Source organism: Cervus elaphus, chromosome 33 (genome assembly GCF_910594005.1).
Source record: "Cervus elaphus chromosome 33, mCerEla1.1, whole genome shotgun sequence".
In the NCBI taxonomy this organism is placed as follows: Eukaryota; Metazoa; Chordata; class Mammalia; order Artiodactyla; family Cervidae; genus Cervus; species Cervus elaphus.
This window is the reverse complement of record NC_057847.1, coordinates 50,988,318-51,060,406: the sequence shown is the minus strand read 5'-3', so window position 1 is coordinate 51,060,406 and position 72,089 is coordinate 50,988,318.

Sequence of the window (72,089 nt, the reverse complement as noted above, 5' to 3'; positions counted from 1 at the left end):
GCCATAAACCTTCCATCTGGAAATGTGATTACTGATCAGCCAGTTCATTAACACACTTTATAAGAAGATTCAATTCTATATAAATGCATAAATAAATAAATGTATGAGTGTATAATATACAATATAAATAAGTATATAAAGATAATCTCTTTCAAGTTTCTTTCCAAACAAATAGTTAGCAGAGGCTTCTCTTATTCATGGAAGGGAAAAGGTATTTTCATAATTGAATCTGATTTAAATGCAAAAACCTATCAGTGATTTAAAAAAATCATGGGACATGTGAGAAGAAGTATTTAAATTCCATTCAAATTAAAGAGCTTTTGGTAGAAAACTTTAATGTGCAAAGTTGTCTCTGTTGTTAAATAAAAAATCCAAAATATGGCACATTTTTTTCCTTGTAAATGGGAGGAGACAACAGTGTCTTCCCCATCCCAAGCTCTATGCAGAAAAAAAAAAAAAGAGAGAGAGAGAGAAATGCGTTAATTACAATAGGTGAATGGGACCAGATTGTCAGGGTCCATGTCATAGGAGGCTTCCCTATTTCAGATGCTGTTTTAGCTGGCTCTACCTTGGTGTAAGGTAGTAGTTACACCCTGAGACGGTCTTGCCAGAAAGATATTTAGTGTGTTACATAGGAAATTTTCTGGAATTTTGTAATAAGAGAGCTGTTTTCACCTCAGATTCCAGCAAAGAAAAGATGTTCTGAAGTAAACAGAGGGTAAAATCTTCCTCTCACCACCTACATCACCATAGTCCATATAAAATGCTGTTCATGGCAGAGAATTCAGGAAGCAGACTATGACAACAATTATAGTTAGAGAATTTTAAATAAATAGCAAGCCTAATCTATGTTGTGAGAAAAAGGATACTCTAAAGAATTTGCTGTTGTTTTAGTTACTATCTCCAACTCTTTGTGACCCCATGGACAGTAGAGTGCCAGGCTCCTCTGTCCTCCACTGTCTCCCAGAGTTCACTAAAATTCACATCCACTGAGTTGGTAATGCTATCTAACCATCTCAACCTCTGTTGTACCCTTCTCCTTTTGCCTTCAATCTTTCCTAGCATCAGAGTATTTTCCAATGAGTTGACTCTTTGCATCAGGTGGCCAAAGAATTGGAGCTTCAGCTTCAGCATCAGTCCTTCAAATGAATATTCAGGGTTGAATTCCTTTAGGATTAACTGATTTGGTCTCCTTGCAGCCCAAGAAACTCTCAAGAGTCTCCTCTACTACCATAATTCAAATGAATCAGTTCTTCAGCACTCAGCCTTCTTTATGGTCCAATGCTCACATTTGTATATGACTACTGGAGAAACCACAGCTTTGACTATGCAGAACTTTGTCAGGAAAGTGATGTCTCTGTTTTTTAATATGCTGTCTAGTTTTGTCATAGCTTTCCTTCTAAGGACGAAACGTCTTTTGATTTTACCTCCTGAATAACTTTAAGAGATTTTAGACACATCATTTGTGGCCCCAACAGGGAAAAAAAAAAGGCACATTTTCTTTGAATAATTAATTTAATTAATTAATTACCACTGGTGGTTCAGTGGTAAAAGAATCTGCCTGCAATGCAAGAGACCAGGGTTCAATCCCCGGGTTGGGAAGATTCCCTGTAGAAGGAAATGGCAACTCACTACAGTATTCTTGCCTGAAGAATTCCATGGACAAAGGAGCCTAACAGGCTACAGTCCATGGAGTCGCAAAGAGTCAGACACAACTAAGCAGCTAACACACACTTTAACACACAATAAAGGAACAATTTATGACTGTGTAGGAATTGCCTAGGAAAAGCCACAGAGAAGTGAAACATTTTTGGGTTTGCATCCATGCTTACAAATCCCAGGCCAGAAGGGGCTGGGAAAGAACAAATGACTAGTGCTTTGAGGGAGACCCTTGTGGTATAAGCTACATGCCAGTGTATGGAGCCTTCAGTAGAGGGAAACAGCCAACACACAGCAATCTGACAGGGGAGGATGTTAGGGAATAAGCACATCAACCTCCCGTTGGAGCAGGTTTTGCTCAGTCATGTCCGACTCTTTGCGACCCCATGGAAGGTAGCCTGCCAGGCTCCGCTGTCCATGGGATTTTCCAGGCAAGAATACTGGAGTGGGCTGCCATTTCCTTCTCCAGGGAATCTTCCCAACCCAGGGATCAAACCCGGGTCTCCTGCATTACAGACAGACGCTTTACCATCTGAGCCACCAGGGAAGCCCCAACCTCCCGTTACTCCTCTCCAAATTCCTGGGGCTCCACTGGTCAAACCCCACCAAAAGCTAATAGGCACTTGCTTTTGCTGTGTCCATTCAAGTCAGCCCCTGGGACAAGGGCAGTGTGAAGAGGATGAAGGGAGCTGTGTCTGCCAAGGCAGACGAAAGACATCAGTACCCCCTGTATGTACAATGGACTTCCCTGGTGGCTCAGATGGTAAAGTCTCTGCCTACAATGCAGGAGACCTGGGTTCAATCCCTGGGTTGGGAAGATCTCCTGGAGAAGGAAATGGCAACCCACTCCAATATTCTTGCCTGGAAAATTCCATGGACAGAGAAGCCTGGTAGGCTACAATCCATGGGGCCGTGAAGAGTCGGACATGACTGAGTGACTTCATTTTCACTTTCTGTGTACAATGGAATGACTCCTCAGCTGCCAGATGGAGATTTATCTGGAAATTACATGACAGAAAACAGGTAAAATATTTGAGATCTTTGGATAAAGGTTGATAAACACATTTTGATATACAAAGACACACCATTAGGGTTATAACGCTCTCAGGCTTGTAAAATGGAGATATATAAAAATGAAGAAAAAGTTCTTTCCAAAACATTAGAGGTAGCATATTTTTAAGTGCAACTTCCCATGTCCTCCAACTCAAAGACAGATTGAAAGCACTGAACAAGAAGAGACAAACCACAAACAGAAATCTCAAGGACAAAATTTGAGAGCACAATAGAAAGGAGAAACTCTTACAAAGGGAAATGAAAAATTCAGAAAAATGTTAAAGTAGTGCCACAAAAGCTGCAGGGAAAAAAATGTCTCAGCTCTAAATTCAATGTCATTCTCTTAGAATATGTGGATGACAAGGGGTCCAAAATTTTGAAAGCAACAGAAAAAAAAGACAAGACAGAAGATTGAAGACTATTACCTTTGGAGAAATATAACCGGTGGAAATAGGGAGGCAATACAACACTCTCACTCTGCATTGTAATCAGTTCAGTTCAGTTCAGTTGCTCAGTCGTGTCCGACTCTTTGTGACCCCATGAATCGCAGCATGCCAGGCCTCCCTGTCCATCACCAACTTCCAGAGTTTACTCAAACTCATGTCCATCGAGTCGGTGATGCCATCCAGCCATCTCATCCTCTGTCGTCCCCTTCTCCTCCTGCCTCCAATCCCTCCCAGCATCAGGGTCTTTTCCAATGAGTCAACTCTTTGCATAAGGTGGCCAAAATATTGGAGTTTCAGCTTCAGCATCAGTCCTTCCAATGCATCATTATACTTAGCTACAATTTTGAGTATTTTTTAAAAGCATGTATTATTGCCATAATCAAAAACAGAAGACCAAACAACAATAGAAACAGTTATGAAGTTCTAAATTTCATGCCACTCTCTTAGTATCTGTGGAGAACAAGGTAGCACATGGCAAAGCTGGCACAAAGAAGGCCTTCATTGTTTGGGAATTCATTGCATGAACAAATGTGGCCACAAGTGAAGTAAACAACTCTACAGGAACTTCAGTTCAGTTCAGTTCAGTTGCTCAGTCATGTCCGACTCTTTGAGACCCCATGAATCACAGCACGCCAGGCCTCCCTGTCCATCACCAACTCCCAGAGCCTACTCAAACTCATGCCCATCGTGTTGGTGATGCCATCCAACCATCTAATGCTCTGTCATCCCCTTCTGCTCCTGCCTTTGATCTTGCCTAGCATCAGGGTCTTTTCAAATGAGTCAGTTCTTCACATCAGGTGGCCAAAGTATTGGAGTTTCAGCTTTAGCATCAGTCCTTCCAATGAAATTTCAGGGATGATTTCCTTTAGGATTGACTGGTTGGATCCTCTTGCAGTCCAAGGAACTCTCAAGAGTCTTCACCAACACCACAATTCAAAGGCATCAATTCTGTGGTGCTCAGCTTTCTTTATCATCCAACTCTCACATCCATACATGACTACTGGAAAAACCATAGCTTTGACTAGATGGACCTATGTTGGCAGAGTAAAATCTCTGCTTTTTAATATGCTGTCTAGGTTGTCTAGCTTTTCTTACAAGGAGCAACTGTCTTTTAATTTCATGGCTGCATTCACCATCTGCAGTGATTTTGCAGCCCCCCAAAATAAAGTCTTTTACTATTTCCATTGTTTCCCTATCTATTTGCCTGAAGTGATGGAACTGGATGCCATGATCTTAGTCTTTTGAATGTTGAGTTTTAAGCCATTTTTTTCACTCTGCTCTTTCACTTTCATCAAGAGGCTCTTTAGTTCTTCTTTGCTTTCTTCCATAAGGGTGGTATCACCTGTCTATCAGAGGTTATTGATATTTTTCCTGGCAATCGTGATTCCAGCTTGTGCTTCATCCAGCCTGGCATTTCACATGATGTACTCTTCATAGAAGTTAAAGAAGCCAGGTGACAATATACATTCCCTGATTTGGAATCAGTCTGTTGTTCCATGTCCAGTCCTAACTGTTGCTTCTTGACCTGCATACACAGTTCTCAGGAGGTAGGTAAGGTGGTCTGGTATTCCCATCTCTTGAAGAACTTTCCACAGTTTATTGTCATCCACACAGTGAAAGCCTTTGGCATAGTCAATAAAGCAGAAGTAGTTGTTTTTCTGGAATGCTCTTGCTTTTTTGATGATCCCGTGGATGTTGGCAATTTGATCTCTGGTTCCCATGACTTTTCTTAATCCAGCTTGAACATCTGGAAGTTCACTGTTCATGTACTCTTGAAGCCCGGCTTGGAGAATTTTGAGCATTACTTTACTAGCGTGTGAGATGAGTGCAATTGTGGAGTAGTTTGAACATTCTTTGGCATTGCCTTTCTTTGGGATTGGAATGAAAACCATACTTTTCCAGTCCTGTGGCCACTGCTGAGTTTTCCAAATTTGCTGGCAGATAGAGTGCAACACTTTCACAGCATCATCTTTTAGGATTTGAAATAGCTCACCTGGAATTCCATCACCTCCACTAGCTTTGTTCCTAAGGCCCACTTGACTTCACATTCCAGAATGTCTGGCTCTAGGTTGGTGATCCCACCATCGTGATTATCTGGGTCATGAAGATCTTTTTTGTGCAGTTCTGTGTATTCTTGCCACCTCTTCATAATATCTTCTGCTTCTGTTAGGTCCATACCATTTCTGTCCTTTATTGAGCCCATCTTTGCATGAAATATTCCACTGGTATCTCTAATTTTCTTGACACGATCTTTAGTCTTTCCTATTCTATTGTTTTCCTTTATCGGCGATGAAGGCTTTCTTATCTCTCCTTGCTATTCTTTAAAACTCTGCACTCAAATGGCAGAATGCTGCCAAGGTGGTGGAGGAATAGGTAGGGAGACCACTTTCTCACCCACAGAGTCATCAAAAGATCATTTGAATGCTGAACAACTTCCACAAAACAACATCTGAACACTGGCAGAGGACACCACACACCCAGAAAGGCAGCCCATTCTCTTTGAAAGGAGGTAGGCTAAAACATAAAAGAGAGACAAAAGAGTGAGGGACAGAGACCTGTCCTTAGGAGGGAGTCATGAAGGAGGAGAAGTTTCCACACAGTAGGAAACCCTCTCACAGGTAGGTCTGTGGGGAGTTTTGGAATCTCAGAAGGAAACATAACCAGAAGGAAACAAACCCACAGAATACACACCTAACTGCAACTGCAGAAAAGGGAGCTTTCCCATGAAAAGCCCTAGCCTAACAACTTAACATATAGTCTTGCCTGGTCACAGAACAAAGGATTCAGGAAGCTTCCATAAACCTCTTATCCTTATCCATCAGAAGACAGACAGAATGAAAACCACAATCACAGGAAGTTAAGAAGTAAAGTAGAAGAGAACAGTAGGCTCTACTTCAGGCTTAAATTACCACAAAGAAGGATAAAATTGTTTTTAAGATACAAATTGTACTCATGATAGCCTACTTGTTTTAGCATCATCTTGCCAGCAGTCAGTAACTGTTGGCTTCCTCAGTAGGGCATGCTACAATACCAGTGAAAAGAAGGAGGGAAGAAAGTCAGGCTCAAGAGAGACTGTCTGTAGGACTAGCCCCTTTGAAAAATAATTTAGTGGTAGAAGTAACAGAGCTAACATGACTCAAATGTACTGCAGACCTAAGTCAGAATCCAAGGGGGTTGGATTTAAGGGCTGGTTGAGGCACTAGAGGTTCATAGGAAGTCACAGTGTTTAGTTAGGTAGCAGAGCCATGGTTCTGGGAGGTCTTTCCCAGTGAAAATATAGCATCAGTTGGCAGCTGATTGTCATAGCAACATTCCACATGAAATGGTTTGCAGGATTGAGCAAAGTCTGGGCTTGTCCCTAGGCAAAGGCTACAAACTAAATGATGGAAAAAAGAGCAATGTGCTAGGTCAGATGGATGAGGGCCAGGTCTACTTATTCATTAGGTACAATGCCTGGAGCCCATGGCACTTATAGGAGGGGCCTATGACTTCTTTTTCTAATTTTAATTTCTCTTAAAATCAGAAGAAAAAGGAAGATAATAGTAATAGACATATAATAAAGAATCCAGCATGTATCTCTACCCACTTGAATTGATTTATAAAAGCCAAAAGGAAACAGTAAAATCTGGAACATGATTGATTCTACATCTCTGGTTTTCAAAAGTGAGAACAGTTAATCCTTCAAGAACACTGGAACAGAAAGTGAGGAGCTGACGGGGAAGTAACCATCAAGACAGATTAAAGGAGAGGACAGTTTTCTCGCTGAAAGATTTACATGATTTTTTAACCTGCTCCCTGAACCTTTTCCCACCCATGAAAATACTAGAGTAAGTGAGGCAGTACTAGCCTTATCAATCATAAAACCTATCAACAAGAAGCCTCCTGTGTTCCCCATCTGTGGGGAAGAAAGGATTCTGACCTCTCTGAAAACATGCTAAGGAGAAACATAATCCTCCTCCCTGGAATCACTTTTCAGCTTAGCATACACTCAAAATGCATGAGGCTCCAAGTGGGAAATGAGGATGTGACAGGCAAGGCAAAGAAACATCACTTTACAACAGATACCTGCACTGAAGGCTAGAATGGAGACTTCACCACCATTTCTAGCTACTAGGTAGCCTTTTGAACAAGAACCTATATATGTAAATTTATACAGCAGAGTTGTCATCAATAGAACCAAAGGATCCAGTTTCCTTAATAAGATCCATATTTCAAGGTGTCATAATTACACTGCCAAATACATCAAAGCTCTGTTTGTGTATGCTTTCATTAGGTGACTAAGATAAAAAAGTAAAGCTTTGTTTTTTATTCTTCCAAAAATTTATGATCTAGCAAAATATCAAAGCTCTTTATTTTTCTTCCAGATTTATTGCAATATAATTGATATAAAGCAATGTAAAAGTTTAAGGTGTACAGCATAATGATTCGTCTTACATACATCATGAACAAATAACCATTGTAATTTTAGTGAAAATCTCTCATCTTATACAGACACAAAATAAAAGAAAGAGAAAAAAACACATTTTCTTTGTGATGAGAATTCTTAGGATTTATTATTCTTGGTGGGATCTAACCAAGACACCAAGATATCTCTATCTATATTTCTGAATTCTCAATTGTCTTTCCAACTGACAGCGTCAGACTGCAGAAAAATCTAGTTGAAATTCCCTTTGAATGGTCAGTGTTTTAAAAGTAAATACTATGTGATCTCCAGACAGCAGAATAACAATCCAAGTCATCAGGGTAGCAGCTGATCTGTCAATGAAGCTTTTACTCAATGAAGTCCCTGGTGTAATTAAACTTTTTCTAGGGCAAAGAAAAGCCATGAGTCATCCTAGTAGAAACAATTTCAAAGAGGGTGGCAGAGAATGCCATTTATTAGGATCTTGTCACTCACAGTAAGCCTATATTTAGATAAGTTAAAGCTGAAATCTTAGCTGTGTTTGATGACAGATCTATGGGACAAATGGGCTACAGTTTGCTTGAAATGCAAAATGGATAGCATCCTATTTACTCTGAACAAAAAACAATTTAACACCTACAACTTAACCTTCATAGCTGCTTGTTAAAACTAGCCTAGTAACTTCAAACTAAATAACTTAGAACTTAGGGAGTCCTAAGATATTAATAAAACTGATCTGGGATGGCCTGTCTTTTGACATGACAAAATCCTGGGGCCAGAGATAGAGGATGGGAAAAGAATCTTACCAAGTCTTTAAAAATTGTATGAGGATCATTAATTACTACTTAATGATAATTGCATATAAAATATTTTTCAATTGTATTTAAAGGAAGTTAACTGTTAACAACAATGTGTAATAGGATATTCTTTGAAGAAAGAAACTAGAGATAAAAATTAAAGTTGTACATCTGAACATACTTATTATACTTAAGCACAGAACACTTAATTGATATCAGCAATATCTACAGTATGAGAAAGACGACACTAAAAATTTTATAATTTGAAATGCTATCTAAGATTAAAAGCAATCAAAAATAAAATTAATACACTTGACTACCCTGGGTAGACAAGATCTCCTGGAGTAGGAAATGGCAACCCACTCCTGTATTCTTGCCTGGAAAATCCTATGGACAGAGTAGCCTGGCAGACTGCAGTCTATGGGATAGCAAAGAGTTGAACATGACTGAGTAAACACTCATGTCATGTCACAAAAGTATATATAAAAATTTCATAAAACAATATAAAACAATTTTTTAAAATATTTCAAATTAGAACATTTTTAACAAAGATGGCAAAATCTTGTGCCAGTTTGTTTTTAACTAATATAAACTGAATATGAATAAAGATAAACCATTTAAGCATAAAAGGATGAATCACATAAATGTCTATTCACAAAAGAAAAATACAAATGGTTGATGAATTTTTTATAAACAAATGAAAATTAAAATGAGAGTACAAATGGAATCTTTTAAAATGTTAAATTATTAAATTTCTAAAAACATCATAATATCCAATAATAGTTATAATAACACTGGTGGGAGTTTAAATTTGAGGAACATTTCTAGAAATAATTTGATTATAATTACCAGGAGCCTAAAAAAAGTATTTAAATCAAACAAATGGATCTAGGGAAATTGTTTGGAAGTTCCAATAATGAACACAACTATCCATATATACCTGATGGAAGAATGGTCATTCTTTCAACTTCCAGGGAAATGTCATTAGGATTGATGAAGGAATAAAGAAATACCCAGTTCCTCAGACCAGTAGAATACTGGAAATCATTTAGGAGATAGTAGTAACAACTAGATCATTTATATAATCCCTTTCTTAGATGTTCATTTTCCTTCTGTGAAAGCAACTCCTAGCTAATAATCAGAACATAACGCTAGTATATTTACTTGCGAAGACATTGGTTGCACTATAATTTACAATAGAAAAGAGAAAAATAAAGTTTTCCAGTAAAAGGGACAAAATTTCATCCATATTAACACATATTGTCTATTAAAGTATATTTTAAAGCTAAGTTGTTAAACAAAAATAAAATCTGTTAAGGGAAAAGTGGGGAGGGATAAATTGGGAGATTGAAATTGACATATACACATACTATGTATAAAGTAGATACCTGAAGGAACCCACTGGACAGCACAGAAACTCTATTCAGGGCACTGTGGTGACCTATATAGGAGGGGAATCTAGAAAAGAATGAGTATACACGTATGTGTAACTGATTCACTTTGCTCTGTAACAGAGTCTAGCATAGCATTATGGACCAATTATACTCCAAAAAAAATTAATTTACAAAATAATAAAAAGTAAACTCTTGAGAATGATTTACAATGAATATTTGTCTTTATAAAATCAGAAGAGTCTGTTATATTACTTTTTGGAGGTTGTAAATACAGCACTGAAATCTGCTTGACAAAAATAACTGATTTAATGCCAATTTATTATAATAACCAAAGTACAGTCTTCCTTTAAATGACATTGCGGAAACCTTAAATTTTCACAAAATCTTCTCTATATTCTTTTGAGAATAAATCTCAGTTGCCTGACTATTCTGTGCTTCATTCAGTTTCCTGCTCTGTAACGTGAAAAATTTGTAAATAGAATTGTACCTTTCATGAATTCAATATCATATCAGCTCCTGACATTATAAACCACCTGTGTACAAAGAGAGGGTGGACGAAAAAACTAGTAAATGCTGTTTTCATCATTGACTTCTTATGGATTTGTATTATCTAATGTTCTGAAAAAGAGTCTTGGACCACCTCTAAATAACAGCTGTGAGGGGGAACTGCGGTATTTCAATCTTTGTTTTTGGCAGTAAGTATTTGTTTTTAATGTGAAAGCAAACAACCAAAGAAAACCTTTTCCATCTGCTTTTATCAGCGAGAAAGTCAAACGGAAGTCATAGTATCCTCAGCAAATAGCACTTGAATTCATTGCACAAAGACATCCCTCATTTACAGACACAGCCTCCTAAGGTGTTAGGTCGATAAATAGTCAGAGACTAGGTTGCTTAGGGAGATTTTAGCAATGTTGAGTAGGACTCTCCTACATTCTCAGTTTAGGGTTGCTTCTCTATAGAACTGAATCTCTAGGTAGAGATTCTGAAAAAGCAATCCCATTTCTCGCAAACACACATATGTTGAGGTAATTTTCTCTTTCCTCAAAACTGCCTGTACCTTAGAGATCAGTCCATAATCAACCTTTGTGAACTTGTCAAATATCTACTTTATACATATCAAGAGTCCAGGTGACTTCCAGATCAATAGGGCCACATAAAGGGGATAATGAAAGTCACCAAGATACATCAGTATGTGAAGCAGCAACACAGCTGCTAATTAAAAGTGACTTGGGAAATTGGATCAAGATGGCAAGCAGAGCAAATGTGTTTGTCTCTTAAGTCCCAACCCAAATCTCCAACCCAAATGACAGAAAACACACCCATTTTCTTTCATTGTAAGTTCATTACAGCACTAGAAAAGCATAAGGGAGATAAATTTGGACCAGAAATGTTAGGAAATACCTGCCACATGGAGAGAGCGTTTGAAATAAATACACACAGAAGAAAACTACCACAAAAGGTAGACGGTGCTTCAGAGTTGCTCTGTGCCCAGAGAGCTGAGGCAATGATCAGAGTGATTTATTGTACAGACATGTTTGGGGAAGTTTAGCAGATGAAGCAGTTGCCCCCTGCCCCCAACCACACACACCACAAACATGTACACACATCCCAGCAGCAGCAGCAGAGATCTTTGAAAGGCTGCAGCATTGAGTATCAGAGCAGGGACCACAGCAGGGCACAATCCTCAGTCAGGAGGAGAAGGAAGTCTCAATGATGATATAATGAGCTGCTATTACACACCACCAACACATGCCTTACCATTCCCCTGCAACTAGGATGGCTACAATAAACAGAACCACACCAACATACAGGTAAATAGGGACTCTGATGTCAAAGATGACATCCAACCACAATCACAAAATATTTCAAGGAAACCAACTGCATGAAATAAATGCACCACACTAAGAAAAATTAACACCTGAGGGGACAAACTTAACAGAAAAAAAAGAGACCCTGAAAACATTTTCAAAATTGGGGTATAACTTACATAAATAAATACCTAGATCCTAGGAGTTCAGTGTGACGAATTTTGATAATTGTATATACTATATAACTAACACTCCCAAATAAGATTTGAAATATATCACCTCAAAAAGTTGTCTCTTGTCCCTTACCCCTCAATTTCCCCATCTTAGACAACATTCCAATTTAAATTATGACAGAATAGTTTCATATGTTTCTGATTTCATATAAATAGAATCAAAAAGCATATATTCTTTTAAAAAAATAATGCTTTTGACATTCATCTATGTTGTACACATTTTTAGTCGGCAAACAATATTCTGTTGTATAATTATGTATCATTGATTTATTCTTCTGTTGAAGGACATTTGGCTTGTTTCCAGTTTGGGGCTTATTATGAATAGATCAGCTATGAACATTCCTATACAAGTATTTTTGGGCAAGAATGGAATTTCGGGCCATAGGGTAGATAGACTCTATTTGAGTCTAGTTTAACTCTATTTGAAAAAAAGCCAAACAGTTCTCAAAAGTTTGTACAATTTTACCCTCCAACCTGCAACGGATTATATTTCTGTTTGTCCCACATCCCAGCCAGCATTTGGTATTGTCAATCATTTTTATTGTAGCAATTCTAGTGGGTATGCAATATATGTTACTTGGTACCTTGTTCAATAATCAATCAATTGTGTGTACACGGGTCCATTTCTGGGCTTTCTATTTAAATACAAATAGCAATACCACATTGTCTGTATGATTGCAGCTTTATAGTAAGTCTGAAAATATATAATGTTAGGTTTTGTCACTTTACTCTTCTTTTTCAAGACTATTTGGTGTAGTTTAGATTCTTAACATTTCCATATAAATTTAGAAATAAATTGTTAGTTTCTAGGAAGGAAAAACTTGGAATTTTAAGTGAGCTTGCTTTAAAACTAAAGATCAATTTGAAAAAAATGGATATCTTAACAATATCAAGTCTTTGTATGCAGTGAAAGCATATATTCTTATTTCAATCCCAATCTTGGGCGGAGAAATTTACTATTCCAGTAGTAAGCATAAAGTTATCTGAAAGACTTTTAAAATGGATGTTCTTTATCAGATTTAGGATGTTCTTTATCAGATTTAGTTGTCCTCATTTGCTGAGACTATATATTATGAAAGAGTGTGGAATTGGTCAAACCTCTCCTGCCTCCCCTCTGTTGAGATAATCATAATTTTTCTGTTTGTTCCTATAATGTGATGAGTTATGTTGACTGAAAATTAAACTAAAATAAAATATAATTAAACATTTAAAAAGCATTAAACTTTGCATTTCTGAAGTAACATTTACTCTGGCATAATATATTATCTATTTATATAATGTTGGATTTAGTTTGCTAATATTTTGATAATAATTTTTTATGTCTATAATTACAGGGAGATTAGGCCTAAATTTTCTTTTCTTGTACTAGCTTTATCAGGTTCTGGTATTAGGGTAATGCTGGCTTCATAAGATAAGGTAGCAAGTGCTCCCATCGACCACTCTATTTTTTGTCAGAGTTTGTGTAAATTTGGGATTATATATTCCAAAATTTATATACGTATTAATTCAAATATTTGATAGAATTAGCCAGTGAAGCTGTTTTGTCCTGGGATTTTCTTTGAGGAAAGTTTTAAAATTATTAATTCAACTTCTTTATAGCATATTTAACTACTCATATTTTATATTTCTTCTTGATTCAACTGTACTAAATTGTAGGAACTGTAGTGATGTCTCCTTTTTTTATTCCTCCTATGTGTATTTTGTATTTCCCCTTTTTATAATCAATCTTACCACAAGTTTACCAATTATACTAGTGACAATAAAGAACCATATTTACTTGTCTGTTTCTGTTTCGTTAATTTCTGCTCTTAATTTTTATATTTTTCTTTCATTTATTTTGGATTTCATTTGTTTCTTTTTTCTAGTATCTTTAAGTTTAACTTTCTTGGTAATTTTAGGCCTTTCTTCTTTTACACTTAAATCTATAAATATTCCCCTAAGTAATGGTTTCACAATAGCAACATCTCATAAATTTTGATGTGTTGAGTTTTCATTTTAATTCCATTTGAAATATTTTTGAATATTTTCTATTTTTCTTTAAATTTCTTCTTTAATCCATAGATTACTGAATGTATATTTTCTAAACTGAAAATATTTGGCATTTGCAGGTAACTCACCATTATTGCTTTCTAACTTAATTCCATACTAGTCAAAGAATAACTATATATAATTTCAGTCCTTTGATATGTATTAAAATGTATTTTGGTATTCAGCATATGCTCTTTCTTAGTGAATGTTGCATTTACAATTGTAAAGAATGGGTATTCTGTAGTTGTTGGCTGCAGTGTCCAATAAATACCAATTAAGTCAAGTTGCTGGAAATAGTTTATAGTGTGTAAGCTTACTCCTTTTTCTTAACTATTCATTCTAGCAGTTACTGCTAGAGAGGTGTTCAAATCTCTAATTACATTGTGGCTGTAGTTTAGTCTCTAAGTTGTGTCTGACTTTTACATCTCCATGGAGTATAGCCTCCCAGGCTCCTCTGTCCATGGGATTTTATAAGAAAAATACTTGAGTAGGTTGCCATTTCATACTCCAGGGGATCTTCCTGATCCAGAGAAGTCATGTCCTGCATTGCAGGTAGTTCTTTTTCCAACTGAGCCACCAGGGTGGATGTGTTCTATTTGTCCTTTTAGTTTCATCAAGTTTTGCTACCTGAATTTTGTTGGAGGGAAAGCATTCCTCCTGTGTTTCTCCTCTGCTCTAATACTCTTCCTATTACTCACAGAATACTGCAATTCTGATACCTCTGATCACCAAAGATGATGAGGATTTCCCACATCAAGTATTTCTCAGACACTGACTGTGTGTCCAATGATTTAACTCTGTTTTGACATTATTTACTTAGAGACAGTGTCAGATCCCACAGGTTAAGAAGTCAATTCCAAGACTGCTCCTTCCCCTACTTCAGACTTTAATTCACAAATCCAGATTGTTACACGTGTATCTAAACAACATACCATAAACCAGAGGTTTCCATAAACCTCTGGACGTTCATTCCCACAACATTTCCTTATAACAAGAAAAACTTTATTTTTTCTTTTAGAGAAAATATGTTGAAAAATTTCTTTCAGCTTTTGTCTGCCTGAAAAATATATTTATCCTATCTTTATTTTTGAAGGATTTTTTGCTGAATACACCATTTTGTGCTGACAGTTTAATTTTTAACACTTTAAAGATGTTATTTCATTTTATTCTGGTCTCCATTGTTTGAGATAGGGACCCAGCTGTCATTGATATCATTTTTCTCCTGCATGTAGCTTGCTTTTCCTTCTCTAATTGCTCTTCACATTTTCCTTTTATTCTTGGTTTATAGCAGTTTGACTATAGTGAGGTTGCATATTGTTTTCTTTGTATTTATTATGCTTGGGATTTGTTGAACTTTTTGGATATATGAGTTAAGCTTTATTAATTATGGAAATTCTCAGCCATTATACCTTAAAATATTTCCTCTGCTCCATTATTAATCTTTTCTCTTTCTGTGACTCTGAATACATATTTTTCTACTCCGTATACAGATATTAGATGCTCTGTTCCTCTTTTAATAATTTTAATGTTTATTTAGAAATTTTCTAGTGACCTATATTCAAAGTCACTGATTCTTTCCTCTCATCTGCCCAATCTGTTGATGGCATCAATGTATGGCTCATTTCTGATGAATGTGTATGTATATTTCACTTTTTATATTTTTATTTTCTAGTGATATTACCAACTCTTCTCATATGTTGTCTATTTTGTTTTCTAGACCCTAATATCTATATTCAGCTTTTTAAATGTTTCTGTCTGATAATTACAACAGCTGGCCTATCTCTGGATATGCTGCTATGTATTGACTATTTCCTCTCTTTCATGGGTCATATTTTCCTGCTTCTTTGTGTATCTTATAACTTTTGATTAAATACAAGCTATTTGTGATAAAAATAAAGCACAATAGAAATTAAAGAAATAAAATTACTTCCAGTATACAGCATGTCCTTTTCTCTGTCAGGCCTGTGTTGAGTGCTGAGTGCCTTTAGTCTGTAGTTGAAGTGAAGCTGAGTTTTGCTGCAGTTTATTTAGACGCAGTTTACCTCTGGTTTCCGATGTTTTGAGGAAAAGATTGGGTGTATCCATTTATTGAGATTTGGGATCTGAACCTTTGGTGATCTCTCTGTGCTCTATTGCTTATTTGTAAGCTTTCCAAACCATGAGAAGTCTCTTTCTACATCTTGTGAAATTGTTCTTTGCTCTACTGCCCTCCTCCCAGTTTTCAGCACTTGATGAAGGTACAAATTACCCTGGAGGGATTTCTCCCAGCTCTCATGTTTTACATTCACCCTTTAAGGGGACATTGCCTTGCACTTGGTAAAACTCTACATGCCCAAATGCCTCAAACGTGCTCTGCCCCTAATCTTTAGCATATAATCCATGCACCTGTTGAAGACTCAGAAAAGAGCTGGTAGCTGGGTACAGACTCGCCTCTGGCTGTGGATGGTTATTATCCACCATTCATGTGACTACACATGACTAATAACAGTTTGTTAAAAGTTTAGCTGATTACTCCTTATACTCATCTATCATGAACTTCTCTCCCACAGCTCCCCTAGGGATGAAAAAAGTCATGCCTTTTTGCCAAGAACTTCTCTGCCAAGAACTATTCATTGTTCTGTGGGATTTCATTTATTTATTTTTCTTTGCATTCTTACTCTCTTATGGCTAAACTAATCAAAAACCACCTTGATCCTATATATTATCTGACATGCTCTATTTAGGATGGGAGTAAATATCTCTTCCTAATTGTAAATGTCCAAAGAATACTAATTATAGGATATTAATAATACTTTTTAAAAATAACCAGTTTTATACTCTGGAAATGAAATGTATTTGCTAAAATTGTTAAAATTATAATAAAAATAAATTCCTCCATAGATGTAGACATAGCAACAGAATGACAGAAAAGGCATGACTGAAGAATAAATAAATAAGTGGGATGATTTAATTGTGCCATACTTCCAGAATATAGCACAAATATAGAATGATGCCAAAATTATGAGAGAAAAGTTCAGAGAAATAGAGTATCAATCCAGAAATTTACCTTCCTATTATACTGAGTTATATTAAAAGGCTAGAGAAAACAGAGAGAATGGAAGAAATAAAATAGCCAATTAAAGACAGAGGAAAATTCCCTGAGCTAAAAACTATATATATATATTTTTTAAAATTTCCAGTCAATATGATAAGGTCTATAAAGTGTAGAGTAGGCCCTTGGTTAAAGAAAAACAGCCTAAAATGTTCTAGATATGATAGTAAACTCTTATACTTGAGGCAATAAAAATCAAAGTAAATCAGACTTCTCATTACCAATCCTATTTGTAAAGAGAAAGAAGTAATATCACTAACATTCTAAGAGAAAATAATTTTGAATTTAAAACTGCATATTCAAACTCTGAAGATATATATTTGTTTGCTTATTTATTTACATATTCATTTTGGTTTCCTAAAATCTATTCTATTCTTCTGATACTAATTTTCCAAAGTTCCTCTTGAATACCACTCCTTCCCCATAGTTTAAAATTTTGGGGGGATGAAACTGATTCTATTCACTAGTCCAGATATGAGTATATTATTTGTTCTTGGGCAACTAAATCCATAGTGAGCTTCTCTGGTGACTCAGCTGGTAAAGAATTTGCCTGCAAAGCAAGAGACCTGGGTTCAATCCCTGGGTTGGGAAGATGTTCTTGGAGAAGGGAATGGCAACCCACTCCAGTATTCTTGCCTGGGGAATTGCATGGACAGAGGCGCCTGGCAGGCTACAGTCCATGGGGTTTCAAAGAGTCAAACACAGCTAAGTGACTAACACTTTCACTTTCACTAACTAAATCCATGTTAAGCTCTTATCCATAATAAATGCTTCAAAAGTAGGCACATGGCTGAACTGAAACCAACTACAGTAAGGACAAGGATTTTTGTTTTAACTTTGGGAAAAGCAAACATCTCGTCTCTGCTGATGGTATATTAAGGAAAAATTAGACCAGAAGCTAAGGGTAATCATCTTGTCACTGTGTGAAGCCTGGAAATTTAGTTAACATGGAGGAAAGCAGAAGTAAAAGATGCAGAAAAATTGATAGATAACACCATCTGAGCCATTGTGTCAAGCAGGCCCTTAAGTGGGATATCCCTGGGTTTTTCATGTAAATGAGCCAATAAATTCTCCCTTTGGTTTAAGCTGCTCTTTGCCAATGTAGGATTCTAACTGATCCACAACCAAATAAGCATTAAAGAGGAAAAAGCAATATATAAAGGAGTATGATAGCATAGTGTATTACTTTGTATTGTCTCTCTCTTCCAGACTCTTTTCCTTCTCTCATTTCTTTTAGAAGTTAAACCCACTAGACTGCAATAAATTCTCCACTTTCTCCTCACTATGTGTGGCCAGCTAGAGCACAATACTGAAACTAGGATAATTACTTTTATCTTGTCCCACACATTAGCAAATTTCATTAAGATGCCCCAAAGGTGACTGAAAGCACATGCAACCATTCAATTATTTATTGAGCCCTTTCTGACATGCTCAACAAATGTAAAGCAGCAGCACAAGTTATGCATTTCACATTCTCAGACCAGAATGTAATGTCTATAGAAACATATAACCCAACATATAAGTTAAAAAATATTCTTGGGAACTTTTAATATACTGTCACAAGCACACATAAAAAGTCAACCAGGAAAGAACCTATATGGGGACAAAAACAACAACTTGAACTAGTTAAAATGAAATATGCTTCTGATATAAAGCACATAGTACTCTATTGAACGCCTTGACTACATATAATAGGATATGATGTGTCCTGGTCTCACAGAAATTAAGAAAATATTTCACAGAGAGCATCTTCAAATAATGTTACTCTAGAAAGGAAAGTTAACTTCCATGAAATAGATGGTGATATGAAAATTAATTGCTGAATTTTATGACATATGTGTTATGATATGTGTGCTCACAAACCTCAACATCACCACAATCACCTGGAGGGCTTGCTAAAATGCTGACTACTGGGCCCCACCCCAGAGTTTCTGATTCAGTGGGTCTGGGGTAGAGTCACAGAATTATCTTTCAAACATGTTTCAGGTAATGCTGATGCAGCTGGTCTGTAAACTAGAGTTTGTAAACCTCTGTGTTTGAGGAGAAGGTTAAGGACAATATGAGTGAAAAAGATGATTGTGATTTTAAAAACTGAGCATTAAAACAAGAAAAATAAAATATCTGTTCTTATGGGACCTGTTTTCTAGTAGTAGTAGATAAGTAATACACACAAAAACTAATCAAATGTAATATATGAAATAATTAGTGCTTGCAAATATGAAAAGATGCTATGTACAGAGTGATTAAGATGGGATACAGGCAGCAGATAGTGTGCACAAGGATTATCTTTCTGGGGTGATATGGTAGTTGACATGTGAAGAGTGAGAGTGGCCTTTTGAAGATCCCAGGGCAGGATGGTCCAAGCAGAGAAAACATCAAGTTGAAGGCTTTGAGATGGGAAGAAACCTAATGCATATGTATTCAAAGAAGGAAAATGTTAGTTGTAAGCAAGAGGAAATGTGTGTATGTGTGTGTTCATTTTTAATAAGTCTTAGACAGTAAAGGAGAAGCATACTATGTAGGCCTTGTAGAGCATGAACATTTTTTTTTTTCATTTTATTATATAGGTAATCCAGATGCTGTGGAGGATTTGAACTATCAGAATAACCTGTTCTATTATAAATTTTAAGATGATCACTTCAGCTGTTATTTGGAGAATGGAATGTGGATATGAGGATGGGAGGAATGACAGAAAAGCGATAGGGATAAAAGTTCAAAGAATATTGCAGGTCTCCAGGTAAGATGTGTTCATAGATACATTTAAAAAGACAGAGAGGATATGAAGAGGAGTAGAGATATCAAAGCCAGTTATTTTTAAAGTTGGCTATATCAGAATCAGCTTCCTAGGCTTTGTCTTGGACCTAATGGTTATATGCCCTAAATTGTGTCCTCAAGTGATTCTGATGGGCAGTCAGACTTAAGGTAAATTTTACTATACAGATTACTGTGGTAGATAGACTGAATGAAACCACCATACCTTTCTGGGTAGGGAATGTCCTGATGAAAGCAGAATTTAAAGATGATTAATTTCTGTTGTAGAGGAGAGGCTGAAGACAAATGTCCTGCCAGTAAGTAGAGGAGTCAATAGGTTATCACAATAATTAAGGCATATGAGTTTGGACAGCACTGAAATATGGTAACCACTAGCTGCATGTGGCTATTTAGATTTAAATTAATTAAAATTAAATTAAAAATTCAGTTTTCCAATCACACAAGCTACAGTGTGGGTGCTTAATAGCCACACATGGCTCTTGTCTACTGCACTGGGCAGTGTAGTTATAAAACATTTTCATTATCACAGAAAGGGTTTTGGACATCAGTAGTCTCAAACATGATGTTAGAAGTGGGAACAGAATCTAAAGGTCAAATCTGAGTGGGAACAAGGGGTGAAAAGGGGGATTAACAGGGAACAGTGATAAGTAAAGCAGAGCTACTGTATATAATCATGGGTATTTTATTTGAGAAATTCAAAAAAATCTGTATAAAAATACTCTTAAGTCAAGGGCACTGTAAAAATCAGTACTTGCTGTGTTACACAATTCACCACAATATTTTTTTCAATATAGGAAAATACCATAACTGATAAGATAAATATTATGATAGCAAGTTTTTTTCTCCCTCCTCTCCTTTTCTGTGGGTAATTACCAATGTCTGTAATTGACAACAGTTGATCAAATCAAAATAGGAAAACTAATAATGAGCCAGATTCTCCCACCACATTCTACCCACTGAAGTCAGTGAAAGCTCTGTGCACATAGGGAGACACATGGCGAGCTAATCTGGCCCAGTATTTACACAGCACTTTCAATTTGAGGATCTTAAAATGTTGAACAAATACTTTTATAGGCCATCCCAGGAGACAGAATCATCATCTAAATTGGGCTTTATAAGTTTGAGCTAAAGACTTTATACTACCTAAAATAGTGGTATTTAAAAAGTGTGTTTCCTTCTTTCCTTATATGCATGTGTCAGAATTCACAAGATCTGAACCTTCTGTTTTAAATTAAGGTTGAGTAAACTTCATGACTCCACTCAGCATAGCCTTTCAAACACCATCATCTTCCCAGCTACTCATCCGACTTCAGATAAGAAAGTTAATCACTTTTCCTCATATTAACACAAAGTAAACAATTTCACTCACTCAGAAACACAGTCATATAGCAAGCATTCAGCTTGCATAATGTCTTTATTATTTTAAACTTCTTGGAATTTTTCAGTTGAACAGTGTACAAATGTGTTAATTGAACCTTGTTCTCAATTAACCACAAGTGGATTATCCAATTGGTAGGTCATTCAGACACCCTAGACCTCTTGTCTACCCCTTAACAGCAATTTTCAGACAGCTGTTCCCATCACTCTTCAGCTGGCCCCTGTACCATTAATAGCAAGGCAACCTGGGGAGGGAGGAGGGGACAGGCCGTTTGGTTTTAGGACACTTCATTAGAGAGATGCTGCTGCCAGTTTAACCACTAGTTAAACAAATATGTATTCCAGTTCTGCAGCACTCAAGGGGAACATCAAAATATAGTTGTAGGCACAGTTTCTGCCCCTAGAGAAATAGAAATAAAAAGGAAAAAAAAAGAAAATTTATCTCATTCTCACAGATGGTACACAAATCTGATTCTGCACACAGATACTGGAAAGGCACTATCAACTCTTCTCTTCACAACTGTTGTTCAGGAGCTTTCACACCCCAAGTTCCCTGTAATGGCCAAATGTGAGGCAACTTCTATAGACATGGCCTATAGCATCCTGGAGCTTTGATTAAATCAGGAGGACATGTGGGACTGTCCAGGCTTTAAGCTTTGCAGATCACTAAAGGACAGGTTAACTCCTGAAAAGAACCTAAGACAACAGAGCACTGAAAATGAATAGTATGCTTTTGTTGATCCTCAAATTCAGCTTTAATTGCAGGAAGATTTTCAAAGTGTTTCTGAAAGAGGCAGAACTGTTAGTGTCAAGATCCTTGGACTGGTTAAGAAGACCCAAGTTCTAGTCTTGGATTTGCTTCTAATCATGTAAGCTATCTGACTTCAGTTTCCTCATCTGTAAGATGAAGATAATGAGAGAGTCTACATGACAGAGCTGATGTGGAAATTAGATGCTCTAAACCATGCCAAGCCTTAGAAGAGTGACTGGCTCAGGTTAATCACTAAACATTGGTAGCTCTGAGTACTTATTATTAGGAAATCATTTTCTCAAATTAGATTTCAAGTTCTTCCACTTCATGAGGGGAGTGAAATGCATTTTGCTAAATTCTAGATCTTCTCAATGGTCCACAGAGGCCACTTTAGAAAAGGAAAGATGGACAGTGAAGGGGTAGAACAATGACTAAGGTACAACAACTCTTTCTTCCTTAACCTGAGATATGGTAGCTATGCTTTTATGTGTTTTATCTATTTGTAGCCAATTTTATTTAATTGATACATAAATTGGGGGAGAATATCGATTTTGACTTTTAAAATTTATCTTTTTAAAAACTTTTTACTTTCTATTGGTTATGTAGCTGATTAACAAGGTTGTAATAATTTCAGGTGAGCAGGAAGGCACTCAGTCATTCATATACTTGTATCCATTCTCCCCCATACTCTTCTCCCATCCAGGCTACCACGTAACATTGAGCAGAGGTCCATGTGCTATACAGTAGGTCCTAGCTAGTTATCCATTTTAAATATAGCAGTGTGTACATGTCTGGGCTTCCCAGGTGGCTCAGTAGTAAAGAATCTACCTGTCATTGCAGGAGATGCAGGTGATGTGGACTTGATCCCTGGCCTGGGAAGATCCCCTGGGAGGAAATGGCAGCCCACTCCAGTATTCTTACCTAGAAAATCCCAAGGTCAGAGGAGTCTGGTGGACTATAGTCCATGGGGTTGCAAAGAGTAAGACACGACTGACTACACATGCTAAATTTTATGTAACCAAAGGGCAAAATCATGTCTCTCTTTCCAAAACAGATACAAGAAGAGACTTTAGTCATCTAATTAAATCTCTTTTATAGTTATTCCAAAGTTTTGGGGGTCTATTTCTTCCCTTTCTCTTTTTCTTTTTCCTAAAGGGCTGGATAGTGAGATATATTTGGTTTAGCAAAGGTGTAATTTCTTCTCAAACTGACAGAATATAAAAAAATAGGCAAAGTGGAGATGAAGGCAGGATTAAGGAAAGTAACATGAAATGTTTCACATGAAAATATGAAATAATAATTCCATTGTGAAAGTAAAGCCTTGTAAATTATGGAGGATGTCATGAAAGTATTTTGTCCTTCTTATAAATTTAAATTGTACTTTCTTAGAAAAGTACGGTATGCCTTGGGAAGTTGTGCCTATGTATCTGTTTCAATATTTACCTGCTGGACAATCAGGAGGATAAAAAGGCAAGTGTACAACTCATAACCAGACTTGGATGAATAACTCAAACTTTGCTAAAAGTATTACTGAGGAAAGGAGAAGGAACTCCTAGCTATTCTGCAGTTTAGGATTTTCAGAAGTTAAAATGGTAAATGTGTGGATGGAGAAAGCTTCCATATTTTTCACCACTTGTCCATCTAGAAATGAGATCTGTATTTCTTTCTCTTGGCTCTGGTCCTGTGACCTGTATCACAAATAGAATAGGGCATAAGTCAGGATGTACCAGTTTCTGAGTTTAGGTCTTGAGAAACAGTAGCTTCTACTTCCTTTCCTCTAGAACACTAGGTCTGAGGGAAGAAGCTGACTACCTTGAGACTGTCATGCTGCGAAGAAAACTGAAGATGCCGAAGGTTCTGAAAAGTGAGCTGTACATGGAGAGAGAGAGAGAGAGATAATGGGTACAGAGGAGCCAGACATGTGAGGTAAGAAGCCATCTTAGAAGTGAATCATGTACAATCACAGATGAGCATCCCAACTGAATCCTTTCTAAAGCCCTCACCCACAAAATTGTGAATAAAATAAGTCACTTTAAGCCACAAGGTTTTGGAGGACTTTGTTATGCAATAATAGATAACCTAAAGAGCAGAGATGAGAAGGAGGGAATTTGAGAGTGCTATGAACTCAAATAAAGAGGAATAAGATTTGAGAATTGGTTTTCCCAATTTTTAGTACTCTGAAAAATTAAACCCATGCAACCTGGATTAAGGCATCATGAAAGGTAAAAGGACAGGTGAATAGAGAGAGAAGGTATCAGCCCCACATCTGCTCCTTTGCTGAGGCTAATTCATGGGTTTCCCAGGTGGCTCTAGTGGTAAAGAATCTGCCTGCCAATACAGAAGATTTAAGAGATGTGGGTTCAATCTCTGAATCAGGAAAATCCCTTGGAGGAGGGCGTGGCAACTCATTCCAGCATTCTTGCCTGGAAACACCCATGGACAGAGGAGCCTGGTGGGCTACAGTCCATAGAGTTGCAAAAAGTCAGACAGGACTGAAGCGACTTAGCACTCATGCACAAGGTGAATTCTTAGGGCTCAGCCTTCCACAGAAAGAACTATGCCCAGATTTTTGGGGTGACAACCACCCTGCTGCCACACTGCAGAGCTGGAGCACCATGTGGAAGCACACGAGGCTGAGCGAGAGCTCCTTCAGAAACAAGTTAGCTGTGCATACACAGCAGGCTTCTGTGTTTCCCAATATGCTAAAAGATGATGGTGTTAAAATGCTGCACTCAATATGGCAGCAAATTTGGAAAACTCAGCAGTGGTCACAGGAGTGGAAAATGTGTTTTCATTCCAATCCCAAAGAAGGGCAATGCCAAAGAATGTTCAAACTACCACATAATTGCACCCATTTCACATGCAAGCAAAGTAATGCTCAAAATTCCCCAAGCTAGGTTTCAATAGTACATGAACCAAGAACTTCCAGATGTTCAAGCTGAATTTAGAAAAGGCAGAGGAACCAGACTTCAAATTGCCAACATCTGTTGAATCATAGAAAAAGCAAGCGAATTCCAGAAAACATCGATTTCTGTTTCACTGACTATGCTAAAGCCTTTGTGTGGATCACAACAAACTGTGGAAAATTTCTTTCTTAAAGAAATGGGAATATCAGACCACCTTACCTGCCTGATGCAGGTCAAGAAGCAACAGTTAGAACCAGACATTAAAACAGACTGGTTCAAAACTGGGAAAGGAGTATGTCAAGGCTATATATTTTTCACCCTGTTTATTTACGTCTGTGCAGAGTACATCATGCAAAATGCTCGGCTGGATGAAGCATAAGCTGGAAACAAGATTGCCGGGAAAAATACCAATAACCTCAGATAGGCAGACAACACCACCCTTATAGAAGAAAGCCAAGAGGAACTAAAGAGCCTCTTGATGAGGGTGAAAGAGGAGAGTGAATAAGCTGGCTTAACACTCAGCATTCAAAAAAAAATGATCATGGCATCCAGTCCCATCACTCCATGGAAAATAGATGAGGAAACAATGGAAACAGTGACAGACTTCATTTTCTTGGGCTCCAAAATCACTGCAGATGGTGACTGCAGTTATGAAATTAAAAGACGCTTGCTCCTTGGAAGAAAAGCTATGACCAACCTAGACAGCATATTAAAAAGCAGAAACATTACTTTCCCGACAAAGGCCTGTCTAGTCAAAGCTGTGGTTTTTCCAGTAGTCATGTACGGATGTGAGAGCTGGGCCATAAAGAAGGCTGAGCACCGAAGTATTGATGCTTTTGAACTGTGGTAATGGAGAAGACGCATGAGAGTCCCGTGGACTGCAAGGAGATCCAACCAGTCAATTGTAAAGGAAATCAAACCTGAATATTCATTGAAAGGACTGATGCTAAAGGTGACGCTCTAATACTTTTGCCACCTGATGCAAGGAGCCAACTCATAAGAAAAGACCCTGGTGGGAAAGACTGAAGGCAGGAGAGATGGGGACAACAAAGGAGGAGATGGTTGGTTGATATAACCAACTCAGTGGACATGAGTTTGAGCAAGCTCCAGGAGATGATTAAGGACAGGGAAACCTGTCGTGCTCAAGTCCATGGGGTCACAAAGAGTCGGACACGACTGAGTGACTGAACAACAATAATGCCAAAGAGAACTAGGCCCCAAGGAGAGGGGAGCTAACAGGTTACTCAGGAGTTTATTTTGCTTTTATGCACAGGGGAGCTGACTGGTTACTCAGACGTTTATTTTGCTGTTATGCATATACTTTAGTCTTTAGGAAGCCCACAGATTTTTATCTTAGTGTATTTAATGCAATAAATCTTTGGACCAGAAATCACAAAATGCTCCTTGTGCCTTCCAGAATGCTGCACGTGCTCCTCTGAGCAAAATGAGTTTCACAGTCTGCATATGGCTTCCACACTTTACCTTTAATGACTATGTCTTCTTCCAACCGTCTCAGCTAACTGCTGTGATGGTCATCTAGTCTTTTAAAGTCTCTCAGGCAAGGAATCTGACTTTCCTACTCAATTTTTCATTTAGCCACTCAATAAATATTTGAGTTTTATTAAGTCCTAGGATGTTAAGGCTGCAAAGATAAATGAGGCCCACACCTTGTTCTGAACTGAGTCTCAAGAAAAACTCATGAAGAACCCAAATAAAATGCATCAAATGATTAGTACCTAAAGAAAGAATCTTTAAAAAGCACAGGTTCCTTCAATAAAGGGTAAAAGCTAACATTGCTGAGCAACCCCCCTAGAGCCTATATTTTAAATATATTATCCATACTCCTCCACAACTTCATAAGGGAGGTGTTAGGTTTTTCTTTATTTTACATAAATAAAGGTAACACAAAAAAATGTTAAGTCATTTAAGTCCACAAGTAAATAAAAAACGTGTAACTTGCATTGTCTGACATAAAATTCCAGGTTTTTTTCCTATTAGCTGTCAAGTTGCCATAATGCTATGATTTCCAAACTGAAAACATTTTCTCTGAAATCATATCATTTGACTTTCATCACAACACCATGCAAAAGGAAGGCCTTCCCATTCCCCTCTACATAGAGAAAAGCAAAGACTGAAGAGATAAAGTGTAAGCAGTGCTGAGATACAAATCAAACTCTGACCTGAGTACTCCAAGATGGCTTTACTTTCCCACTCCATGGTGCTGTCTTTTCTAGACTGGGGAATTGGAAAAGTTCCATGGCAAAGAATGTTTTTGAAGAATGAAAAAGATTTGGACTGGTATTTACTGTAGGGTGTCCCTGGTGTCTCAGATTGTAAAGAATCTGCCTGTGATGTGGGAGATCTGGGTTTGATCCCTGGGTTGGGAAGATCCCCTGGAGAAGGGACTGGCTATCCACTCTGGTATTCTTGCCTGGAGAATTCCATGGACAGAGGAGCCTGGTGGGCTCTAGTCCATAGGGTCGCCAAGAGTCAGATGTGACTGAGCAACGAACACAACACTTACTGGAGAGCAAGAGGTGTTACAAGTGGAAGATTTGCAGGTGGATGAAATATTTCTGGAGAAATAACTCCAGAAAGAATGAAGGGATGGAGCCAAAGCAAAAACAATACCCAGTTGTGGATGTGACTGGTGATAGAAGCAAGGTCTGATGCAGTAAAGAGCAATATTTCATAGGAAGCTGGAATGTTAGGTCCATGAATCAAGGCAAATTGGAAGTGGTCAAACAGGAGATGGCAAGAGTGAATGTTGACATTCTAGGAATCAACAAACTAAAATGGACTGGAATAGGTGAGTTTAAGTCATATGACCATTATATCTACTACTGTGGGCAGGAATCCCTTAGAAGAAATGGAGTAGCCATCATGGTCAACAAAAGAGTCCAAAATGCGGTACTTGGATGCAATCTCAAAAATGACAGAATGCTCTCTGTTCGTTTCCAAGGCAAACCATTCAATATCACAGTAATCCAAGCCTATGCCCCAACTAGTAATGAAGAAGAAGCTGAGGTTGATCAGTTCTATGAAGACCTACAAGACTTTTTAGAACTAACACCAAAAAAAGATGCCCTTTTCATTATAGGGGAGTGGAATGCAAAAGTAGGAAGTCAAGAAACACCTAGAGTAACAGGCAAATTTGGCCTTGTATGGAATGAAGCAGGGCAAAGGCTAATAGAGTTTTGCCAAGCGAACGCACTGGTCATAAAAACACCCTCTTCCAACAACACAAGTGAAGACTCTACACATGGACATCACCAGATGGTCAACACCAAAATCAGACTGATTATATTCTTTACAGCCAAAGATGGTGAAGCTCTATACAGTCAGCAAAAACAAGACCAGGAGCTGACTGTGGCTCAGATCATGAACTCCTTATTGCCAAATTCAGACTTAAACTGAAGAAAGTAGGGAAAACCACTAGACCATTCAGGTATGACCTAAATCAAATCCCTTGTGGCTATACAGTAGAAGTGAGAAATAGATTTAAGGGACTAGATCTGATAGACAGAGAGCCTGATGAACTATGGATGGAGGTTCGTGACATTGTATAGGAAACAGGGATCAAGATCATGCCCATGGAAAAGAAATGCAAAAAGGCAAAATGGATGTCTGAGGAGGCCTGACAAATAGCTGTGAAAGAAGAGAAGCAAAAAGCAAAGGAGAAAAGGAAAGATATTCCCATCTGAATGCAGAGTTCCAAAGAATAGCCAGGAGAGATAAGAAAGCTTTCCTCAGCGATTGATGCAAAGAAATAGAGGAAAACAACAGAATGGGAAAGACTAGAGATCTTGTCAAGAAAATCAGAAATACCAAGGCAACATTTCACACAAAGATGGGTTCGATAAAGGACAGAAATGGTATGGACCTAACAGAAACAGAAGATATTAAGAAGTGGTGGCAAGAATACACAGAAGAACTGTACAAAGAAGATCTTCATGACCCAGATAATCACAATGGTGTGATCACTCACCTAGAGCCAGACACCCTGGAATGTGAAGTCAAGTGGGCCTTAGAAAGCATCACTACGAACAAAGCTAGTGGAGGTGATGGAATTCCAGTTGAGCTATTTCAAATCCTGAAAGATGATGTTGTGAAAGTGCTGCACTCAATATGCCAACAAATTTGGAAAACTCAGCAGGGGCCACAGGACTGGAAAAGGTCCATTTTCATTCCAATCCCTAAGAAAGGCAATCCCAAAGAATGCTCAAACTACCGCACAATTGCACTCATTTTACACGCTTAGTAAAGTAATGCTCAAAATTTTCCAAGCCAGGCTTCAGCAATTCATGATCCATGAACTTCCAGATGTTCAAGATGGTTTTAGAAAAGGCAGAGGAACCAGAGATCAAATTGCCAACATCCACTGGATCATCGAAAAAGTAAGAGAGTTTCAGAAAAACATCTATTTTTGCTTTATTGACTATGCCAAAGCCTTTGATTGTGTGGATCACAATAAACTGTTTAAAATTCTGAAAAAGATGAGAATACCAGACCACCTGACTGCCTCTTGTTCTGTCCAGTTAGAACTGGACATGGAACAGACTGGTTCCAAATAGGAAAAGGAGTACGTCAAGGCTGTATATTGTCACCCTGCTTATTTAACTTATATGCAGAGTACATCATGAGATACACTGGGCTGGAGGAAGCACAAGCTGGAATCAAGATTGCCGGGAGAAATATCAATAACCTCAGATATGCAGATGTCACCATCCTCATGGCAGAAAGCGAAGAGGAACTAAAAAGGCTCTTAATGAAACTGAAAGAGGAGAGTGAAAAAGTTGGCTTAAAGCTAACATTCAGAAAACTAAGATCATGGCATCTGGTCCCATCACTTCATGGGAAACAGATGTGGAGACACTGGAAACAGTGTCAGCTTTATTTTGGGGGGCTCCAAAATCACTGCAGATGGTGATTGCAGCCATGAAATTAAAAGATGCTTACTCCTTGGAAGGAAAGTTATGACCAACCTAGATAGCATATTAAAAAGCAGAGACATTACTTTGCCAACAAAGGTCTGTCTGGTCAAGGCTATGGTTTTTCTAGTGGTCATGTATGGATGTGAGTGTTGGACTGTGAAGAAAGCTGAGCCCCGAAAAATTGATGCTTTTGAACTGTGGTGTTGGAGAAGACTCTTGAGAGTCCCTTGGACTGCAAGGAGATCCAACCAGTCCATCCTAAAGGAGATCAGTCCTGGGTGTTCATTGGAAGGACTGATGTTGAAGCTGAAACTCCAATATTTTGGCCACTTAATGCGAAGAGTTGACTCATTGGAAAAGACCCTGATTCTGGGAGGGATTGGGGGCAGGAGGAGAAGGGGACGACAGAGGATGAGATGGCTGGATGGCATCACCGACTCAATGGGCATAAGTTTGAGTAAACTCCGGGAGTTTGTGATGGACAGGGAGGCCTGGCGTGCTGCGATTCATGGGGTCGCAAAGAGTCGGACATGACTGAGCAACTGAACTGAACTGAACTGAAATGAAATATTTAACTGGTATCAAGAACAAGGAATCTTAGCACCTTGATAATTTGCTACACAGAATCTGTTACAACCAGAGTTTAAAAAAGAAAACACACACACACACACACACACACACAATATAGCGTGTGCAGTGTAATATGCCCAGATATTGATGTGGCTGCAAATATGAAATGTTTCCCTTGTAGTGATATCTATTATACATATTACTCTAATACTCCTAGAAAACAGAGTCTGGTAAATCATGTGAAGTTATATTTTCTGTGACACCCAAATTTTATTGATTCCTCTCTCTACAAGTTGAGCACCCTCCTTAAAATCTCCTCATCAAATATTCCTGGGAATACACAGTTGTTCAATACCTGCTTATAAGCAATAATTTTTATGTTATTAGGGCTCAGAGCTTCTGACCTGGTCAGTTGGGACCAGAGCCTCCCTTCATACTCACTGGGTATTGTCATTAATTCAATAGAACCTACCTGGGATATAAAGAGTAGAGATTGAAGCATCTCTTACTTACAAGATGCTCACTGCTAGAAGGTCCCAAAACAGTGCCACTTGCTTCCTGTCTCCCACCACCATCCTAACACCGGACAGGGTTTGAAGGATTCTTACTGAAAATTCTTCTAGCTTTTGTTTTTTGCCCCTGCCTTCAGGCATTAGTCCCAGTGTGGCAAGTGGCAAATATTAGACACTTCTGTGTATCCATAATTCCTTAATGCCCATCGTGCACAGCTAAGCCTTTCTCAGTACGTCAAGTCCAGTTCAGGGATCTTTCAGATGAGGTCTCTGAAGAAAACACTCAGTGCTCGTTTAAATGGACGTCCTGCCACATTGCTCAGTAAATACGTATCAATGGTCAAAAACCTATCAGGCAGCTGTTCAACAAGCTCGGTCATAAACATTTAATTCTCTTAATTCAAATATGATACCCTCTTACCTACTTCACGTTGTGTTTTTCTTCTTTGTGAAACTTTGTGGGATAACAGGAATTCCCTATTCTTGAAATATTTTCTACTGCATTTCCCGAGTCACAAGAACATATCTGAGCCACTAATAGAAACCATCTTAAAAGCTGGACCAGCAGCATAGTGTGGGGAAGATCTAAGTGGATGGAGTTCAGGTTTCAAGCCTTGAAGACAGGGCTGTATTTGAATCAAGGCATCATGTTTTAGAAACTGTGTAGCTTTAAGTGTCTTTTTTTTGTTAACTGATTTAAATCTTAGCATCTACATTGTCAAATGTGAATAATTATAATACTGTCCATAGTGCTTAGCTAACAGCATTAGTGTATTAAACATGCTATTGATTTGCTTATACCTTTAGTGCCAGGCACTGGTGGTTGGCCCTTGACAACCATTCTTGATCATCCTAATTTGTACCCTGCAAAGGAGATATTATTAACTGCTGAGACTTATTCTTTGCTCAAGAGCATACAGTTAGGACATGGCAGTTTTTAAAACAGATTCATTGCTACTTCTATATAAATATCATTTTGCTTGTTATTGGTGTTTTTCTGCTGGACTAAGCTCTTGAAAGCAGTATCTAGGTCTTCCTTGTCAGTAGCTACAGTGCTTAGAAGCACAAGACCTGGCCAAAAAATAAGCAAAAAGTTTAATAAAAATCTGCTGGCTTTATGAACAAGTTAATAAACAAACAATGAAGTATTTCTGCTCTATGGGGAACTCTAGGTTACATACATGACACCATCAATAACTTGAAATGTGAAAAAAATACCCTCAACCTAAAGAAAAAGTATTACAGTAATCACAGATACCTTTTAAGACATAGCAATTCCAACACTCTTTTGCCAACTAGAGCTGATTCCATTAATTAGAAAGGGGAAAAAAGCTTTCACATCCTACTGCCTGAGAAACAAATTGATTTAATACTTCTTGAAATTTTTAAGCTATCTCAAAATCTCAGGTAAAAAAAAGTCATGCATTGATATTTTAAACTAAAGTAAGAAATAACATATATGTTCATGCAGTGTTAAGGCTGTGATTTTCCAATAGTTCTGCATTCCTCTAAGTAAAATGCTATCTACATCTAACAACTGGTGGGTGTAAAGATTGTGAAACAAAGTTGGGCATAATCCATCAAACTCACAACCCATGCCAACTTTACTCACTGGAAAACAGGAACAAGGTAAAATTTATGGGAAAATGTTTAAATCAAAACTGACTGCTACTGATGCATATCTCCTAGAACAGGTAGCTTTCCCCTGTGCAGCCTAAGGCATTTGTATTCCTCTCCCTCTCCAGCAGGCCAAAGCAAAGGTTAGGGTCTTTTGAGTAGCTACAATACATAGGCATGAAATGAAGTACTTCATCCAATCATCACAAGAACCATAACAGACCTATTCTCATTTTAAAGATGACTAACACTGAAACTGGGAGAAGCTAAGTAACCTGATCAAGGTCGTACATTTAGTAAATTAAGAAACTGGGATTGGAACTCAGTCTGACTGATTCCAAGCCTCAGCTACTACTCCAGAAGGAAAAAGGATGGCTTAGGAATACTAGAGCTTTTTAAAACATTAAACTAAAAGTAAAACAGAAGGTGGAGTAAGAGAAAACAGTTGTTTGAATACTGGTTAGGATATTTTAGAGATTTTGGAGAGATAATAAGAAACAGCATGGGTGGAGGTGGAAGCGACAATTTTTCTTGAGATCATTTCAAATAGGTCCACTGATTTGGTTCTATGTGTGAACTTTTGAAGGGGAGAGGGGATAAAGGTGCTTTTAAAATGCTTTTTACCGAGGACACCAGGTTTAAATGCATCCCTGGCTCTATACACTCTGCAGTATTATAGTCTTTAATCTTCTAAAGTTCAAGCGACTGCCAGCGGCATTCAACCTGTCTGTAACTGTTGCCTGTACAAAATTCAGGAGAAACACTGGGAAAGAGAAAACACACTCACAGCTTAAGGCTAAACTCAGTCCTGAGACTCTCTCTTAGACATTCTTCACACCTGACACTCTTGGCTACCTAGCTTGCTCCTCTTCCATTTTTTCCCCAGCTTAATGTTTAGACTTGATATTTTTATACCTTTCCTAGCTACAGGCTTGGTTTCTCTTGATAGTATCTACAGACTTTTATTACCCCAGTTATTTGGCTTCAAGATACCTCCCCACTTCCTTGTCTCAGTTGTAAGAATCTTCCACCCTAGAATCACCTGTTTGGGCAACTACCCATCTTTGTTCACATCAGGCACATGAGCAAGAAGCATATGTGTATTAATGACTTAGATCAAGAGTTTCCAAACTTGACTATACAATCATGTGGGGGAACTTACAGAAAACGCTGATGCATGGGACCTACCTCAAACTGATAAAACCACAAACTCTAAGGGTGGTGTCTAGGCAGAAAGAAATTCAGATCTTTCAATGACAGGGCAGTGATTATACTATGATGACTCTCTTGAAAACCTCGTTGAGGCTAGTATCCTAGAGAAACCTCTGTCAACAAGTGAACCCAAGTTTTCATCTGAATTGAACTTCTGCCTTAGGTTATTTCTCTGGTATGCCAACACCATGAATGGCAAGTTTAGTTGATAACATGGAAACTTTATGGCAGTTCCTGTGTACCATTCTAAACAGCTAGTCAGGTGACTGGCATTTTCTTGGGTGAAGGGAGTGATTGATGCCCACGGACAGAGAGGCATGATTACTTAGCTTCTTGGTCAGTCTACATGTTGGAAGGGCTAACAGTATTTGAAGGTCACCTGTCATCTGCAGAAATAAGTGATGCTAGTGCCAAATTTTCCCCCTTTCCACTATAATTCCTAAGGGCATGTGTTGCAAACTCAGATACCCACAGGAGCCAGGCAGTGACTAAAGGAGTCTAAGTGATGACCCTGGCTGGCTAGAGAGCTCCAGTTCCTGCTGATTGTTTTCATGTAGGAACCAGGCTCTATGCTGCCTCTGGATTTGCTTCACTGTTTTATGCAGAGTGACACATACAGATTCTTGCAATAGCAACTTATGGTGACCACATCATCCATTTAAAAAGTTTTAAATCTAGAATTCAAAGTTCTTCATCAAATGACTCATACATCTACAACCTCACTTGTACTCTCCAATTTGGGTTTCTGACTTTTCTCAAATAAAGCTTTCTGACTCTGCACATGACCTGCTGATTTCCATCACATCCTTTACTCATGTCAGTCTCCCCAGCTGAAATGAGTTCCCCAAACCTTCTATTTTACTGATCCAATCCTCACATCTTCGCTTACTTTCCAGTTGTGTCACTAGTTCTTCAACCACCCACACTCTATCACTGTCCCCAAAGACTTTTCAAATGTTCTGCTCCTTTCCCTCAAGTGTAAAGTTCCATCCCCTTGAAAAACACAAAGCCATTACCAAAACTACCAAATGATCATCTCTGCCCTTTAAATTCATAAGGAACATCATTAACATTGTTTTGTAGGAAAACTATTGGAATAAGCACAGCACAGCTCTATTATAACAGCTCTTTATTCAGTAACGACACAAATTTAGTCATATCCTTCATATACCTGTGATATATACCACATATTTTGTGATGTGAATGTCATGTATAATGCATTTATATCCTGATCCTCAAACAACAGTGACCAAGGAAAAGTTTGACTTTCTGCATTAACATACAGCTCATAGACTTTTTTTAAAGCTATAATCCTAACTATATAACAGAGATATCAAAACATTGTTTTCCTGATTTTTACAATTTACATTTTTGGGAATATCTTTCCTCAGCAAGACCTGTAGCAAAGACTTTAAGCGAAAACATTTTCAGAATACTACCTAGACAAAATTAAAATTAAGGATTGATATCTGGATTGCCCTATTCTTCAAATCATAAGTCATCATTAAAATTGCAACAGTTTGTCTAGCTATTCATCGAAGAAATATGGCCACTTAGGCTAGATGCTAAATCAAATAAATTTTAACATCTTTTGAAATCACCATAATTTCAGAGAAACATAAATGGAAAACCATAAGTTACATTGATTAATTTGAGCATGAGCACATTTTTTTTCTCTTTCTTTTTTAAATTATGAAAGTATAATAACACATTTACAGGAGACTTAGAAACAACAGAACAAAGTTACATATAGTTCCACCATATACTACCATTATTTTAGTAGATAAATTAAGATTTTAGTTTGAAGTTCAATATCAAACTCTCAAAAACTAATAGAATATATATACATAAAAGTAGAAGGATATAGTAGAACTGAAAAGCACCATAAACTAATTCAACACAATTAAGATTTATACAATTTTCACACAACAGTAGAATACAAATTTTATTCACTAGGAGACTGGTTTTATAATTTTATAAACTCAGGGACACTGGAAAATATCCAGGACATAACACAAGGTGCAAAAATGTCATGGTCTAAAAGAATTGAAATCATACAGAGTCTGTTTTCTTATCACTATGGAATTATGTTAGAAATCAATATCAAAAGATATATGAAAAATAACCCACATATTTCCAAGACATGCGCACATTTTTATGGGAAGGTTTTACTTATAAAGCACTCAAAAATTTTCATCTTAGAGTCATGAGTCAGTATGTATAGCCTTAAGCTGAATCTAAAAAAATTGAACTGTTTTAAATATAGATCAATATCAGGTAGAACACAAATAAACATAGAAACTTAATTTTTGTCTTAAGGACACTATTCTTTAAGCTACAAAACATCTTATTTGTTTATTTTCTATCTGTATATTTAAGACACAAATTTTCAGGTTAAATTTCACTTAGAAGCAAGAGCACTGAACTTTTCTCAAAATTTTTCCTGTTAAGAAATAAGATATATTCAATGAAATAATATATTTTTAAAAAGACCCAAATGAGCTTGACCATATATTAGGGGCTCTCCAAGTTATTTATCAGGATATTTTACCCTTACTTTTTCAGACCAGTAGATCAAGCTATACAAGTAATTATTTAACTTTATTTTTGAAGATCTCAAATAACTTTTGTAGACTTTATATAGTGCAGTAGGACGTTGGCTCTTTACAGACAGGAAAAAGCATGATTAACCCAGAGTACTGAAATAAGTCACTGTGTCAACTGAGTTTATCTGTTTTACCACAGGAGATAAAGTATTTTATACAAATACTTTAAATATCAACATATTTTAGATCACTGGGACCTTCCAAGATAGTGAACAGGTTTCAGTGACCTCAAAATAGAGCAACTAGGGGCTCTATGGCAAAGAAAAGGCTTGTAGAATAGAAGAGATTTAAAAAGGGCTTGAAAATGAAAGTGTTAGTCACTCAGTCATGTCCAACTCTTTGGGATCCCATGGACTGTAGCCTCTGTCCATGGGACTCTCCAGGCAAGAATACTGGAGTGGGTTACCATTCCCTTCTCCAGGGGATCTTCCCAACCCAGGGATCGAACCCAGGTCTCCCACATTGCAGGTAGATCCTTTACCATCCAAGCCATCAGGGAAGCCTTAGGAATGGTGTTAAGGAAAGTTAGCGCAACACCACAGAATAGACTGGGGCTGAGGCTTCTGGATCTCACTACAAGCAGTTCGGGAGTTTAAAAAAGAAAAAAAAAAAAAAAAAGGCACCCTACTCCAACACATGCATGTACACAACTTGGATACAATTAAGAGACAACAGAGGCTGGAGGCTGGCCTCTAGCCCGCTGAAACATAATCATCTGTGACACTTGTACCAAGCCTATGAAATTGGAATTTTTTTGCATGGAACCCAGGTATAAACATTTCTAAAAGCTCCCTTGGGGATTTCTAAGAAAACAAAACTTTGAAAAGCACTACAAGATAACCATGAGGATGAAATTCCATAAAAATGGCCAACAGGTACATGAAAAACATGCTCAACATCACTAGTCATCAGGGAAATGCAAATCAAAGTCACAATAAGATACCACCGCACACCTTGTCAGAAACGCTATCATAAAAAAACATAGGTTGTAAGTGTTGGTGAGGATGTGGAGAAAAGGGAACCTTTATGTACTGTTGATGGGAATGTAAATTGGTACTGCCACTATGGAAAACATTATGGAGGTTCCTCAAAAAATTAAAAATAGAATGATCAATCTAACAATCCCATTTCTGGGTATATATAGAGAGCAAATGAAAACTGAATATCAAAGAGATATCTGCACTCCCACATTCACTGCAGCATTATTAAGAATAATCAAGATATGGAGGCAACCAAATTGCCTGTCAATTGATGAATGGATAAAAAAAGTATGGTCTATATACACAATGGAGTATTATTCTAACATAAGTAAGAAGGAAATCCTGTGATGTGCCACAACGTGAATGAAACTTAAGGGTATCATGCAAAGTGTAATAAGTCAGACAAAAGAAGACAAATACTACACAATATAACCAATATTTGGAATCCAAAAAAATAATTGATAACCAGCAAGGATCTACTATATAGCAGAGGGAACTCTGGTTAATATTCTATAATAACATAAATGGGAAAAGAATCTGAAAAACAATGTGCTCAGGGTTTTCCCAGGTGGCACTAGTGGTAAAGAATCCCCCTGCCAATGCAGGAGATGTAAGAGACTCAGGTTCAATCCCTGGGTCAGGAAGATGCCCTGGAGGAGGAAATGGCACCCCATTCCAGTATTCTTTTTATTTTTTGACATGTTTAATACCATTACTGAATTTTATTTCAAAATAAACAGTAATACACAAACAATAAAGATGACTTGGAAAATAAAATTAATACCTATTATGGCATTACACAGTGAGTCACTTATTTTGCTATAGAATTCTGTTACTTAAAAAAACTGTAGAATGTATTGATTCACACTTGAAAGGTTTTATAATTCTATACCTTTTCACTTAGCAACACATCCTTATAGTAACATTCTCTTATACGATTATTTCTTTAGCTTTTAAAAAAGTAATAAAACACATGGTTCAAAGATATACAACTGGTACAAAGATACACAGTTAAAGCTCATCATTTCTTTCTGTTTTATGTATAGGGTTATCGTTACCATCTTTCTAAATTCCATATATATGTGTTAGTATACTGTATTGCTCTTTATCTTTCTGGCCAACTAATAAAATGAAATGGAAAAAAAAAAAAAGCTCATCATCTGCAGTAGTTTATGTACTATAAATCTACCATAAATATTGAATTAACAAATACTGAACCATTCTGTTCCTCAAGGACCCAGGGACTGAACCTAAGTCTCCTGCATGGCAGGCAGATTCCTTACCCACTAAGCACAACGGGGAAGCCCCATCTAATGGGCTTCCCTAGGCAAAAACATGCACACATATTGCTGCATTTTAAATAGTTCTTCTATGAACAATGGGATACATGTGACTTTTTCAATTTTGGTTTCCTCAGGGTATATGCCTAGGAGTGGGGTTTGTGGGTCATATGGTGCTTTTATTTCTAGCTTTTTAAGGAATCCCCGCACTGTCTTCCATAGTGGCTGTATCAATTTACATTCCCACCAAGAGTGCAAGAGAATTCCCTTTTCTCCATACCCTTTCCAGCATTTATTGATTGTAAACTTTTCGATGATGACCATTCTGACCAGTGTGAAGTGATATCTCACATTTCTCTAATAATGAGCGATGTTGAGCATTTTTCATGTGCTTGTTAGCTTTATGTATGTCTTCTTTGGAGAAATGTCTGTTAGGTCTTTTTCTCACTTTTTTACTGGGATGTTTGTTTTTCTGGTATTGAGTTGTATGAGCTGCTTGTATGTTTTGGAAATGAATCCTTTGTCAGTTGTTTCACTTGTCATTATTTTCTCCCGTTCTGAGGGTTGTCTTTCACCTTGCTTATAGTTTCCTTTGCTGTGCAAATGTTTGAAGTTTAATCAGGTCCCACTTGTTTACTTTTGTTTTTATTTCCATTTCTCTAGGAGGTGGGGCATAGAGGATCTTGCTTTGATTTATGTCATCGACTGTTCTGCCTATGTTTTCCTCTAAGAGCTTTATAGTTTTCTGGTCTTACATTTAAGTCTTTAATCCATTTTGAGTTTATCTTTGTGTATGCTGTTAGGAAGTGTTCTTTTTTTTTTTTTTTCAACGTAAACTGTAGTTTATTCATTCAACACTAGACATCAGTTATAATGAACAGATCACAACTGAATGTAACAACATGAATGACTTTAACAGATACAATAATGAACAAACAACCCAGATGGAAAAGTAAGCATGCTCTTTGCATCAAAATCAAGTTCAAAAGCAACAATACTAGGATGTTAGAAGTTAGGACAATGGTTTCTTCAGGATATGTTGATACTAATTAGAAGGAGTTACAAGGAGAGCTTTTAATGGTCTAGTAACATCTGTTTCTTGCTCCTAGTCAGCTGGTCATAGGCAATTGGTAAATATTCATCAAACTGTACAGTTAAGAAATGTACTTTTCTTTTTTTTTTTTTTTTTTTTTTTTTTTTATTTTTTATTTTTTTTAATTTTTTTATTAGTTGGAGGCTAATTACTTCACAACATTTCAGTGGGTTTTGTCATACATTGATATGAATCAGCCATAGATTTACGCTTATTCCCCATCCCGATCCCCCCTCCCACCTCCCTCTTCACCCGACTCCTCTGGGTCTTCCCAGTGCACCAGGCCCGAGCACTTGTCTCATGCATCCCACCTGGGCTGGTGATCTGTTTCACCATAGATAGTATACATGCTGTTCTTTTGAAACATCCCACCCTCACATTCTCCCACAGAGTTCAAAAGTCTGTTCTGTATTTCTGTGTCTCTTTTTCTGTTTTGCATATAGGGTTATCATTACCATCTTTCTAAATTCCATATATATGTGTTAGTATGCTGTAATGTACAGGAAGTGTTCTAATCTCATTCTTTTACATATAGCTGTCCAGTTTTTCTGGCATCACTTAATGAAGAGGCTGTTTTTGCCCCATTGTGTATTCTTGCCTCCTTTGTCAAAAATAAGGTACCCATAGGTGCATGGGTTTATTTCTGGCTTTCTATCTTGTTCCATTGGTCTATATTTCTGTTTTTGTGCCAGTACCATACTATCTTGATGACTGTAGCTTTGTAGTATAACCTGAATTCAGGAAGGTTGATTCCTCCAGCTCCATTCTTCTTTTTCAAGGCTTTGGCTTTTCAGGGTCTTTTGTGTTTCCATATGAATTGCGAAATTTTTTGTTATAGTTCTGTGAAAAATGCCATTGGTAATTTGATAGGGATCACATTGAATCTATAAATTGCATCTGGTAGTATAGTTATTTTCACAATACTGATTCTTCCTACGCAGGAACATGGAATATCTCTCCATCTGTTTATGTCGTCTTTGATTTCTTTCATCATTTCCTTCTTATAATTTTCTGTGTACAGTTCTTTTGTCTCCTTACATAAGTTTATTCCTGGATATTTGATTCTTTTTGTTGCAATGGTGAATGAGATTGATTCCTTAATTTCTCTTTTGATTTTTCATTGTTAGTATATAGAAATGCAAGTGATTTCTGTGTATTGATTTTCTTTCCTGAGACTTTGCTAAATTCATTGATTAGCTTTAGTAATTTTATGATACTGTCTTTAGGGTTTTCTGTATACAATATCATGTCATCTGCAAACAGTGAGCTCTTTACTTCTTCTTTTCTAATATGGATTCCTTTCATTTCTTTTTCTTCTCTGCTGTAGTAGGACTTCCAGAACTATGTTGAATAGTAGTGGTGACAAAGGACACCCTTGTCTTGTTCCTGATCTTAGGGGGAATGCTTTCAGTTTTCCACCATTGAGAAAAAAGTTCTCTGTTAGCCAATCACATATGGCCCTCACCAAGTTGAGGTGGATTCCTTCTATGCCCATTTTTTGAAGAGTTTTAATCATAAATGGGTGCTGAATTTTGTCAAAGGCTTTTCCTGCATCTATTGAGATGATCATATGGCTTTTATCTTCAAATTGTTAATAAGGTGTATCACATTGATTGATATGGGTATATTGAAGAATCCTTGCATCGCTGGGATAAACCCCACTTGATCATGGTGTATGAGCATTTTAATGTGTTGCTGAATTCTGTTTGCTAAAATTTTGTTGAGGATATTTGCATCCATGTTCATCACTGATATTGGCCTGTAGTTTTCTATTTTGGGTTGTCTTTGTCTGGTTTTGGTATCATGGGGATGGTGGCCTCATAGAATGAGTTTGGAAGTGCTCTTCTCTTTGCAATTTTTTGAAAGAGTTTTAGAAAGATAGGCATTAGCTTTTCTCTAAATGTTTGATATAATTCTCCTGTGAAGCCATCTGGTCCTGGGCTTTTGTTTTTTGAGAGATTTTTTATCACAGCTTCAATTTCAGTGTTTATAATTGGGTTGCTTATAATTTCTATTTCTTACTGGTTCAGTCTTGGAAGATTGACCTTTTCTAAGAATCTATCCATTTCTTTCAGGTTATCCATTTTATTGCCATATAGTGTTCATAATATTCTCTTACAATCCTTTGTATTTCTTCATTGTCTGTTGTAATCTCTCCTTTTTCATTTCATTAGTTTTGTTGATTTGATTCTTCTTTTTTTCTTGATGAGTCTAGCTAAAGGTTTGTCAATTTTGTTTATTTTTGCAAATAAACTTTTAGTTTTATTTATCTTTACCATTGTCTCTTTCATTTCCTTTTCAGTTATTTCTGCTCTGATCTCTATTTCTTTCCTTCCACTAATTTTGGGGGGTTTTTGTTCTTCTTTTTCCAGTTGACATAGGTGTGAAGTTAAGTTTTCTATTCGGTGTTTTTCTTGCTTCTTGAGGTAGGATTGTATTGCTATAAACTTTCCTCTTAAAAAACCTGCTTTTGCTGCATGAAATAGGTTTTGAATTCTCGTGTTTTCATTGTCATTGTTTCTAGTTGTTGTTTTTTTTTTTTCTTCAGGAACCTGTTGATTATTTAAAAATATATTGTTTAATCTGCATGTATTTGTGTTTTTTACAGTCTTTTTCCTGTAACTGATATCTGGACTCATAGTGTTGTGGTCAAAAAAGATGCTTATTATGATTTCAATTTTCTTAAATTTACTGAAGTTTTATTTGTGACCCAAGATGTGGTCTATCCTGGGGAATGTCCCAAGTGCACATGTATTCTACTGCATTTGGATGGAATGTCCTGAAGATAACAATTAGATCCATCTCATCTAATGTATAATTTATGACTTGTGTTTCCTTAATTTTCTGTTTTGGTGATCTGTCCATTGGTGTGAGTGGGGTGTAAAGTCTCCTACTATTATTGGGTTACCATCAGTTTTTCCTTTCATGTCTGTTAGTGTTTGTCTTATGTACTGAGGTGCTTCTATTTTGGGTACATCGATATCTACAATTGTTGTCTTCCTCTTGGATTGATCCCTTATCATTATGCAGTGCCCTTCCTTATCTCTTGTAATATTCTTTATTTTAAGGTCTGTTTTGTCTGATATGAGTATTGCTACTCCAGCTTTCTTTTGCTTCCCATTTGGATGAATATATTTTTCCATCCTTTCACTTTCAGTCTATATGTGCCTTTAGGTCTGAAGTGGGTTTCTTGTAGACAGCTTATATATGGGTCTTGTTTTGTATCCATTTAGCCAGTCTCTTTCTTTTGGTTGGAGCATTTAATCTGTTTACATTTAAAGTAATTATTGATATCTTTGTTCCCATTGCATTTTCTTAATTTTGGGGGGTTGATTTTGTAGATCTTTTTTCTTCTTTTATTTTTCTTTACTATATAAGTCCCTTTAATATTTGTTGTAAAGCTGGTTTGGTGGTACTGAGTTCTTTTAACTTTTGCTTGTCTAAAAAGCTTTTTATTTCTCCATCAGTTTTGAATGAGATCCTTGCTGGGTACAGTAATCTTGTTGTTGATTTTTCCCTTTCAGTACTTTAACTATATCCTGCCATTCCTTTCTGGCCTGCAGAGTTTCTGCTGAGAGATCAGCTGTGAAGCATATGGGGTTTCCCTTATATGTTACTTGTTACTCTTCTCTTGCTGCTTTTAATATTTTTTCTTTGTGTTTAGTCTTTCTAAGGAGAAGGCAATGGCACCCCACTCCAGTACTGTTGCCTAGAAAATCCCATGGACAGAGGAGCCTGGTGGCTGCAGTCCATGGGGTCGCGAAGAGTCGGACACTACTGAGTGACTTCACTTTCACTTTTCACTTTCCTGCATTGGAGAAGGAAATGGCAACCCACTCCAGTGTTCTTGCCTGGAGAATCCCAGGGACAGGGGAGCCTGGTGGGCTGCCGTCAATGGGGTCGCACAGAGTCGGACACGACTGAAGTGACTTAGCAGCAGTGTTTCTAAGTTCAATTAGTATGTGTCTTTGCGTGTTTCCCCTTGGGTTTATCCTGTATGGGACTCTTTGTGGCTTTTGGACTTGATTGACTATTTCCTTTTCCATGTTGGGGGAATTTTCAACTATAATCTCTTCAAGAATTTTCTCATGCCCTTTCTTTTTCTCTTTTTCTTCTGTGACCCCTATAATTCAAATGTTGGTGTGTTTGATGTTATCCCAGAGGTCTCTGAGACTATCCTCAGTTCTTTTCATTCTTTTTACTTTATTTGCTTTTCAGAAGTTATTTCCACCATTTTATCTTCTAGCTCACTGATTCATTCTTCTCTTTCAGATAATTTGCTGTTGATTCCTTCTAAAGTACTTATTTTGGGGGGCTCCAAAATCACTGCAGATGGTGACTGCAGCTATGAAAGTAAAAGATGCTTGCTCCTTGGAAGAAAAATTATGACCAAGCTAGACAGCATATTAAAAAGCTGAGACATTACTTTGCCAACAAAGGCCTGTCTAGTCAAAGCAATGGTTTTTCCAGTAGTCATGTATGGATGTGATAGTTGGACTATAAAGAAAGCTGAGCACCAAAGAATTGATGCTTTTGAATGGTAGTGGGCAAATGTGGTACTGATGTGGTATTGAAAAAGACTCTTGAGAGTCCCTTGGACAGCAAGGGCATCCAACCATTCCATCCTAAAGGAAATTTTTCCTGATATTCATTGGAAGGACTGATGCTGAAGCTGAAACTCTGATACTTTGGCCACCTGATGTGAAGAACTGACTCACTGGAAAAGACTCTGATGCTGGGAAAAACTGATGGTGGAAGAAGAAGGGGATGAGAGAGGATGAGATGGTTGGATAGCATCACCGACTCAATTGACATAAGTTTGAGTAAACTCTGGCAGCTGGTGATGGACAGGAAGGCCTGGCATGCTGCAGTCCATGGGGTGCTGCAGTTGCAGAGAGTAGCACATGACTGAGTGACTGAAATGAACTGCACTGAAGAGCATTTTTAATTTCAGCACTTGTGTTGCTTGTCTCTGCATGTTTATTCTTTAATTCTTCTAAGTCTTTGTTAATTTATCTTTGCATTTTCTCCACTCTGTTTTCAAGGTTTTTGATCATCTTTACTATCATTTTTCTGAATTATTTTTCAGGTAGCTTGCTTATTTCTTCTTCATTTATTTGGACTTTCGTGTTTCTAGTTTGTTCCCTCATTTGTGCATTATTTTTCTGCCTTTTCATTAAAAAAAAAACTTACTGTGTTTGAGGTCTCCTTTACCCAGGCTTCAGGGCTCGATTCTTTCTTCCTTTTGGTTTCTGCCCTCCTAAGATTGGTGCAGTGGTTTGTGTAATCTTCATGTAGGGTGAGATTTATGCTGAGTTTTTTGTGTTTTTCCTCTGACAGACAAGGCTGACTGAGGTGGTAATCCTGTCTGTTGACAACTGGGTTTGTATTTTTGGTTTTTTTGTTGTTTGGATGAGACATCCTGCACAGGGTGCTACTGGTGGTTGGGTGAAGCCAGGTCTTGTATTCAAGTGGTTTCCATTGTGTGAGTTCTCACTATTTGATACTCACTAGGGTTAGTTCTCTGGCAGTCTAGGGTCTTGGAGTCAGTGCTCCCACTCCAAAGGTTTAGGGCTTGATCTCTAAGATAGCCAAGGAAGTCTAATTCAAAGTGGCAGGTACATATGATTGTTGGTCTCTTCACCTTCACCAGCAAGCCTCCTTCCACCTTCCTCCTCAACCCCCACTCCAGTATTCTTGCAGGGAGAATCCCAAGGGCAGAGGAGCCAGGCAGGCTATGGTCCATGGGGTTGGTTGAAAAGGAATTTGAAAAACAATAGATAGATGTATGTTTATATCTGAATTACTTTGCTATACACCTGAAACTAACACAACATTGCAAATCAATTATACAGTTCAATATAAAATATTTTTTGAAAAAGAAAATAAAATGTCAAACTTTCATAGTAACAGAGAGTATAAAAGTATTGCCAGGAGCTTTGAAGAGAGGTTGGTAAAGGATATAAATTTCAGCTCTAAGATGAGTAAAGACTGAGGATCGAGTGTATAACATGGTGACTATATTTGATAACACTTACTGAACAGTTGATCCTTGAATAAAGCTGTGGTTAGGGGTACCCACCCTTCAAGCATTCAGAAATCTGAGCATAATTTATAGTTGGCCCTTCAAATACATAATTCTTTGTATCTGAAGTTCCATATCCACAGATCAATAGGTACTGTACTATTTACTATTGAAAAAAATCCTTATCCAAGCAGAACTGTGCAGTTGCAACATGTGTTGTTCAAGGATCAACTATATAACTGAACTTTGCTGGAAGAGTGGAACTTAGATAGCCTCGCAAGGAAAAAAAAAAAAAATGTAAGATGATGGATGTGTTAAAAGTAAATAATTAACTAGATGGGGAAAATCCTTTCACAATATATATGTATGTTGAATCTCAATATATGCTTTATATGTCTTATAACTGTGCATGTCAATTATACCTCATGGGAAACCTGAATTAAACCTCAGCTTTACAAGATAAAAGTAGGAACAACAAAGCGTCTGCCTCACAGGACCTTTGTGAGGATTACCCTAAATGAGATTAGGCACTCCATAAATGGCACTGTTTATATTCCACATGAGCTTCCTCAAATCGCAAGCACCCCCACAGACTGGCAGCTCCCAGACCATGGCAAGGATGTGAACCAGAATCCACCTGAGAAGGGACTTCAGACACCTGAGTTTCCAGCCCGCTGCCATGGGTGCTGAAGCATAACCACAGCAGCATCGTTCAATTTCCTCTTTGCAAACCAAGGTTCAGTTTGACATGAGTGAGGGCACTCCTACATTTACAGATGTACCACAAGTGATGGACCTCTGTGCTCTTGTGAATTAGGAATTAAGGCTGATTTACATAATGTTTAGAAAGCTCACAAACTTCGTATTTTGTCTAAAATAATTGTGAAACTCCAAGGTTTTCTCCACTGTGCCAGTTTGGCTGGAGCTATTGCTCAGATTGCCAGCCTGCATCCAGATTTCTCAGTCTAATCTTTGGCAGGATCCTACTCTCTCCAGTTTCAGGACCAAGAGATGGCAGCATCCCAACAGCCCAAGAGCACACTCCTGCCAAATCATCACTGGCCAGGAAAAGCCTTCAAGAGTGTGAAACAAAAGAGAGTTCAGACCCTCCCCTCAGGGCAGAACTTGACTGAGTTGGCCATCACGCAGTTGGCCAAAGGACATCCTGCCTCCTCCAATCCAGAAGAGACCATGACTAGAGATGCCCTTACAGGCATCATGGAGGCACAGTGAAAAACATTCCATCATGTCATATAGCTCAGATAGTAAATAGAAGGGGGGGAAACTTGGTCAAATTTGTTCATGCTACATAAAATGACATCCCTATGTATCTAAGACATATATGGAGGGATTATGTACATTACAGAAAGTGAAGTGTGGACTTTTGATCATTTGAATAAATTGATTACTAGTTACAATTCAACTAATAAGTTCACCTTAAGCCCTAAATTATCTTTCTGTGCTATCTACCTTGATCAATGCATCATAAAAATTCCCACTTCATGTTATAATATATTCTAATAAATATAACCTTCTAATAAATACCACAGTGACAGCAGAGCCAGTAAACATCACATTTATGAGCATAATTATTTTATATTGTCACTTTCAAACATCAGTATACTAAAGATGTAAATATCTAGTCATGGAGTTATATTAGGGAATATCTTGATTCAGATATGAGTAATATATTCAGGAAAAGTAAAACCCAGAAAAAGCACCACCAAATCTGGAACTCACCTATAATTAGAATACTTAAGTTAATATTTGCTCTTTTTCCAAAATGTTTAAGCTATTTAATCATAAATAAGGTGGCGCTAGTGGTAAAGAATTAGCCTGCTAATGCAGGAGACTCCAGTTCAATCCCTGAGTCGGGAAGATCCCCCTGGAGAAAAAAATGGCAGCCCACTTCAGTATTCTTGCCTGAAAAATTCCATGGGCAGAGGAGCCTGACAGGTTATAATCCATGGGGTAATAAAAGTCGGACATGATTGAGCACCATCATCATCATCAAGAAATAATATTTCTTTCTGTTTCATCACAATTCAAGTAATTTGGCTACTTATTAACAATTTCTTTCCAAAAGCTTTTGTTCCAGGGCTGTTTTCAACATTTGCCCCGAAAGTTAACATTTGATCTGTTAGCTTCAACAGTCTCAGATTGGACAAATTAGGTTATCTTATTATAGGCTTAATAATGTTTTCTGCTTTATCTTAACAACCCAACTAATGCAGAAAAAGTTTTCTGTAACTCAGCAATGAAAAGAAGTATGAATAAATGGTTATATCATATATGTAGCAAATTAAATACATAAATAAAGTAAGTGAAAATATTAACAGGTAGCTGTGCATAATTTAAATGCCTGCAGGTTGATTTAAGAAGAAGACCTATAGAAGGTAGTAGAGTTTGATTCATATCTTTGGGATTCAAAGAATGAAATACCCTCTACCTCTACACAGTCAGAAAAGCAAATAGGGTCAAGCCAAACAGACCACATCAAAGTGCTACTGAGAACTCATGATGCTTATTATCCTAGGGTACAGCAAAAGAACTACATAGGAAGTGCAAAATTTTGTCTTTTTTGTTTGTTTGTTTGCCACAATGCCAAGTGACTACTTGGATTCGTTCTAGCACAGACCTGGCCAGATAATGACATGCATTAAACACCTGAAGTGCCCTAAGGAACAAGTTGCCCAGTTGCTTTGATGTCATCTAAACTCAAACACATTATGTATATTTTCAATCAATTTACTTTGGATTCATTTTTATATATGAAACATGGTCAGTGTTCCATGAACACATTTTCAGAGGAAAGATTGCTATAAATACAATGTGATAATGACTGGAATGTTTCAGAGAAGGACAGGAGGAGAAAAGAAGACAAGTGCAAACTCTTATAAAATTTAAAATAAACTGTGAACTAAGACTTGGCATTTCATCATTTTTTAACCGAAATCTAATTTGTAAGTTATGTCCTTTAAAAGAATGTTGCAAGCTTTTTCTTAAATAAATATTCAATTTGAGCTTTGAAAGAGTAATGCTTAAGACTTGCTATAACAATAAGTCAGAAAAAAATTTTTTAATGTGGGGTAATAACATAGATAGGTAGGTAGGTAGATAGATGAGAGACAGATTTGAGAAGCCTCATTTTAAAAATATATATTTTAACTCTGAAGCTATATTAATTATTCATGGTTTAAACCTTTTCTTAAGAATGGATTTCAGACTTAGAGTAAAAGAGAACTGTCAATATTAAAAGAAAAATGTTTTAAGTGATGAAGAAGAAAATACATCAATCTTCTAACCTCCTAAAATAATTTCCATGATTGAACTTTAAAATTTAGTTTTGAGTTTCCTGGAAGCATAAGCCCAAAAATAAAAAAAAAAGAAAAACTATTTACTTATATTTATTATAATAAAAGAAAACATTAGTTCTTTAAGAGATAACACTACTTTATCCTCAAATCAAATTTAGAAGTGATTTATTAGTTTCCATATAAGGCACAATTAAAAGATAATAGAAAAAAATTCAGTGATATTTTTACAGTAAAGAGATCAATATCCTGTATATTACTGCTTCTTATACTGAGCCTCAATAAAACAGAGAACATAACAATTAAACCTAACTCATGGTTTTAATTCAATGTAACAGCACTTGAGTATTAAGAATACATATGCCTCCATTAATTACTATCTGAATGATATTATAAAAATTTTCTTAACTTTTCAGAGTCTGTTGCAGCATTTGAAAATGAGATGTGAGTGTGAATATAATTCTTTATTTTATAATTAAATAAATCATATAAAAATCTAGTCTTTTGCCTGGTAGGAAATATAAACTTCCTATAAACTTTCTGGTCGAAGTACAGCAAAAGGTAAAACTTGGACTATATTAAAAGAAAGATGACTTTGACTCTTCTTGAATATCATTTCACTCTATAAGAAGCTATGAAATTGTTAGTTCAGGTTAAACCCTGAAAATTACCTAAGGCATCAATATTCTGTTTGGCTAGTTGAAGGCAAAAGATTTGAGCTTTGTTTATCTAATAAATAAACAAGTCCAGAGATTTTTTGGTTGAGTTCAGAGGTAACATTTTAAGCCTTTAATCTGCAAAAAAGAAGTCTCTTGAAAATGTGCTCAGTTTTCTATAATTACATCAAAGCTGCACACAATAAATAGTAAACTGGTCCCTTACTTCCACTGTGTGATGTCTCTTGGGGAGTTCTTGTAGTATGGCAGGAGGGCCTTGCCCAAGTGACCAAGGTAGGCTTTGGGTAATCTTAACATCATCCCAATTCTTAGGAATGGGGATCAGGACAAAGCTCAATTCTGTGAACATGGGCGATCAAAGAAAGAAGTTTGGTACCAATGACTTGACAAGAAGAAGTTGATGCAAGGATGAGATGTTAGGTTTTATTAATTCAAGAGTCAATAAGTTAGTGACAACTGACAGTTTAAGTGTAAGTCAGGCATAGGCTTTCTATAGTAGAAATAAAATGCTCTTGATTATAAAAAAAAAAAAAAAAACAAAACAGAAAATCCAATAGAGAAAACTAGACAATAAAACAGTCTCACTCACAGTTTTTAGATAAAAACAAGTTATAGTGAGAAGAATTTTAACTGTAGAGAAAAGAAAACTGTATTCTAAACCCAGTGTAACTGTTTTCTAGGACTTGGTCCAATGTGGTCAAATCTCTGGACTTCAGTTTCTTTTGTATCTTTTAGCTCACTGCTAAAGTTAAAGATTATATCCACAAAACATCTAGTGCAGCCTGACATATGAATGACACTCATATTACTATCTGAAAGATGCTAAAAGAAGGTGATTTTTGTTAAGGATTGAAAGATACAGTTACACAAATAAACAAACAAGATTTAGAATGTTAGAGTTTTTATTTTTAATAAAATAAGGGAACTCGTTATGGGAATCCATCCTCTAACATCCCCACTAGAGTGTAGGAAGAGGTGATTTGACAGTGTGTGAAGAAGCAGGAATCAATTATCAAAAAAGAATCAGTAGAAGTAGATGCCTATGTAAGAGCCTTGAGTAACAGAAATGGGCTGAAGAAGCAGGCAATAGCCTCTCTTCACAGCCTGGGTTGTGACAAAGTAAGTATCACTAATTCCTCAGTAAGAGTTAGCTTCTGGAAAGAAGGATTTTTCTAACCGTTTAATTTTTGTAATCCAGAAAGCTCTCGGCCACCTAATAATCTATACAGTGAATTTCTTACATCCAGAAAACAATTTCTATACCTTCTGTGAAAACATGATGAGTGCAGTTGACTGGGGAGTCTTTCATTAAAATCACAGTTTCAGAGATTCTCAATACTCATTTAACCAAGAGTAGTGGAAAAAATAATCAGTGTCAATGCTGACTATATATCTTAATCTAGTCCTTTCTTACTTGGCTTTAATCCCAATAGACTTCTCTGACGCTTCAAACCAGGGTGGCAGCAGGGTAGGGGGATGGGAGCAACTGACATGGACTCACACACAAAAGAACAAACCTGGCAGGCTTCTAAGGTACAGCAGCCTTAAAAGATCCCTGTGCCAGCAAGTCACGGACAAGTTTGATTGCCAGGGGAATTGCCCCTGTTGGCATTCACGTCCAGTGACCTACCAGTGAGAACAGAGTAACAGTAGCTTGATGGCCTGCCTATAGCTGAAGAGGTGGTTTCCACCCAGGGCATCTGTGCATTGTTAAGCAAAACCATATGGAGAAGTATGTTTAGAAGGACTGAGGTTATTTATATTCACAATGGAATGTCCATATTGGGGTCTTAACATAGCATAGGAAATCCTCTTGTGATGCTATGCCTAAAGTCCCATTTGTTCACATAGATGAGTGAAGAGTCATTTTTACCAAAAAAAGTTATACTCAAATTCAGAACACCATGATAAATTGGATCCTAAAGAAAAAAGCGTAAGCTATTTTGTGACAGCGGCACTTTCCATGTGTTTTATGTTAATATCCCATGCTGGCAAAGTACTTTGTCCTATTTTTTATGATTTTTTAAAAAGAAAAGTGCCCACTTTCTCTATAAGCTTTATATAAAAAAGGTCTCCTTAGACTCTCCTGTCTAAGAAATTGGGTCAGTGATGGAGAATGAAATATTAAAAGCACTTTAAGAGGAAAGGGATCATACTTATAGAAATTGATGTCATGATCATTTTATTATATCTATTATTGGTTACAGTAAATGCACAGACCTTATAATAAATATAACTGAAAGAAAGACATCTAAATCTTACCTGAAACTTTATTATAGATGGTTTAAAATGTGCTTTTCCAGTTATTAGAAAAGATATTGATACTTCCTCACTGACTTGCCTTTCTTTTCATGAATGGTAATGAGTGTATATTATTGATGATGAGCATATATTATTGCATTTTATCTATATGTACTATCCATGCTAACCATTATCATAACTACTCTATACAGCAAGACTTATAGAGAAGGAGATCAGAAGATGCTTCTTCACTTGATTCTTTTATTATGGAAGTGGAATTTCAACTACATAGAGAGTTCCAGAGAGTAGCTCTCTATCTGGATAGAATATCCCCTAATTTTCTTCACCTTAGAAGTTTTAAGTTGGTCTAAGAGGTGAGTAGAAGAGGAATAAAATATTCAAGCAATAATTCCCAAAGATAGGGGTTTCCCAGCACTTTGCCTTTATCATGTTCTTAATTATGTTCATTAGGGATGATTTCCAGACTATTTTTGGCTCATTGAAGTCATTTATATCCTTCAAAACTATTCCTCTTTAGAAGTATAATCTGCTTCATATGATGGCTACATGTATATAGACCTATCTCACCCAAATGGATTATAAACTCTCACAGAGCAAGAACATATATTAATCATCTTTGTATGGGTGTTGAATGAATCTTGTGAGGGAAGCCAGAGACTGGCAGAGAGGAGGGCAAACATTTTGTGTGAGAAGAAGACTCAGATTTGCATTTGCTTGGCATTTCTTGGATTATAATCCCAATGAGATAATTTCTACTGATTCTATAGTGTTTTTTATACTACTTTATTCTTTCAGTTCAGTTCAGTCACTCAGTCGTGTCCAACTCTTTGCGACCCCATGAATCACAGCACACCAGGCCTCCCTGTCCATCACAAACCCCCGGAGTCTACTCAAACTCATGCCCATCGAGTCGGTGATGCCAACTCTCAATAGTTAAAGCTGTAGATAACAAAATAAATGTGTTTGGGGTATTGTTGTTGTTCAGTTGCTAAGTCATGTCTCTTTTTGACTCCATGGACTGAAGTACAACAGACTTCTCTGTCCTTCATATCTCCCAGAGTTTGCTCAAACTCACAGGCATTGTGTTGGTGATGCCATCTAGCCATCTTGTCCTCTACCATCCCCTTCTCTTCTGCTTTCAACCTTTCCCAGCATCAGGGTCTTTTTCCAATGAGTTGGCTCTTCACATCAGGTGGCCAAAGTATTGGAGATTCAGCATCAGTCCTTCCAATGAATATTCAGGGTTGATTTCTTTTAGAATAGATTGGTTTGATCTCCTTGCAGTCCAAGGGACTCTCAAGAGTCTTCTCCAGCACCACAATTCAAAAGCATTTTTGGAAGGAAAGCTATGACAAACCTAGACAGCATATTATAAGCAGAGACACCACTTTGCTGACAAAGGTTTGTGTACTTAAAGCTGTGATTTTTCCAGTGGTCATGTACAAATGTGAGAGATGGACCATAAAGAAGGCTGAGTGTAGAAATGACGCTTTCCAATTGTGGTGTTTGGGGTGCAAATTATTTAATTATCAACCTCCCTTTATCTCAGTTGCAGTACAACATATAATAGTCAACATTTATTGCTACTAAGTATATATGAAACAGTTTCTGTGTTGGATATACGTTATCATCTGTCTCCCCACCTCTGTCTCTTATACACACATACACAAAACACCCACCTGAATGGTCACTATTATTATCACCTTCTTACAAATTAGGAAACTGAAGATAAAAAATATAAAGTGTAAAAGTGGTAGAGGAAGGATTAGAATTCAGGTCTGTTGACTCCAAAATCCTATACATCAAAATAAGAATAAAAAGAATAGTAATGTGATGGTTTCTAAAACTACAATAATAAAATTTAATTTAAATATTACCAGATGATAGAAGAAAGCATATTTATTGAAAATAAGAGAATTCTAAAAAAAAAATTATTGGGGAGGTAGGGAAATTCTTTTTGAATGGATGAATCAGAGAAGACTTCTTGAGAGAGGTGGAGATTGTAAAGGGTAAGCAACAGACACTTGGAAAGTGGGAATCTGGACATTCTAGGAAAATGGAACATAAATACACATAGATGTAACATTGTGTGTATGTATTTTTCAAAGTCCCTCTTTTGTTTAAGGGTTTCTATTTTTTCTATTTTGTTTATTTTTATTTTCATTGGTTTGTTTGTTTGTTTTGCAGGAGTTTAATGTATTTATAGGGCTTCCCTGGTGGCTCAGATGGTGAAGAATCTGCCTGCAATGCAGAAGACCTGGGTTTGACCCCTGAGTTGGGAAGATCCCTTGGAGAAGGTAATGGCTAACCACTCAAGTATCTTTAATTATAAGGATAGGAAGGTCTTAAATACCTTGCTAAAGAATACAAATTGTATTCTATTGGTAACGAAACAAAGTAAGACCCTGTGGGGACCTCTTGAGATACAAATCCATTCTATGTCCCCCATTTCTTGTTTATAGGAAATAGATTTCATTCAACTTCCTTGACCTTCCTTGCATTCCAAAGGGCAGATTCAAACAGTTTCTAATCAGGGGAGAGAAGGTATGCAGAAAAAAAAAAAAAAACAAGAGGAGCAGTTAAGAAACAATAGTGTAGCTTTGGACAGGGTCCTGGTTCCTCCTCAAGGAATTCTTCTGCAGGGAACTAAGGACCCCAGTGCAGATGGTGACTGCAGCTATGAAATTTAATGATGCTTGCTCCTTGAAAGAAAATCTATGACCAACCTAGACAGCATATTAAAAAGCAGAGACATTACTTTGCCAACAAAGGTCCATCTAGTCAAAGCTATGGTTTTTCCAGTAGTTATGTATGGATGTGAGAGTTGGGCCATAAATAAGGCTGAGCACTGAAGACGTGATGTTTTTAACTGTAGTATTGGAGAAGACTCTTGAGAGCCCCTCGGACTGCAAAGAGATCAAACCAGTCAATCTGAAAGGAAATCAATCCTGAATATTCAGTGGAAGGACTGATGTTGAAGCTGAAGCTCCAATTCTTTGGCCAGCTGATGCCAAGAGGTGATTCATTATAAAAGACACTGATGCTGGGAAAGATTGAAGGCAGGAGGAGAAGGGGATGACACAGGATAAGACGATTGGATGGCATCACCATTTCAATGGACTTGAGTTTGAGCAAGCTACAGGAGATGGTGAAGGACAGGGAAGCCTGGTGTGCTGAAGTCCATGGGGTCAGAAAGAGTCGGACATGACTGAGCAACTGAACAACAAAGGGGCCCACCCAACTAGAGGATGGTAACTTCAGGCTAAGCCCAAGATTCCTAGAATACTGCTCTGTTACCTTACCACCAATCAATCAGAAGAAAGTCACACACTCTGTAGCTCTCACTCCAAATTTTACCTATAAAAACTTTTTCCCAAAACCCCTGGGAGCCCTGGTTTTTCAGCTCAAGCCACCCATTCTCCTTGTTTGGCCCACAGTAGGTCTTTCTCTGCTCCCAGCTCTGACATTTCAGTTTGTTTGGCTTCACTGTGCATTGGGCATAAGAATTTGTGTTTAGTAGGTAACAGTAAAAGGGATTCATCAAGGTCAAGTTGTGCTTTAAAAGAAACTGATCTGGTGGTTGCGTTAAGTTGAGTCAACACTAGGAGTGGCTGAAAGAGTGTATCTCATTTAATTCAACTCTCTAAAAATAATGAGAGCCTGGTTTGTAACACAGGGATGAAAAGGATCATACCTTGCAAAAATGAATTCTATGTAGTTATGTAGCAAAAGAGTCAATTCAAAGATAATACTAAAGTTTTGCCCTGAGTAACTGACAAATAAAATATACAGTTTGAGAAAAATATATTAAATTTATTTGGTTATCTGTTGAACCTAAAATGCCAACCAGACATTCAGGACTATCTGACCAATCATTGGGATTTAATCATTAGTAGGTGGTCAGATGATTTGAGAATAAGAATTGTGGAAGTTATCTGGGGAGATACATCATCTTTGAAATCCAGGGAATGGATTAAATTGTGACTTATACCAACATGCCTTTCCTTTCCTCATATTATTTCTATATTATTGTGTATTGTGAGTGTTTCAAAAAACTAAGAAGGGTCTTTTTGTTTTAAAAAAAACTTTCACTCATTTTAATTCAGAAAAGAAGGAAATATATAGTCTGTTTGGATAATAAAACATAGATACATTCTACATTCTCAATATTTAGAAAAGAAAACAAAATGGAAGCTAGCCCTATGAACTTCAAAGTTCATGAAAACATATTGAAAATCATGTCTGGAGGCTATAGGAGAAAGCGTGTTAATTGATAATTTGCAGAACTCCCAGCATCAACCCACAAGTGAGGAACACAAGAGAAACAATGTGCTCTTCCACATTAATTGACTTCAATCCTTTGAGTATACTGTCTAACTGTCTAATGAATAGATCAGGGTGAAACAGTGGACAGCTGGATATCAGAGAAACATGTGATACAACTGCATGACACAAGGATTGATTTACAAGATCAAAAACATAGCTTGGGGGAAGAACTCTTGGAATGGATTACAGATTGGCTTGGGGACAGGAAACTAGTATCAGCCAGAGGGAGGGGACTTAGTGGCAGACAGTTAATAAGTAGGGCCCAAACATTTGGTCTTCCCATGTATGTCCATGAGAGTTGTATGCAGGATTTTTGGAGAATATAAACTTCACTTGTCCCAGAAAGTGCACTAACATAGTAACTGTTGCTAGGTAGAAGAGAAATGGTTAGAATTGTTCAGCTAGGAAGAAAATTCCCAAAGGAGGCCTTCCATTACAGCTCCATTTCCCAATGAGATTAACACAGAAATTCAGAGTAAGTATTTAGAAACTTGTATAGCAGTTTTACAGAGTACCTTATATCTGTTGAACTTAATAATAATAAAAAAATAATGGGTATTGTTTCATATACCTTTTAAATTCATTTTTACATTAATTCAATTGTATAGGTATTTTATACTTAAAAAATTGGCCTGTGACAGTTTGAAACTTAAAAAAAAAAACGGTCCTTAAATACAGATAATTTAAGAAACACTGGCATAAAAGTACATTTTTTGGCCAATAATCGGGATTGGGGCACTTGGTTTGAACTAAGATAACTGGGTTGAGATTTTGAAGCAAGATATTTTTTCAGGGGAATTCCTATGGACAGTAAAAAGAGACTGATGTATTTTGAGAACTTTATGAATGGATGCCTATGATTCCATAGTTTTTGAGCCTAGGAACCTGTATTTTGTAAAGCTCTTGGGTAACTTTTATGATCATAAAGCTTTGGAAATACATCATAAGAAGCCAACAGTGCTCTCTATATGGCAATTTTTGTTTGTTAGAATCTGACCAAAAAAGGTCTCAAAATTCTGAACCACACAAATAAGATTTTTTTTTTCTAATTTTCTGTTTGAGGGCAAAGTCATAGAAATTATAGGCACTATATAAAAAAAAGCATGTCCCAACAATGGGGTGAGGGGATTGTGGTGGCTGTCATCAGGATGACAGAGTAGGAGACTGATGCAGCACCCAAACTGAGTTGCCTCTCATAGCCACATCTAGGACACAGGCTCCAGCCTCACGTTCCAGCTCATGGTCCAATACAGCAGCACCATACACTATCTCCTTTTCTCTTTTTTTCCCTCTTTTCCCCTTCTGATTTCCCCTTTCACCTTGTCTCTTTTCCATTTCCTCTTTCTCTCTTCCGTTTTTCTTCTCCCCTTAATTTCCTTACACTTATCCCATCTTTTCCCCTTTCCATCTCCTTTTCTGCTTCTTCATTCTCCTCCCTTTACTCATTGACTATTTCCATAAATATATATGTATTGGTACTTTCTTGGTGCAAAATACTGTGTAACAGCTGGAGATAAGAGGGCAAATGAGGCACCAGCCATGGCTTCAGGGTATTAGGATGACCATCAAGGAACAGATGGATTGATAAAACAATCAACTCTTTTTCCAAAACCAGAACAATTAATTCCTGCTTTTCCTTTCTTCTTCTTTCCCTTCCCTGGCCAACTCAACAAAAGTAAACTTCTCACTCATGAAGATCCACATTTGGTACCACAGGATACTGAGATTGAGCCCCAGATCTACTTTATATATATATATAAATTCCCAACTGTCATTTGCTTTACTAGGAGAAAGAAGATTTTTCTCTCTCTTTAATTGAGATCCTTCCCTTCTTGTTACTTCATGATAATCTGAAATGCTTCACACATTTGTTCTTCTACCCATATCCACAGTAATGGTCAGTCCCACTACTTTGCTTTTATCCCAAGGTTGAAGTACTGAGTCTTGCAAATTATATCTTGTAACTGATCTGATGTGGAGGCATTCACACTATTCAAATATAAGCCCATAGATTTGTATTTCTTCCTGTTTATCTACTGCTGTGATTCAAATTACCCTAAAATTTAGCAGCTTAAAACATTAAACGTGCATTATCTTACACAGATTTCTGTGGTCAGAAATCTAGGAAGATCTTAGCTAGGTGTTTCTGGCTCAGGGGCTCTCATAAGGCTGCAGTCAAGTTGTCAGCTGAGGCTGCAATCATCTGAAAGACTGACAAGGTATAAAGAATCCATTCTCAACATGGCTCAGTTGCATGACGGGTGTTGGTTGGAGGCCTCAGTTTATTATAGATTGTTGATGTGTACCTTCATACGTACCTACATGAACCTCTCACTCAGCTGCATAAACATTCTCACCAAATGGCAGGTAGCTGCCCCCAGAGCAGGCATGAGTACTGAGTCACTTCACTCATGTCTCTTTTCGACCCAATGGATCATAGCCCTCCAGGCTCCTCTGTCCATGGGATTCTCCAGGCAAGAATACTGAAAAGTAGGAGATCCCAGAAAAAAAGAAAGAAAGAAAGGAGGAGTCCACAGTGCCTTTGTGAACAAGTATTGATTGGAAGTTGCACAGCCTCACTTCCACTTTATTTAATGTATTAAATGTGGGTCACTAAAACCAACTACATTCAAAGATTCAAAGAGAGGGAAATTAGGCTATGCCACTGAAGGGAGAAATATCAAAACAGTGAAGAACAAATGAGATTTTAGTATACTTGACTCCTTCATATCATTTTATCCTATATCCAAATCACTGACAGATTCCTTTTTTTAATCTTCTGTTCAAGAGTCATTCAGTTCATATGTAAATCTAAGATAAAAGTCTCATTCATTTTCTTAATAATTTAGCATCTTTCCTTTATGATCTCATTAACTCTGATATAATTCCTCTTCAATAAACCTTGACTAAAATAATCTGTGTTTCTACTCACTAAGAAACCACAACATTCTGCCCACCCAGTTTTCTCATTTGCTCACAGGGCTTCACAAATCAAGTCTATACTGATACTTCTAGAATCAAGCTTTGTCCTTAAACTGAAACTATTTCCTTTTTCTCTCTCATTCCAACAAAGGAATAGTTAGCCTCTGCTTCTCAGCAGAAGCCACAATCAATCAACCTATTCAGACAAAACAGGGGTAGCATAGGAAGCATTGTTTTAAGTCTAAAAATGTCTCTCCAGACTAGACACTAAGTGAAAGAAAGACTATATCTGTTGTGTTGACTGATGTATGCCTGGTACCTGAAACAATTTCTGGCACACAGGGGCTCATAAACAGTATTTACTAACCATAAAAACAAGTAAAACTGCATGAGTGGATAAATGAGCTGCATGAAATATCCTCTGAGGGGTTCACCCTAAAAAATTGTCACTGACAAATATGATGCCCTCATTCCCCCACATTTCCCAGGTCACAATACTGCAACATATCTTTCCTATACATTTTCCTCTTAAGGCAAATATCTGTTGATTCATTTTCATTTATTCATTACTTATTCAAGCTTTAAAGCAAGGATACAAATCTGTGGACTTATTTTAGAGCCATTTTATTCTCAGTGAAAAAATAAGTTCTTATAATTTTAATTGTGGTACTATATATATATATATAACTGAAAATATTGAATTTGTGGTGGAAAACACTAAAGGTATTCTGAAAATCAATCACATCAACACTTGTATCACAAATTCACTTGGTAATGTAAACCAAATTGTAGCCCTAGACCTTTTTTTTTTTATTCAAATAATTAGTTTAATTCACTTGCTCAACAAAGATTTATTGTGTTGTTGTTTACTATGGATGTATATAGATATAAGCAAAATAGATATGATTACTATTCTCTCAGGAAACTCAATCCAGTTTTGTAGCAAGTCACAAATAAATGTAATTACAACTCATTTCCTAACCAAAATAAAATTTTGGATTTAAGAACAGCAAAATGTATAATCTGATGAAAAAATATGTATATAGAAAATTTATTACCCCCCCTTACAATTGACATCTGAAGATGAAATATATTAACATCAAGCGAAAACCTCTGCTTAGCAGAATGTGTAAAATCATTCAATGCACACCAAATAGGACTCATCTCTGCTGTCTGTGTGCTCTTGGTGTTAGAGGCTCTCACTTGTTTCAGTCTACTGAAAACTAGCTTCATACAACTTAATTCATGCCAAAAAATAGAAAGTTTAAAAGGATAACTTCTACACAACTGAATATTATCTGGAATAATTTGGAAGTAAAAGTTAACTATTCTGCAGCCACCAAAGGAATTACTAGGATCTAAATCTTTTTCACTGTAGGGCAGAGGCTGCCAAAACTCAGCCAAGAATCAAAAATGGTCCTGACGGGACTTATGTTTCACTCTCAAAATGGATGATTTGAGGAGAGTTTAGCAAAGGAACAGTTACAAGTGGAGTAAGGAAGGTATTAAAAAATATAAGGCAGCATGCGGTATTCCAGAGGTAGGAGTAGTGGGTGGGTGTCACTACCACCTGGGCCTGCAGGTTCAAGGAGAGAGCGTGGAGGCAGAGAGAGTGGTGTGGGAAGGGCCATCTGACAGAGGCCTGCAGCTTATGGAAGTGGTCAGTACCCAGCAAGCCCACAGGAAACCAGGAAAACAGGTTCCCTAAATTTGTTGTCTCTCTCAGAACTCATGCTGGTGCCCCCCCTTATTCAAACAAACAGAAAGCAGAAGGGAAGGAAGATGGTTATGTTCATCCCAGTCATTGGCGCAGAGGTGGGAGAAGTGTGGAGTTGACCTAGAGTAGTAAGCAGAAGATAACCAGCAAAAGTCAATCACTTTCACTCCTTAATGTTCACTTTGATCCCTTGTCCAGGCAAGAGATTTCTTCCTCCAGCTAAATCTATCAGATACTCATCATGACTATGCTCCTACCTGAAACCTAAATCACGAGCCATCATTGGTTCTTTTTTCCATAAAGGGTCGTAGGGAAGGAGTAAAGGAAGAGCAACAGAAGCAATTAATTAACATAAAACAGAGTAACTAGAGTTCCTCTTCTAAAGCTGGTCACAAGGTCTCTGTTAGTAATCAGAGCTGACACTATCCATTCTTGCCCTAGGTCAATACCTCAGTTAGATGGGGCTTGTCAGATAGTAAGGTGACTCAAATCATTACTCTGGGGTGGAGGGATATGAGCCCTTAGTTACCTTCTCATTATTGGGTTTCCATTGACCAGGACTACTGCAAGAGAAAATATTAAGAGATACCTTAGTGAGTCCTCTGGGTTCCAAACATAATTTTCTTTGTCTTTATTGTGTAGCAGCAACCCAATTTAACCCTAGTAATTGGCACATCTGTCTCAATCAGAATAATGACTTCTTTCTCTGTCTTCTGGTTCAGAAACATGAAGAGCCAGGCAGCAGACACAGCTCCCACCAGAATACACAGTCATTCTTTTGGATAATGGGTACATCAGAAGACCTTTGCTGTAAAATGTTTTCTGTAGATGGAGGCCATGTTGGGATAGTAATGCTGGCCAGGGTGTTGAGGCAAGAAAGGCAAAACTGTTCCTGTAATTTTAGAATTTTCCTATGGAAACAAAGCACTGATGTAGACATGAGGGGAGGGACTGAAAAAAAAAAAGAAAAGTAAAATACCAAGTAGCCAGATTAGCCCTCCAGGAATTGTTCCCATATCAGGGCTCAATTTTAGGTTTTCTTGGTAGATGGGCACTCAACAGTGGCAGGAGCAAATAAAGCCGTGTGAGGGCATATTGTTGAGTTTATAGGGTTTATTTTCTGGTTGAGGGGTAAGACTGAATTGATTCAAAGAAAAAGCTAAACAACTGTCTACTGAGCATGTATGGATCACTTCAAGCTTTAAGGAAAACCCAACTTCTCTCTGAAAATACCCAAACACCCCAAAGTTTTCCAAGAAAAGTGATGTGAATTTCTTAGTCAAGTAAAGGCAGTTGACAAGAAAAATACATGAAGACTCGGCAGACTTCTCCCCATGAAAAGGATGTCTTTCTCTTGCAAATTTTATAGGTTATGATTTTTTATTAAAAAAGAGGGTAAATAGAAGATATGGCATGTTGGATTAGTCATAATTCCCCTGCCTGCCTTTCCAGCACATATTTCTGTACTACAGAATTTTCTACTCAAATCATGCTTCATGAAGCAGAACCATCATCTACGGTCTTGTTGGCAGTGACTACTGGACCTACTAGATTCCCTGGTGGCTTAGATGGTAAAGAATTTGCCTGCAATGTAGGAGTCCTAAATTTGATCCTTGGGTTGGGAAGATCCCCTGCCTGGATAATTCTATGAACAAAGGAGTTTGGCAGGCCCCAGTCCATGGCGTTGCAAAGAGTTGGACATGACTGAGTGACTAACGCACTAGATTAGAATCCGCATTTTAACAAGATCTCCAGTTTATTCATATGTATATGTATATACATATGTATACCATATGTATATCTTGAATTTTGAAAAATATTGTTGTAGACTCCTTTAGTATCCTTTGTAGCCGGAGTTTTTCATATGACCTACATTCTGCCAAGCAGATGTATCTATATGGGTACAAGATTTATAGTAATAAAGTGAACCATCTCATATAGCAGTACTTTTCAAACTTTTGCATGCATCACAAATACAAATCAGCAGGTCTCAGTCCCATAGCATTAATTTAATAGCTTTGCAATAGGCTCTGAGAATTTGCATTTTTAACCAAGTTACCAGGTGATGCCAATGTTGCTGCCAGGTACCACACTTTGAAAGCCACTCTCAAACAACACAGTGGCAGGGGTGTCTGGTTCTTTGGAGGCCAGCAGCAGTGGGAGAACTTGTCCAAGGGAACATCTTCGTGATTATGGCAAAGGCATTGGGTTCCAAGGCCAATGGCAATAACAGCTTCTTTAGTAAGCCAGTTTTCAGTGTGGTTCTGGGCATTGTTCCCAGAAACTCAGCCTAGAGTCTGTACTCTTAGCTCTCCCAATAATTCTGTGAGCTATCATAAATCCCTTGCCAAGTAAACTTGCTAGGTCAGATTCTGTTGCTTACAACTAAGAACACTAGCCAATGGAGACCTTATATATGCTTATGAAAGGAATTTTAGGGACTGCATTTATTATTCAGCCCAGGTCATCTCTTAGTCCATTCAGGCTACAACAACAAAATACCACAGACTGGGTGGCTTATAAACAAAATAAATTTATTTCTCATAGGTCTGGAAGTTGAAAGTCCAAGTTCAGAGTGCCATTGCAGACTTCCAGGTCATACTTTGCATTATATCCTCACATGGTAGAGGTGCAAGCAAGCAATCTGAGCCTCTTTAGTAAAGGCACTAATCCCATTCATGTGGGCTCTGCTCTCGGGACCTAATCACCTCCTAAAGGGCCATCCTCCTAATACCTTCAACTTGTGAAAGTTACTAAGTCGTGTCCAACTCTTTGTGGCCCCATGGACTGTAGCCTGCCAGGCTCCTCTGTCCATGAAATTCTCCAGGCCAGAATACTTGAATGGGTAGCTATTCCCTTCTCCAGGGGTTCTTCCCAACCCAGGGATCGAACCCAGATCTTCCACATTGCAGGCAGATTCTTTACCATCTGAGCCATCAGGGAAGCCTAAGAATGCTGTAATGGGTGGCCTATCCCTTCTCCAGAAGATCTTCCTGACCCAAGAATCAAACTGGAGTCTCTTGCATTGCAGGCAGATTCTTTACCAGCTGAGCTTCCTTCACCTTGGGGGTTAGGATTTCAACATATGAATTTTTAGGGAAATACATTCAGATCGTAAAACCTGGGTTATTTTATGAAGGGACAAAGTAGATAGAAGGGACTATGCTTAGTCAAAAATAAAGAATGTTTTAAAATAGTGCCTCCTGTGTCAGACAGTTTATGAACCTAATCACAGTAGCAGGTGACTGAAGTTGAACATGAATCTAGGACAGGTGAGGAATATTCAGGATTTGGGATTATCAAGAGGACTTAACCTCAATACCTGAGGTAGGAGTAGAACCTACATTATGTAAACCCTACCATGTTGATGAACAAAGAACAATGGATGTTTTTTAACATCCATTGAGAAGTAACTTCTATTGGGTATCCAACCATATTGTAAAGCAGCAATGAAAGGCCTAACTTTGGATCATGCATAAATATACATTTAAAATAATTCTTCACAGAAAGTTGAGCTAATTATATGTACTAAATATGCCTTCTCTTAAAAGCAGGGCTAACTAGTAGTTATGATGATAACACTGTCGAGTGCTGGCTCCCTGAATACCAACAACACAGCCTGTCGATGGCTTGTTGAGGCAAAGCTGCGTTTGTCATTTATCATGTAAGACAGGATACTACCATGACAGTGTTTCAGCAGTATCTCAGAGAGGCAATCTCGTAGTTTGTTGAGAACTGGAAGCTTAGTTTAAGGTGGTCTTTTAATTTGGAGGGGTGAGGTTGGAGATGGGGGATTGGTTAGGACTGGGTCAGGACCATGAAACAGGAAGATAAGATTTTTTGAGGCAAAAGGTTCAAAGAACTTGAGGGTTCAAACTGTTTATTGAAGCTTTCCATTGAAGAGTTTAAGCCATAAATCTGGGCAAAGGTTTCATGAAATAATAAAGTTATGTTCATATAGACAGAACATTTTGAGTGAAACTAAATTTCCAAGCTTCCAATACCCAAACTTTGTGTGTGTATGTTGGGGATGGTGGGGGTGGGGGGAAGTAGGAGGCAAATTATTTTGGTTTTCACATCGTACTAGAAAGTAAAATCCCTGCCTTTTACTGGAAAATGAAATTCTTCAGAGAAGGAATCTTCTACTACCAGTTCCTGGTAAGTACCTGGCACTCAATAATCACTGGATAGAAGGAAGGGAGGAAGGGAGGGAGGGAAGGAAGAAGGATGAATTCACAATAGGTTTTCTGCCTTCTCATAGAAATCCTCATGGGTATTGTTGGAATCAGACTACCAAGTATTTTTTCATGTGTCAAAGAAAATCCTAAATGTAATACAAAATTAGTAGACAGAGAAGATTCTGGTGCTTATTGCAAGAGTAAGTTGCTAAAGTATAGATTATACAATTTCAGTCTGAAAAGGGGATGCTGCTCCCTCCTAAAATAACAGTTTGGAGGGTCCTCGTGTTCCAGCCATTCAAACAATCAAAGCCTACAATGTCAGCACAGGGCAAATCAATATGGAGGAATGGATGCCCTCGCTCCAAAAAGAATGCATCCTAGTACATTCATGATTAACATCAACCCCAAGGAGAATTAGTGTGGGGTGGGGAGGAATTCTTGAAGGTGACTGGATTTAAATTTGAAATCACTGGGAAACCACTCTAAGTATGAATAACTAAATGACATTTTCTGCTTCAGACTGAAAAGGGGACTAAAGATTAAAATTAAGTCTAGTTATGGAAAGATTAAGAAAGTAATATTTTTGCATATCTGTGGTTCATGCAACTTTTACATTAGTACACACATACACTTTCCCTCTCCAATCAAAGGATGAGACTCCAAAAATTCCTGCACAAGAAGAATCCACATTTCCTGAAAAAGTCTTTAAAGGAAAAATAAGTTTGGGCTACCAAGCTTGAATGAAGCTATGTTATTATAAATATATTTTTGTGTGTTCTTGAAAGCCAAACAATGAAGACAGTGCCCTAAAATCTCTTCTGAGAGTTTTCAACAACATACCTGTATATTTGTCACACTTTGTGGCAGATAATATATTTCTTCCCTCCCCAGTATGTATTATATTATATGCCTTTCTGGGAAGATGGATGACTCCTTGGCTTCTTCCTTCTGGGTCACAGGGCAACCCAAAAATACTACAGTAACTTGGCTGAATAACAGCTCTAAGCAACTTCCATTTAAGCAGCTAGGCACATCAAATAGGCACCTCTCAGGCCTCCATCCTACCCACTCACAGAAATGAAGCTCTCCGCCTGATGATTCTATACTAGAACATGTGCACCTTTCCGCCTTCCAGCCAATGTGAGGCAATTCTAACTTGGCCTCAACTACCTTAACTCTCCCAAAACTGCATTTTAAAAATCCCCCTGGTCTGCCACCTGTTTTACCTCTTTTTCTTCTTCTTTTTTTTTTTTTTTCAAATTCCCAACTTCTTACTGCCTCTTTTTCAAACTATCCCCAACAGGTGTGCATCTAATCAAAGTAAGATTCTCCTGATTGTAGAAAAGTGTACAAAAGTAAATCCACATATGTACAATTTCATGAAAGGGAAATTGCATTTGGTAAGGGCTTTTTGTAAAGGTAATTATGTGTGAAAACAGCTATAGCAGTTCTATGGACAAAATGCTAGAGAAGCACTCAAAATAACTTTGAAACTTCAGCATCAGGCAGCTGGAGTCAAGAAGAATTTGTTGCAGTGGAAACCCATGCCAGGAGAATTCACATTTCCAAATAATATGTCTTTGAGGAATAAATAAGTTCAGACAGCCAAGGTTGTGAGTGTTATTAACTTTCAGTGGAAACTAGTTTGGTGCCTACAAATCTGCTGATAATGAAACCACAGTCAGATTAACATGTTTCATTTATTGATCCACTTATTCAACAAATATTATTAGAAACCTAATATGTTTTAACATCTGTGTGGAGCACTGGGAATACAGAGGCAAGCAAATACACCTTCTGACTCTGCACTCAGGAACTTGGAGTCTCGTTTCCCCATGCAATGGCTGACTTTTGCCAACAGAAAGCAGCGGGTCCCCAAGGAGGGGCAAAAGCTGTTTTCTTTCTTCAATTTGTTGTGCTTTTAAAGCTACATAGTCAGTCTAAAATGCAGTCCAAATTTTTGTTCTCACGATTATTTAACACGTCAAAAGTTTTCCATAACTCTTTTTGTTGATGTTTTAAAATCCAATCTTTAGTAGTATCCCTCTTTCAGAAAGTTTAATCCTAGAGGAATATCCCTGGACTGCATTTTTCCCATCAATAAATTTTAAATTCATTACTGCAATAGGAAAGTCACAATCCTTCCATTTCTATAGGATTCATGATCTACTCTACCCATGATGCAGAGGAAACCATAATTCACCCTTCATTGAAACTGGTTCGTTCATTGATTCTCGGATGCAGGGATTCATTTGAATGAACATTTCATGAGCAATTACTATACGCCTGACAATGAATTGAGCCATAAGGATACATAAAAAGACATAAACTCTGCCAAATGACTTCTAGAATACCACTACAAATACTAATACTACTAGGACTACCATCACTGCTGATACTGAAAGTAATAACTTGCTATCAATGAACAAAGTACTTATAGAGAAAGAACTGACCAGTTCTGCCAAAGTAAACTGATCAAAATTTTGCAGAAGAGGAAATATTTTATCTAGTTCTCAATAAATACATTGCATTTTGCCCTAAATTATAACTTGTCTTTGAAACAGAGTTTTATGAGATGTGTTCCTGAATTCTGAAGCACTGTGTTTGCTTGTTAGTAGTATACGTTGACATTTCTTTTGACCCAAGCATCCCAACAAGTAATAATATGGTCTTTAATTTGATTAGCCAATTGCAAAGCACACTCTTAACCATTCAACTTTTTCCTTAAGAATGAGCAATCCATAGGAGTTACTTATTGACTGAATTGTTCTGATGAATGCTTTGATGTGAGAAGGTTCTGCAAAAGTTAACACAGTTTTGACAAGAGAATGCACTGGTCATAGTAAACACCTTATTCCAACACAAGAGACAACTCTATACATGAATATCACAAGATGGTCAATACCAAAATCAGATTGACTATATTCTTTGAACTGAAGATGGAGAAGCTCAATAGAGTTAGCAGAAACAAGACCTAGAGCTGACTGTGGCTCAGATCATGAGCTCCTTATTGCAAAATCCAGGATTAAGTTGAAGAAAGTAGGGGAAAACACTAGACCATTCGAGTATGACCTAGATAAAACCCCTTATGATTATACAGTGCTGGTGACTAATCGATTCAAGGGATTAGTTCTGGTAGACAGAATGCCTGAAGAATGATGGGTGGGGGTTTGTAACACTGTACAGGAAGAAGTGACCAAAACCATCCCCAAGTGAAAGAAATGCAAGAAGGCAAAGGAATTGTCTAAAGGGGTCTTACAAATAGGTGAGAAAAGAGGAGAAGCAAAAAGCAAAGGAGAAAGGGAAAGATATACCCAACTGAACGCAGAGTTCCAGAGAATAGAAAGAAAAGACAAGAAAGCCTTCTTAAGTGAAAAATTTAAAGAAATAGAGGAAAACAGTAGAATGGGAAAGACTAGAGATCTCTTCAAGAAAATCAGAGATAGCAATGGAATATTTCATGCAAAGATGGGCTCAATAAAGGACAGAAACAGCAAGGACCTAAGAGAAGCAGAAGAAATTAAGAAGAGGTGGCAAGAATACACAGAATAACTGTACAAAAAAGGTCTTAGTGACCCAGATAACCACAATGGTGTGGTCACCCACCTAGAGCCAGGCATCCTGGAGTGTGAAGTCAAGTGGGCCTTTGGAAGCATTATTACAAACAAAGCTAGTGGAGGTGATGGAATTCCAGCTGAGCTATTTCAAGTCCTAAAAGATGATGCTGTTAAAGTGCTGCACTCAATATGCCAGCAAATTTGGAAAACTCAGCAATAGCCAGAGGACTGGAAAAGTATGGCTTTCATTCCAATCCCAAAGAAAGGCAATGCCAAAAGATGTTCAAACTACCACACAATTGCACTCATTTCACATGCTAGCAGAGTAATGCTGAAAATCCTTCAAGCTAGGCTTCAACAGTACATGAACCAAGAACTTCCAGATGTACAAGCTAGATTTAGAAAAGGCAGAGGGACCCAGAGATCAAATTGCCAACATCCACTGGATCATAGAAAAAGCAAGGGAATTCCAGAAAAGCATCTACTTCTGCTTCATTAACTACACTAGAGCTTTTGACTGTGTGGATCACAACAATCTGTACAAAAATTTTAAAGAGGTGGGAATACCACACTACCTTACCTGTCTCCTGAGAAACCTGCATGCATGTCAAGAAGCATCAGTTATAACCGGACACAGAACAACAGACTGGTTCAGAACCGGGAAAGGAGTACATCAAAGCTGTATATTGTTACCCTGCTTATTTAATTTCTATGCAGAGTACCTCATGTGAAATGCTGGGCTGGATGAATCACAAGCTGGGATCAGATTGGCAGGAGAAATATCAACAACCTCAAATAGGCAGCTGATACCACTGTAATGGCAGAAAGTGAAGAGGAACTAAAGAGCCTCTTGATGAGGGTGAATGAGGAGAATGAAAAAGCTGATTTAAAACTCACATTCATACATTGACATGAATCTGCCACAGGTGTACATGTGTTCTCCATCCTGAACCCCCCTCCCACCTCCCTCCCTATCCCATCCCTCTGGGTCATCCCAGTGCACCAGCCCCGAGCACCCTGAGGAGTGGAGAATGACCAACAGATGGAAAAATCTTAATAATAATGGTGAGGAGAGCTTACCCCCACAAGTGGTAGTGTCTTCAATCTAGTCAGGTAGTTTTATTGGGTCATTATTGTGGGAACTTGAAGTCCACTGAAGTTTTCCCCATCAAAAGGCAACATGCTTCTTCATTTTCTTTGTCTGTGTATCATTAAGTGTGTTTTTACCTACAACAAAGCACTTATAATATTTTCTTCTGTCCATTACCATTTCTCCATGGATCACCATCAGCCTGTGACAACTATACAGGCTATTATCTGGTATGTAAATAAATACCATTGCTCTTGATTTTAAAATGTTCCACACCATTAGCTTCCAATATAGTCACTCTCAAAATCTCTAAAATACATATGAAAACACTCCCTTCCCAAGGGCAAAATCTTCAATACTGAAAATAGTGTCTTATGGGCAGCTAAATGCCAAAATCTCAGAGAAATACAAAGTATAAGAAAAACAGACTTGAACTGAGAAACACTACTCCAATTTTATCTTACAAAAAGAGATTATCTATAAAAAAGGAAGAAGATGAATTATATCTTAATTTTTACACCACTACTGTAAGTGTGACCCAGCTTAAGAAAGGGTTAGTTGCTCAGTCATGTCGACTGTTTGCAACCCCATGGACTACAGCCCGCCAGGCTCCTCTGTCCATGGAATTCTCCAGACAAGAATACTGGAGTGGGTTGCCATTCTCTTCTCTAGGAGATCTTCCTGACCTAAAGATCAAACATGGGTCTCCTGCATTGCAGAAGGCAGATTCTTTGCCTTCTGAGCCACTGGGGAAGCCCCCAATTTTAAGTAAGAGTTGAAAACAAAACAATAAAATAAACATAAGGAGTCATCACCTCTATCCTACTGCTTCCATTGGTACTCATCACACCCTTCTACCTTAAAACCTTTCTAAATTCTTTTCATGAGAGCAACTCACAGGAAAAAAAATAGGATGGAAGGAGGAGGGAAATGTCAATGCACACTGTACCTTAGAAGGTCTGATCCCCTGAAGTAAGTTTTATACACAGACAAAAAGAACTCTGAAAATGTGCATGCAGAAACAATTTTTTTTTTAATTTCTTCTACACCTAATGACAAATATAATAGGGAATGTGGTCTACCTAATGAAGAGCAGAAGTTTTGGCAAATGGCTAATCATCTCTGCCTTATGTATGGCTCTACCAGACTAATTTCAGATAGATATTAAAATTTGTTCAGGAGCTGGTATACCACCCTACTCTCCTTCTATAGATCTACAAGAGAAATTTGCTCATTGTTCAAGACTATAGCAAATGGAACTAGCATTTTGAACAGCCAGGACAGTATCCAGATTGAAGTTTTAGAGCAGTGTTCTCAATTCAGTTAGCTCCAGAGTCTCCTTTTTATGACAAATAGTTTGTAGAATCCTCCTTTACTCCTGAAACCAAATTCGTATATGTTTTAAGCTATTTACACAAATAATATCCAAAAATATTACTATAATTCCATAACTATACTATAAAGTAAAAAGGATGGAAAGGTAATTTATAACAAAATGATATGCATTTCTAGATGAAAATTCTCAGGTATAATAACAAGAAGCCATATGAAGTAGTCAGATGTTTGTGTCTATACTTAGAATCAGCATGAATGCAACAACTACAAATGGACTCAGGTACAGGTGTGTTGCATTGGCAACTCATATGCCACAAATGGCGTTGCCATTGGTGACATGATTTTCTGAAACAGTGAGCAAGTCTTGATAGAGTTCTAACAAAACAAATTACAATCTTTTCTCAATTTACAATGTGGATGCATTCCTAGAAATTTCAGGGTATAATAAATTATGTGTTTATATATAAAGTGGAATTAGGCTTTAGGTCCAAATAATTGTAAGAATACTTGTTTCACCTACATGAATGTCTGGTAAGATATTTGAAAGTCATGTGGGAGGCAGAACTGTACTCATTTCATGGGCTATCCAGCACACTGCAGGACATCTTAAATCACTGACCTCCACACACTACCAAATATCACAATGAGCAAAGATGCAACCACAAATTTAAAAATGCCCCAAGATGTGGTACTTTCCTGTTAAGAATGACTAAGAAAAGAAGAAGGCAAGTGGTTAGTGTGCAGAAGTCAGAGGAAAGAGATAAGAAATGAGTCAGAGTGGTAAGAAAGGACAAAATTATTGTGCTGTTTTTATGTTCAACTATTGTGGGAAGCTGTCAGAGATTTTTACAAAGGAAGCAATATGATTTTAAAATATCACTTAGTTTACTGTGTATAGCATGAATTATAAAGGTCCAAGTGTGGAGGGATCTACAGACCAATTAGGAAGCCATTGCAAGTAAATCTGGAAAGATGATAATGTCTTGTGCTAAGATGACAGAGATGGATATGGGGAAACTGGTGTGTTTACAGTTTTTATATTTGTGATGAAGACAAGAGAACTGATTGATAAAGTCAGATGTGGAAGGTGAGGGAAAGAGAAATCAAGAATCGTTCATAAATGTTTTGGCAACTAGAGAAAGGGTGGACATTTTATGAAATG